At 33.2% G+C, this 72089-nt stretch overlaps 2 protein-coding genes across 2 annotated transcripts; both read left to right on the plus strand.

The window, feature by feature from the left end:
• Positions 1-6932: 6932 nt before the first annotated feature.
• Positions 6933-21673, plus strand: LOC132750837 (uncharacterized). The gene is made up of 4 exons (XM_060740887.1): positions 6933-7028; positions 8425-8608; positions 18005-18102; positions 21596-21673. Exons 2-4 carry the CDS (start codon positions 8479-8481, stop codon positions 21671-21673), a joined length of 306 nt encoding a protein of 101 aa, XP_060596870.1. The 5' UTR covers positions 6933-7028; positions 8425-8478.
• Positions 21674-61997: 40324 nt separating this feature from the next.
• Positions 61998-66556, plus strand: LOC132750838 (uncharacterized). Its single transcript, XM_060740888.1, has 4 exons — positions 61998-62434; positions 62851-62922; positions 65345-65684; positions 66421-66556. The coding sequence occupies exons 1-4, from the start codon at positions 62024-62026 to the stop codon at positions 66483-66485; spliced, it is 888 nt and encodes a 295-aa protein (XP_060596871.1). The 5' UTR covers positions 61998-62023; the 3' UTR covers positions 66486-66556.
• The last annotated feature ends 5533 nt before the right edge of the window (positions 66557-72089 follow it).

The following is a 72089-nucleotide window of genomic DNA, read 5'->3' on the forward strand; positions in this document are numbered from 1 at the left end:
TTTCCATTTTTATTAAAAATAAACTTTATAAAATTGACTTTTGAATATAAATATTTGAAACTTATCAAGAGAAATGTGTAAACATGACTCGGTTTATATTCCAGTACGTTAAAAAAAATTTTCAAGAAGGTTTTCAACCTTATTCCTTATATGTTTCGGGAAAAGTCCGAGTGGGAGCATTCAGAGAAAAACACTTATCCCGTTTTCAGGCCTAAACCAGGCAATGAATCTGTAAACTATTTTTACATTTATCTCAAGTACTATAGCCTTTCTTTGGTGCGCTACACGCTACACGTGAGAGTATCAAAAAATCGTGCGCTACACGATTTTTTGATACTCTTACGTTTTCTTATAATAAAATTGTATTTTACCTTCGAGTCGACGAAAAAATGGTCCTAGTAGGAGCATTCAGCATGTGCGCGATGACGTAGTATCCTACCATTGAGACATATGGTGAACTTTTATTTTGTCAATACATGTATTTTGTGCGGTTGCACAAAGTTGACATGTGTGCATTTTTATTTATCTCGTGACCACAAGATACTATAACGTGGCCACGAGTTATAGCTAAGTTGTGGACACGAGATAGCTTAGTCGTGGCAACGAGTAACTAAGTCGTGACCGCGAGATGGCTAAGTCGTGGCCACGAGATACTATGTCGTGGCCACGAGTTTCTATGTCGTGGCCACGAGATACTATGAGGTGGCCACGATTAATAAGTCGTGGCAACGAGATAGCTTAGTCGTGGCCACGAGATTCTATGTCGTAGCCACGAGTTACTAAGTCGTGGGAACGAGAAAGTTAAGTCGTGGCCAAGAGATAACGAATCAGAATTCACTTTATTTATTACATTTTTTTCAAACTTAACAACTTACTTTTACATGCAACATTATTATTTGAAAATAATTTTTGCAATATCGATATATATATATAAATCATCACGTTTACCTCCTTAACATTTCCCTCCAAGTGTAACCTTTGTAGGATTTAGACAATGTCATTACTGAAATATATGTAATAGTTATAGTTCAGATTTTAAAAAATATGGAATTTATTGCGAGCGTAGCGTAGCGGAGCGCAGCAATAAGTTCTATATTTTTTAAAATATGAACTATAACTGGCTTACCGTTTGACCCACTTTCGTGGAATAAGTCACGTACGAAGTGTCGGTACAGCGTTTGATGTAATACGAGTCCCGCCCTAACTAGTATAGATTGACAGGGCCAACACATGGTCCGAGTGTTTTGACCTGTAAATTAATGTATTTTTACATCATTAGTCATCATGTAACAATCCTGCGATCTGGTTGTGTTTGACATAATGAATATAGCAAGAATCATATTTTTGAACTTTTTCATGTGGTCACGGTTGCTTGATATTGATACGCAGGTTTTATATGCAGACACAAGCAACAAGAGACAATAGCTCACAGGTAAATATTTTATTAAAAAAAGAATATTCTCGAATTCTCGCAATATCTAACTTCATCATTATCTGAATGAAAATGCAAATTGTAACATGACCAGGCGCGCAGCTTTTACTACAGAACGTCAAAGTAGATGACGGTAAATTATCCAAACATAACATGATCAATCTGCCTTAAATGCCGTTGCAATTATTAAAAAAACTTTGAAAGTCATATCTAAGTGATATCTTTGATATTTGCATTTTGCAGGCCGACTGAAAAAGCTTTTGTCATCTGATGACATTAAGAAGAAATAGAAATACAGTGCCCTATAATACAACGAAAACCATAACTGGGCAGTGCACGTCTAGAGGGAGTGGGCTGAAAACGGCAACCTACATACTGAGACTTTAAACAAGAGCCTTATTGTCCTATTCCCGTTCAAAAAGAGCAGTTCCGTTCATGTGCAGAAATGGATTTTTGGTCGCAACAATTCATCTCTGAAATTGAAAGGAAAAATAGAGAATTCTATCCTCCAACAACTTTACTAAACATTGCTGCAAGGCTACAATGGTATCTTCGAAATGAAAAATCCATGCACCTGAACTTTGTTACAACTGAAGATCCTTTTTTCTGAACTTCGCAGAATATCGATCCATGCATGCGCGAGTTGACTATACGAGGGTATAGGGATTGGAGTCAACGGTTAAAAAAATGGAGTTTATAACAAAATGTGGAAAAACTAGTTTGTCATGGAATTATGAAAAATTGATATTCTGTATGTTTTTTTAAAGATATGTGTTGGTTTCGACTTTGAGATTTCTCTAACTCCATGTCTATTCATAGGCACTTGGTTTCGGGATAAAAAACCTTTTGAAGGGTTTGTATAACTCAAATTTGATTTAATGTAATGATATTACTTTAAGTAATATCGGAAAAATGTCGAATTTAGAATCGAGACATCTACGTTAAAAAATCGTTACATTCAATCAAATTTGAGTTATACAAACCCTTCAAAAGGCTTTTTATCCCGAAACAAAGTGCCTATGTGTCTATTATTTTCAATGATCAGCCATGTTTGAATTACAACCATGACGGTATAGGGAATGTACTGTTTCAATTATTATTATACATGTAAAAGCTTGGATTTATAAATGACCGTATGAAATCGCTTTCTTATTTGTTTACTTTATTTGCATGCTAAATTCATTGTCTAATGTAAAACTCCGCCCATATCCATAACGTCATATTTGCCAGATACCACGTTAATACCTGTTAAAATAAGTCTACTTATTTTTCACATACACCAGTCCCGGTATAGTGTATGCAATATATTTCAAATAAATTGGAGCATTTGATTGGATAAGAAAGTGGGACAAACGGAAAATGTAATTCTTGTAATCGATGATTTTTACCAACATAGGATTTGTTTGTTTGTTTATTTGTTTGTTTAATTGGGTTTTACGTCACACCGACACAATATAGGTCATATGGTGACGACAATAGGAGATTATCTAAGAAGTAAGCAAAAGGTTCGGCCGTGGAAAGCAAAGCAGGATGCACAATGCACTCGTGTAGTAAATGTAATGACTGATCCCTCTAAGGCTGCTTCGTGTTCTATATACAATAACCGCTTACTTTCATCATATATTGGTTACATATATTTTTTTATCCTTTTTTGACAACTGTTTATGCTGATGCGGTGGAAATATTGCATATGTTCATGCATATTCATTTGAAGATCATTTATGTTGTAATAAAGGTTGTTACCACACTTTAGTGAAATTTTATACTTGTATATAAATATGCTTATTAAAATATATGCTTTCATTTTTTATTGGACAATTGACCTAGACTTTATAGAAAATAAATAATTACCTCCTCTTCTTTACATTTAAATGTAAATTCGGTAATATCTTTATAAATAATGCTTTTTGGAACTTACAATATTGATAAATCTTCATTTGAGCAGATAAAAAATTTTCATATATATAATACACATGAAAAATGCATGTTCGTAAACTGTAAAATTTGCGCCAAGAAGTATAGTATTCAAAAAGATATAAAGAAGTGTGGATTAATACGCATGAATTACAGAGGTGAGTCGATGTTACTATAAACAGGTGATGAGTCATGCATACATGTACTTATTGTGACATGACAAAATGATAGTAATTTTTATGTTTAAGATCATTATACAGATTACAAGTATACAGGACACTATAAGTAATGCCCGGGGCCGTCGATGATATCTGACCCGTGTATATTGTAGTCCTCTCTGCCCCTGGCCATACTATCCTCTATACCTGACTACCATTATAATGTCCTGTTTTCAAATAAAATCTACATCTGTGTTTACACATCACAAGGCCTAGAATTGTTCAGGTGTTGAACACACGTCTGGAAATTTTTTTAGGGCCTCGTAAATGTGATAAGAACTTAAACCCGAAATGAAACAAGTTTTATAAATAAATTTCAAATTGCGTACAAAAGTAGTCAGTTGTAGATGTATATTTAATAACATATATTTTAGTGCTCAGTGCGTTATCTAGAGTGCAGAGTGCGTTAACTAGAGTGCTTAGTGCGTTAACTAGAGTACACAGTGCGTTAACTAGAGTGCTCAGTGCGTTAACCAGAATGCACAGTGCGTTAGCTAGAGTGCTCAGTGCGTTAACTAGAGTGCACAGTGCGTTAACTAGAGTGCACAGTGCGTTAACTAGAGTGCTCAGTGCGTTAACTAGAGTGCACAGTGCGTTAACTAGAGTGCATAGTGCGTTAACTACAGTGCACAGTGCGGTTTACTAGAGTGCATAGTGCGTTAACCAGAGTACACAGTGCGATAACTTGAGTGCTCAGTGCGTTAACCATAGTGCACAGTGCGTTAACTAGAGTGCTCAGTGCGTTATCTAGAGTACACAGTGCGTTAACTAGAGTGCATAGTGCGTTATCTAGAGTGCACAGTGCGTTAACTAGAGTGCTCAGTGCGTTAACTAGAGTGCACAGAGCGTTAACTAGAGTGCATAGTGCGTTAACTAGAGTGCACAATGCGTTAACGAGAGTGCTCAGTGCGTTAACTAGAGTGCACAGTGCGTTAACTAGATTGCACAGTGCGTTAACGAGAGTGCTCAGTGCGTTAACTAGAGTGCATAGTGCGTTAACTAGAGTACACAATGTGTTAACTAGAGTTATTGACCACGCTGTCTGGCGGAGATAAAAAAGAGCATGATTTTCTGGAAAAGGAAAGAAATGTGCCGCGTTACGACAAAACCAACATAGTGTGTTTGCGACCAGCATGGATTCAGTGATAGAGTACACAGTGCGTTAACTAGAGTGCATAGTGAGTTAACTACAGTACACAGTGCGTTAACGAGAGTGCTCAGTGCGTTAACTAGAGTGTACAGTGCGTTAACTAGAGTGCATAGTGCGTTAACTAGAGTGCACAATGCGTGAGCGAGAGTGCTCAGTGCGTTAACTAGAGTGCACAGTGCGTTAACTAGATTGCACAGTGCGTTAACGAGAGTGCTCAGTGCGTTAACTAGAGTGCACAGTGCGTTAACTAGAGTGCATAGTGCGTTAACTAGAGTGCACAATGTGTTTACTAGAGTTATTGACCACGCTGTCTGGCGGAGATAAAAAAGAGCATGATTTTCTGGAAAAGGAAAGAAATGAGCCGCGTTACGACAAAACCAACATAGTGTGTTTGCGACCAGCATGGATTCAGACCAGCCTGCGCATCCGCGCAGTCTGATCAGGATCCATGCTTTTCGCTTACAGATCCTTTAACAAGTAAAGAGACTGATAGCGAACAGCATGGATCAAAACACTTGGCAATTTGATTTATACTCAGAGGTTATGCCCCCACGTACAAATCAGATATACTCTTTCTATTACTTATTTCCGCAATTAAGTGATTTACATTGTTATAATACACAATGTACGTTATACAATGAAAATATTACAATCTGATTAAAATCAACTCCTAATAACGGTTAAATGCAAATAAGTAGGTCTGAATTTTAATCAGATTATGAAAATAACAAATTAATATGTATACAAACTTGCCTAAATAAGAAACATAAATCAACCTTACATTTGCAACATGGGTGATGATATTATGCATTATCTCATTGGATAAGTGTAAGTTAAAGTGCGAGAATCAAATAGATCATGACTATAAAGTGAAAATAGCTTAAACATAGACATCAGAAGTATTTTCAGATACTATATGTACCATAAAGTATATGTCGAACAGAGAGGTTGCTGGTTCTACTATCCAGCGAGATTACGAGAGGTCGCTGGTTTTACTATCCAGCGAGCTTACGAGAAGTCGCTGGTTCTACTTTCCGGCGAGATTACGACAGGTCGCTGGTTCTACTTTCAGCGGGATTACGAGAGGTCGCTTGTTCTACTAACCAGTGAGATAACGAGAGGTTGCTTGTTATACTATACAGCGAGATTACGACGGGTCGCTGGTACTTCTATCCAGCGAGATTACGACAGGTCGGTGGTTCTACTATCCAGCGAGATTACGAGAGGTGGCTGGTACTTCTATCCAGCGAGATTACGACAGGTCGCTGGTTCTACTATCCAGCGAGATTACGAAAGGTCGCTGGTTCTACTATCAAGCGAGATAACGAGAGGTTGCTGGTTCTACTATCCAGTGAGATTACGAGAGGTCGCTGGTTCTACTATCCAGCGAAATTACGAGAGTTCGCTGTTTCTACTATCCAGCGAGATTACGAGAGGCCGCTGGATCTACTATGGGTCTCACTTTTGCTAGAAATAATGCAATAAACGCCTCTAAAAGAATGTGCATGTTTATCTCGTAAAAATTCAATTTCTCTTTTTCTATTTCCCACAATATCACATATTTTCTAATACAGGTGGTTATGAATTTTGGCGTGAGTTTTAATGCATATGTACTTTTTTATGTTACATGTGAATTTCGGTGTCTATTTAGCTCGATTGTTTTTTCGAAGAAAAAAAATAGAGGTATCGTTACGGTCATAAGTGGATTATTTGCATAACTTTTTGGACAAGACCTTTTAAAAAGTTGAGCTGCCTTGACCTTTAAATGACCTTGACCGTCAATGTCAAATGATTGAATTTTGTTTGTATTTCTTTCTCTATATGTATGGAAATGATTCATACTTTGACAAAACTAGACAGACCTCCTAATATAAACCTATTTTGTTCCCCTATTAATTTTCTTTTTTATATTCTCATATTTGTTTAAACCGTTTATTTGTTTGCCTATAGAAAAAGTAAAAAAAAGTCGAGCGTTACCCCCGCCTGGCGATGGCTCTTGTTGAAATTACGGGTGAATTTCAATGTTGATGTGCTTATTTTACATTATAACTGGATTTCAATGTTTCAGTGTTTATTTTACATTGCAGGTGAATTTCGGTGTAAATGCGCTTATTTTACATTACAGTTTATGTGCTTATTTTTCATTCCACGTTAACATGTCGTTGTTTATGTGCTTATTTTTCATAAAGATGAGTTTTTGTGTAAATCTGATTATTTGATATTACAGGTGAATTTTGGTGTTTATCAGGATGAGACCCTAGGAGCTTCTGTGACCATCAAATGTCCTTATTAAAGTTCAGATCATGTCGATATAGTAAGCAAAGATATTTACATTATCTAGATTCTACTAGGTCACTTGTCTAACCCATTAGTCACGGCTTTTCATGCGTATAAAACAAAAAATAGTTTTTTTATATAATTTTTTTATGTGAAGAGCATTTTTACACACGTTATTTATAATGTTGTTAAAAGCGGAGAAATTGATGGCGGAATAATCAGTAACAAACTGTGTTACTTCACAACTAAACATACTTTAAAGCATGGTTAAACAAATAAAGTGAACGGTAAATCCTGGTCTGACCAGGTTTAATGTACTGATCCGGTACCCAGGTCGTATATCAATGTTCGTTAATGACTAAATTATTCAATTTTCAAAGAGTCAATATTAATTCTTAGGGCTATTTACTTAGTCTAAAACAGTCTCATTGGCTGTCTCTTATTAAATTTAGACGCATCAATCATTACTCTTATGTGAAACAGGTAGGTGACAAACTATAGATCATAATGAAAGAATATGTCAACTGTGTTTACCCCAGAAATAGGAGATGAGTTTCACTATTTATTGACTTGTCACTCTTTCAATCAGACAAGAAAATTGTTAATTAAACCTTATTATTTATGAAAATGTAACACTCTTTGACTTAAAGAGCTCCTTTTTACGCAGTCAAAAAGCTATGAACAATTATTAAAATTATTTTAGAAATTGTTAAACCATAAGGAATCACATAAATATTTTCTCTGTAAAATGTTAATACTGTCATAGGATCTGTACACCAATGCTGTAATGTTCTATTTATTCCATTTGTTCATCCCTTTTATACAAATACTATTGTCTTTTTTTCTTCTTTTTGGGGGATGATCATATAAGGTAATTAAAGCAAACTGTCAATTCATTGATATTGTGTGTATATAAACTCTTGTCATATGGTCATTTTCTACTCTATATTTCTTTCAATGTTAAATATATGTAGGTCAAGCCCTTTTCCTGTTCTCTAGTTTTTTCATGTTAAATATAGGTCATGCCTTTTTCATTAACTTCTCTATTTTTCCATTATGCCTTTGTCCTGAACATTTTACATTTGTTTGTCAATATGCCTACAGTATAGATGTAGTTCATTAGTTGTATACAAGTATTATAAATCCCTTTTCCTGCAATTATCATTTTATGCAATGTATTTCTATACATACATAAAACAATAATATATAATAAATAATGCATATTCAATGCATGCCTCCCTTATAATTACTAAAAGTGCATCCTTTGACAACTGTGCCAGGGGGTTATTTCATCAAGAGCTTTGTAAATTTGTTCAGCATCTTGAGGTGGAAAATTCGAATATGAGACATGGAGTAAAGAGATTTGCTCATTACGACACACAAGTATTTATAACTAACAAGAATAGTGTATTTTTTCATCTTATTTGTTCCAGTTTGGCTTTTTTGTTCATGACAATCAGCATTATCAGATTGAGCCTGTAAGGTCAATGTACCGGAAACGTCGTTTCGACGAGGAAGTACCTTCACAAGAATTGCATTTTGGGTATATCCGGCATCGAATCAGACGACAAACATATCCCTATGGAGATTTTGCAGGGGACGAATTACTTCCGCCACGTAAGTTAACTATAATTTGTACGCCTGGCGAGGAATATACAAGCACCTCATAAAATGTGTTAAAGAAATAGACAAGTAGAGATTTTGATGCTAAAGCATCAAGTCACCGGATAGAAAAATGATTGTATTATCATAAATATAAGAAAATATTAGTTTAATGGTTCAAGTATAAAAATAAGAGGAACAATGAGTTGAGTAATGTTTGCCACTGAGGCTTGTATTATACATATACTGTTGTACCATACATTGAAATCCGTATAGGTTACTAGTTCAGATTCAGATAATTACCGACAAATAATTACCGATCATCGAATATTTGCAAAGTGACTATGAAAATATATATGTTTAATTATTCCATGAAACAATACAATTTTACTGTAAAAGTGATGTACATCATTATTATGTGCTTTAGAAAAATATATAATTTAGTTGAAATCAATACATGTATTCCAATCATTACATACGATATATAAATTTGACGTTTAATTGCCTTTCAGTGCGATAAACTATCAACACAAAGATAGTTTACTATTTTTTGCTATGTATCTAATACGATTCCGGACCCCGAACGTCATACCGTTTTGGAAACCTGCGTGACGGAAACCGACGGAATATACCGAAATCAACGATTTCAATAATGTGCCTCTTAAGCATAAAATTATTTTGGGATGTTCAACCTAAACTAAACTATTGAACTTACTTCTCAAAAGTTTGACAGAAAGGGCCAAGTTTAACCCTTTACCAAGAAGTAAGGAAAAGGTTTTGAAAATTTAATTTTAATGTGTAAAATATGAGTAAACAGGTTTTTCTACTGATATAAAGTACGAAACTGATTAATGAAAAATAACTTATGTAATTATCTGTACAAAATTATAATGATTTGCATCTTATCAGCTACCACACATTAACAAGTTACCTGCATGTCTTATCAGCAATCTGTTACTATTGTAATGATTATACAAAGTTACACCCCTTTGTTGAATAATTGCCATTGATACTGCAATTTATTTATCAAACGACAGTTTGCTTTATATTTTATCAGGTAAAAGTGTTTGATACTTACAGATCTAGTTTTATTTAATATCAGATTGTGAATAATTTAAACATGTTGTCATCCGTCGATAGGTATAAACGTTTATTATAGATTTTTTAAAAGAATTTATTAGACGCTCATTATTTGAATAATAACGTAATGAAAACGTTTTTATATGATCAAGACGCTTTTAAGGGAATGAGTATAAATAATGGTATAACCTGTTGACCCTTTGTAAATGGATTTGTCTATGCGTATATATACCAGAGTTTTATTGCAGAATGGGAGAGTTGAATTTGAGGTTGATTAGAGAACTTGTTTAAAGTAAATTAATATTTTATTTTTGTAACTTTGTTGTTATAACTTGCTACGAGCTTCCTTCCCATAGGGAATAGTTAAGCAGTTAGTTAAGTAACAAACCGGGTTGCATAAATATAAATATTGTTTACTGTTTTCGTGATATTTATTGATATGATATAGACAAAAGGAACTGATAGATTAAATACAGCTGAAGAATATTTTATAGTTTTAAGACGCCTGACGGATAAGTTTTTGTATTTTAGATAAAAAAAATACCTGTTTATAAAAATACTCTTGATTTCAAATATACTTAATATTTTTGTGAAATCATTTACGGATCATTTCTTACAAATCATAGTGACAAGGTAGTCCTGAGGAAAATTATACATGTATATATATTAATTACACTTTTATAGATAATAAGATATTTGAAATATAGGCAATTTCTCGGTGCACGCTACAGATATTTTTGGTAGCAGCGGTGTGATATAGTAGATCTTCTAGTTGTAAAGATACGTAAGGTTCATAGTATCTTAATAAGGTCTGATAGATAGTTAACACTAACACTTACTCACGTTTATCTATTTATTTGTATTGTCATACGGATTTTTTTAGTCTGACGAATCAGTAAAGGTAGCATTTTTTTTAAGAACATAACATTTGTCACAAGATTAATCATTGTTATTTTACACTGTAAAAATGGCTAATCCTTGGGACGATGATGGAGAAACGAGTTTGAAAAGGAAACTAAGATTTTTAGAAATAGAGAACGAAAGTTTAAAACTTCAAATGGAAATTCGAGTATTAGATCAATATATATGTGAAACAAATATTTCTCCGTCCACATTAAATTCTACAGAATTTTTTAAGACATTGAATGACATGGCAACTTCTACACCTAAAGAAAATTTGAGAAACGTGTCTGACAGGGTTTTAAGTCAAGAAAGTTTTACTGATGCATATGACTGATTGAAAATCTGACAGGTAATACAAAACCAAAATCACATGATTATTCACAGGTGATAGCCTCAGTAAATGGAAAAGGCACACACATTTATGAATATCGCAAGAGTATGCATCAGAGTACGCAGACACCGACTATGGGACTTAAAGAAAACAGACATAGAAATGATACTTGTAGAAAGACATCATTTTTACAAAGTCCAGAAAGAGATATGACTAAGAAAATGCAATTTCAAGATCAAGATTCGATATGTTTAACTGACTTACAACAGGACTTACAACAGTCAGATCAGACTAATATGAATGTTGACGAGTCTCTACCATATACTCAAACTGACAAACATGGTGTATCAGATTCACATTGGTCAAACCAAAATACAAAATCATCAAAACAGTATGTTATGATGAAACCTGCGACATATGGGTCAATTTCCTGGATTGATTATAAAGCACATTTTGATGCATGTGCTGAAATAAATAATTGGACAGATAAACAGAAAGGACTTTACCTGTCAGTTTCTCTTCGTGGCGATGCCCAGGGTGTTTTGGGGAATTTAAATAACAAAACACCAAGTTACAGTGAATTAGTTTCAGCGTTAGAAGAACATTTTTCACCCAGAAATTAAACAGAATTATATAGGGCACAACTTAGAGATAGGAGACAGAGAGCCTCAGAAACTTTATCACAGATGGGTCAAAACATTAGAAGGTTAACAAATTTAGCTTACCCATCAGCCCCGACAGAAGTCAAAGAAGCCTTAGCTAAAGAGCAGTTTATAGATTCTTTGATAAATTCTGACATGAGACTTCGAGTTAAGATGACTAGACCTACATATTTAAATGATGCTATCAGGCATGCTGTTGAGCTTGAAGCTTTTAACACAACTGAAAGAAAGCGATTAGATAGACAATGTTTTAACGTACAAATGATAGAAATAGGTCGAATTTAAAACACTCCAGTAAAACCAATTTTTAATCAACATTCCCAACAAAGACATTTTTCTGGTCAAAGTTTCTTTTCTCCTGAGTTAGAACAACTTAAAAAGTCTATGGAAGAAATGAGAGCTATGTTTCAGACCCAAAATTCACAATATTCTGAAAGTAAACCTGAACAAAGTAGAAATATGCAACAAAGTAGAAATATGCAATCTTCCAATATTTCAAAAACCATGCAAAATATACATTCATCTCATAACATTTAAGAAAATAGAAATAGGATCCCATTTACTTGTTATAAATGTGAAGATATCGGACATGTACAAATAAATTGTCCTAAACTACCAGAAATAAATAATACACAAACTCTAAAATCCCAGCAAGAGACACATCAGTCCGTACAAAGTTCAACGAGGCATGGATCAGGTTTTTACATAGATGCAAAAGTTAAAAATGTAAGTGTTTCTTGTCTAATTGACACAGGTGCAAATCTTACGATAATATCTGAAAAATTGTATGACATGATATGCTAGTCTACGATACCACTTGAATTGAAATCATGTAGCTTTAATATTGCTACAGCATCTGGCGAACCATTACAAATAAAAGGAAAAGCTAATGTATCTATAGAAATCGAGGGTCAAAAGAGTCTCTTTGATGTCGTTGTTTCTTCAATAGAGACTGATATCATTTTAGGTATTGACTTTATGCAATCACAAAACATGATCATAAATATAGCATCCAGCACTATATCTGTCAGGGGTAAGTCATGTAAATTGAAATGTCAAGGGCCAGTCGGATGTTATAGAATAATATGTACAGATAGATTTTTTTGTCCCAGCTAAAAGTGAAGTTTTAATACGGGGTAAAGTTAAAAAAAAAGAGTTTTCCAATAAAGGTTTATTCGTGATAGAGCAAATTAAACGTCCCTTATTAGACAATAATGGAATGATAGCACGAGCAGTAGTTCAAGGAAATGAGAATGTTCCCGTCAGATTGATGAATATATCCGATGATAATCAAGTACTGTATCCGGGAACAAACATTGCATTGATGAGCCCTGTTGATAGTATAAGTACAACAGTGATCAAAAATAGATCTGAAACACAGCGTCCAGGTCATTTGACGGATCTTTATGAGAGAGCTATAGTTGATTTAGATAAAAATCAAAGTAAACAAGTCAAAAAGCTTCTAATGAAATATTCTTCAATATTTTCTGTAAATGATTCTGATCTTGGTCGTACCGGTATTATCAAGCATCAGATACCTACGGGTGATGCAAGACCCATAAAACAGCCGATAAGACGTGTGCGAGAACACATGAATAAGGAGGTAAATACACAAGTTCAAGAAATGTTGGATAAAAATGTTATACAAGCATCAACAAGCCCTTGGTCTAGCGGAGTAGTTCTTGTTCGAAAGAAAGACGGAACTCGGCGATTTTGCATTGATTATCGCAAACTTAATAATGTAACAATCAAAGACGCTTATCCAATTCCATGTGTTGACGTGTCACTAGATCAATTATCAGGCAGCAAATGGTTTACGTGTACAGATTTGTCATCAGGTTATTGGCAGGTTGAAGACCCATCAGACAAAATTAAGACCGCTTTTCAGACAAGACAATGTTTATTTGAATTTCAAGTAATGCCGTTCGGATTGTGCAATGCGAAATGCGCCATTTGAACGCCTTATGGAAACAGTTTTATCAAGGCTTCATTGGCAAATTTGTTTAATTTATCTTGATGATATAATCGTTATGGGCAAAGATTTTGATGATATGCTGAATAATTTAGATACAGTTTTTCAACGTTTGTCAACAGCTGAATTAAAACTTAAAGCAAAGAAATATGTTTTATTTGCTAAGAAAGTAGATTTTTTAGGACATGTATTGTGTCTAAAAAGGGGATTGAGACCGATCCTAAGAAAACAGAATGTATTCGGAAATGGACGTCACCTACTAGTAAAAAAGAAGTGCGATCTTTCTTAGGGCTTTGTAGCTATTATCGGCAGTCTATTGAGAATTTTTCTGCTATAGCAAAGCCGCTTCATCGTTTAAGTGAGAAAAATAGAAAATTTATATGGACACAAAATTGTGAAGAAGCATTTAAAATATTAAAACAAAAATAAGTTGAATCCAGTTCTTTCTCATCCAGATTTTTCGAAACCGTTTATTCTTGATAGTGACGCTTGTCATGAATCTATAGGAGCTATTTTGTCTCAAAATATTGATGACAAGGAACATGTTATTTACTATGCTAGTCGCACATTAACCAAGTCTGAACGGAAATATTGTGTTACTCGTAAGGAATTATTAGCTTTGATACATTTTGTGAAATATTTCAGGCATTATTTGTATGGAAAGACATTTTTAGTCAGAACGGATAACGGATCTTTAAGATGGCTCATGAATTTTTAAAGCCCAGAAGGTCAAGTTGCTAGATGGATTGAAATTCTATCAGCTTACGATATTAAAATTGAGCATAGACCCGGAAGATTACATACAAACGCAGATGCAGTTTCAAGAATACCATGTAAACAATGTGGAATTACAGGTCATTTATTACAGGACAGAGAAAATCATTTCGTGGCACAACTTCAAAACAATGCATCAACATTAGAAGAAATCATTTCTGACGATATCACCCTACATGATGCTCAACAAATGGACGAAAATATCCAAACTGTAATGAAGTGGATAAACGGTTGTGAAAGACCAAATTACAAACATATTGGATAAGCAGGTTACTTTTTAAAATCATTATGGACACAATGGAAAAATAAAGAAGCCATTATATTTAAAAGATTATGTATGTTCTATTTGCAGGATGGCTAATGCAAAGGTAATAAGTCCAAAAGTAATTTGTGCAGTATGTAAGCTAAGACTCGCTCTGTCAAAGTATGAAGAACATATCTTGAAGTGTATAACAGAAAGACCAAGATGTAATACTTGTGGGAAAACATTTAAGAAGGTATATTATGCAAAGCTACATAGAGCAAGACCGTATGAGAAGAAAGAAATTGCTACAAATCACAAAGATATTGATACGGACATTGACAATGGAAATAAATCAGAAGAAGACAATCTGATAGATCAGCATGTTGATATTGATGATATGGGTGAAGAGGTAAGCGAGAAACAAATATCTGATAAGGACGAGGAATTAGACTATCTTGATGATATAGGCAGTAGTCCAGATGTGTCAATTTTGGAAGAGATCAGTGATAGAGAGAAAAATATTGACAAGAATAATAATGATAAAAGTATAGTAATGTATAAGTCAGAGAGCTGTGTTGATACAAATATTGATGAGAAGTTATGTGGTAAGAAAGTGTTTTGGAAGGAAGAGTCTTAAGGAAATTAACAAGGCCCCAACCTATTGTTGGGACAGAGCAAAGGAAAATGGTTGGACCCTTGTTCAGAAAGGCAGCGGTTACGGCCGCAATGTTGAAGAGAACACATGAGTTGGGATCAGTGAGTGGTGGGAAAACTGTGGGGAAGAGTGGGGAGCCTGAGAGAGTTGATGGTGAGTCGGTTCAGGTAGAGTATGATTGGAAAGTAAATACAAGTGTGAATGATCAAGAGGAAAGTAATGAGATAAATAAGATGAAATTAGAGTATGAATTGGAGAAGGTTAAATTAGAGAGAAGGCGAACAGAATTAGAATTTGCTAGATTAGAGTCTACAGAAAGGATGAAGAAGGAGGAACTACAGTTCAAGAAAGAAATGATTCATAATATGTTAAACATTATTAAAGAATAAATGTAAAGATTTGATTTGATATGAAAGTACATGTAGTAATCGACGTTATTTTTATGTTTAGACGGATAAAGCTTAAGAAGAAGTTAAGAAGTTGTTCGATTTATGTATAAAAAAATGAATGATGTTAGTTTGAAATATACGAGTATAAAAAGAGATTAAAAGTTTTGTTGTTTTGTATATATAGATGAATATGCGGGACGCATATAAACGGAGGCGTGGGTAATGTAATGATTATACATAGTTACTCCCCTTTGTTGAATAATCGCCATTGATACTGCAATTTATTTATCAAACGACAGTTTGCTTTATATTTTATCAGGTAAAAGTGTTTGATACTTACAGATCTAGTTTTATTTAATATCAGATTGTGAATAATTTAAACATGTTGTCATCCGTCGATAGGTATAAACATTTATTATAGATTTTATAAAAGAATTTATTAGACGCTCATTATTTGAATAATAACGTAAGGAAAACGTTTTTATATGATCAAGACGCTTTTAAGGGAATGAGTATAAATAATGGGATAACCTGTTGATCCTTTGTAAATGGATTTGTCTATGCGTATATATACAAGAGTTTTATTGCAGAATGGGAGAGTTGAATTTGAGGTTGATTAGAGAACTTTTTTAAAGTAAATTAATATTTTATTTTTGTAACTTTGTTGTTATAACTTGCTACGAGCTTCCTTCCCATAGGGAATAATTAAGCAGTTAGTTAAGTGAAAAACCGGGTTGCATAAATATAAATATTGTTTACTGTTTTTGTGATATTTATTGATATAATATAGACAAAAGGAACTGATAGATAAAATACAGCTGAAGAATATTTTATAGCTTTAAGACGCCTGACGGATAAGTTTTTGTATTTTAGATATAAAAATACCTGTTTATAAAATATTTTTGTGAAATCATTTACGGATCATTTCTTACAAATCATAGTGACAAGGTAGTCCTGAGGAAAATTATATTTATATTAATTACACTTTTATAGATAATAAGATATTTGAAATATAGGCAATTTCTCGGTGCACGTCATACTATTTATAGATTTTATAACGATAAACATGTAGTCACGTGATTCTTACGGACCAGGGAGAAATTGTTTATAATTAGATAAAATAATGTAATATAATAGGTCTCATAAAAAATAAACAACCAAATAATTCTAAAATATCATTCATGATTTATAAATTATAAAATAGCAATGCTTGACACATAGAAAAAAGTAAAAGTAACCCTAATATTCAATGACTGATCCTTGGGGATACGTTATTTATTCATTTGATGAAAATTGTAATGTTGCTTTTTAAGATGTCAATATGTGCATATTTCATTTCACTGAGCAAAGTTATCATATGTTTGATTTTTTGAGATTACTGAAAAATAATTGTTGTCTTTAATTGTTCAATGATTGATATGCTTTTATTTTCAGATTTAAATGTTCGTAACATAGAATGGGGTACTTTAAATTTTGGAATAAAGATTACCACTTTAAACTACTATATGGTGCCAGAAGTCTTTACCCGAAAGCCTTGTTTGTGCATACTCGCCATCGGTTGCCCATATGGTGAGTCCTCCAGAAGAGTATAAGTCGTTTAGATTTTGGACGATAGTCCAAGTTACAGATACAGAAAGATGCCCCAATGCCCGCTTCTTAAGCGTGCCAAGTGTTTAGGCACTCATTCTCAGGACCCCGATTTAAAGTTTCTTCCGAAAGACTGATCAGTAATTTTAGTTGGCCAACCCAAGAATCGAACCCACGTCGAGCAACAACTGGGCGATCGCTGTATTCACCTATCAACAATTTGTTACTGAGTTTATGGTCAGGTTCAAAAAAAAAAAAAAAAGAAAAATAATAATAATAAAGCCACGTTTCATCTCCTGTGAAAATTTCTCTCATGCGTCTAGGTATCTTTGAACCTAGTCAAGAAAAGGCCGAGGCTTTTTCAACCCGCTCACTTTTCTGGTCAGAAGTCAGTGTATTTAAATGACTTGCTAAAGTTTTATTGCACGTGCAAATTGTTCGAAAATAGACTTTTGTGCTCCTATTATATTAAGCATGATTATTGTTACCCGTTATATAATGATACACAATGTTATATTTTATATTGAAATAATATTTTGTTTGTAAAGTCAGTTAAAATATGATAAAATCCCAAGAAATCCCCAAAATACCAAAATTTAATACAGAAGTTTAATCAAAGTTCCCATCTATTGTTTGTTTCAAATACTTGCAAATGAAAGAGGTATACACGTTCTTATTGAGGCATGGTAAGGTATTAAACAATCTTGATTGTACTTCATAAATGTAAAAGATGTTGGAGTTTTAAGATTACTTTAAGAATATTCACAACAAATTCCGTAAATTATACTTATATAACTTATGAATATATTTGCAGCCGACAGTTCAGGGCTTAACGGAGTTGTAGAAATTCCTCCATTTCCGGGAAAACATTTATCAGCAAACGACGGATCTGCTCCAATAATGGAACTGCAAGTAAGCATGTATTTGTTACAAGTATTAGCTGTTCAAAAATGCTAGGAATCGCTGTTTAGCCAATAATTCAAAAACTTTTTTTATTAGATATTATATGTCACCGTTCACTTTTTATTAGATATTATATGTCACCGTTCACTTTTTATTAGATATTATATGTCACCGTTCACTTTTTATTAGATATTATATGTCACCATCCACTTTTTTATTAGATATTATATGTCACTGTTCACTTTTTAGCTCACCTTCCACTTTTTGACAAGGTGAGCTTTTGTGATCGATTTTCGTCCGGCGTCCGTCCGTCCGTCGTCTATCCGTCGTCCGTCCGTCGTCAGTAAACTTTGACTTTAAAATGACATATCCTCATAAACCACTAAGCCAATTTCATCCAAACTTCACAGGAATGTTCCTTTGTTGGTCACCTTTAAAAATTGTTCAAAGAAATTAATTCCGTGCAGAACTCTGGTTGCCATGGCAACCAAAAGAAAAAACTTTAAATATCTTCTTCTAAAAAACCCAAAGAGCTAGAGCTTAGATATTTGACATGAAACATTTTCTAGTGAGTGTCTACCAAATTTGTTCAAATAAAAGCCCTGGGGTCAAAATTGGCCCTGCCCCAGGGGGTCATTGATTTTCCCTATATGTATATATAGTAAAAACTTAAAGAATTTTCTTTTAAAGAACCCAAAGAGCTAGAGCTAAGATATTTAGCATGAAACATCTTCTAATGGGTGTCTACCAAGTTTGTTCAAATAAAAGCCCTGGGGTCAAAATTGGCCCCGCCACAGGGGGTCATTGATTTTCCCTATATGAATATAGTAAAAACTTAAAAAATCTTCTTTTTAAGAACCCAAAGAGCTAGAGCTAAGATATTTAGCATGAAACATGTTCTAATGGATGTCTACCAAGTTTGTTCAAATAAGAGCCCTGGGGTCAAAATTGGCCCCGCCCTTGGGACATTGATTTTCCTTATATGTGTATAGCAAAAACTTAAAAATCTTCTTCGAAAAAAACCCGAATAGCTAGAGTTTAGATAATAAACATGAAACATCATCTAGTAAGTGTCTACAAAGATTGTTCAATTTAAAGCCCTGGGGTCAAAACTGGCCCTGCCCCAGGGGTGTCATTGTTTTTAAATATATTTGTAAGTAAAAACTGAAAAATATCTTCTTTTAGAAAAATTAACCCAACGAGCTAGAACTTTGATGTTTAGAATGAAACATTTTCTAATGGGTGTCTACCAAGTTTGTTCAAATAAAAACCCTGGGGTTTAAACTGGCCCCGCTCCCGGGGACCTATATACAAGTGAGCGACTTCAGGGCCATCATGGCCCTCTTGTTTATTAGATGTTATATGTCACCGTTCACTTTTTTATAAGATATTATATGTCACCGTCCACTGTTGTATTATGAATTATATGTCACCGTTCACTTTTTTATTAGATATTATATGTCACTGTTCACGTTTTTATCAGATATTATGTGTCACCATCTACTTTTTTATTAGATATAATATGTCACCGTCCACTTTTTTATTAGATATTATATGTCACCATCCACTTTTTATAAGATATTATATGTCACCATCAACTTTTATTAGATATTATATGTCACCGTTCACTTTTTTATTAGATATCATATGTCACCGTTCATTTTTTTATTAGATATCATATGTCACCGTTCACTTTTTTATTAGATATCATATGTCACCGTTCATTTTTTATTAGATGTTATATATCACCGTCCACTTTTTATTAGATATTATATGTCACCGTCCACTTTTTTATTAGATATTATATGTCACCATCAACTTTTATTAGATATTGTATGTCACCGTTCACTTTTTTATTAGATATCATATGTCACCGTTCATTTTTTTATTAGATGTTATATATCACCGTCCACTTTTTATTACATATTATATGTCACCGTTCACTTTTTTATTAGATATAATATCACCGTCCACTTTTTTATTAGATATTATATGTCACTGTTTACTTTTTTATGAGATATTATATGTCACCGTCCACTTTTTAATTAGATATTATATGTCACCGTCCACTTTTTGATTAATTATTATATGTCACCGTTCACCTTTTTATTAGATATAATATCACCGTCCACTTTTTTATTAGATATTTTATGTCACTGTTCATTTTTTTATTAAATATTATATGTCACTGTTCACTTTTTTATTAGATATTATATGTCACCGTCCACTTTTTTATCAGATATTATATGTCGGCGTTCACTTTTTTATTAGATATTATATGTCACCGTTCACTTTTTTATTAAATATTATATGTCACCGTTCACTTTTTTATTAGATATAATATCACCGTCCACTTTTTTATTAAATATTCACCGTCAACTTTTTTTATTAGATATTATCTGTCACCGTTCACTTTTTATTAGATATTATATCACCGCCCACTTTTTTATTAGATATTATATGTCACCGTTCATTTTTTATTAGATATTATGTGTCACTGTTCACTTTTTTATTAGATATAATATCACCGTCCACTTTTTTATTAGATATTATATGTCACCTTCCACTTTTTTAATAGATATTATATGTCACCGTTCATTTTTTTATTAGATATTATGTGTCACTGTTCACTTTTTTATTAGATATAATATCACCGTCCGCATTTTTATTAGATATTATATGTCACCTTCCACTTTTTTATTAGATATTATCTGTCACCGTTCACTTTTTTATTAGATATAATATCAACGTTCACTTTTTCATTAGATATTATATCACCGCCCACTTTTTTATTAGATATTATGTGTCACCGTCCACTTTTTTATTAGATATTATATGTCACCGTTCATTTTTTATAAGATATTATATGTCAAAGTCCACTTTTTTTTAAGATATTATATGTCACCGTTCACTTTTTTATTAGATATAATATCACCGTCCACTTTTTTATTAGATACTATATGTCACCGTCCACTTTTCTATTAGATATGATAAGTCACCGTCCATTTTTTTTATTAGATATTATATGTCACCGTTCACTTTTTTATTAGATATTACATGTCACCGTTCACTTTTTTATTAGAAATTATATGTCACCGTTCACTTTTTTATTAGATATAATATCACCGTCCACTTTTTTATTAGATATTATATGTCACTGTTCACTTTTTATTAGATATCATGTGTCACCGTCCACTTTCTTATTAGATATTATATGTCACCGTTCACTTTTTTATTAGATATTATATCACCGTCCACTTTTTAATTAGATATTATATGTCACCGTCCACTTTTTTATTAGATATTATATGTCACCGTCCAGAAACGACAAGAGAGCGAGTGGACTTTTTTAATATCTGAAACATGCTGAATGAATGACAAAAACAATTATTACATTGACATTTTGTCTGAATATAAATCATTTTTTTTGCCATTTTTTCCAAAGTCGGCATTGTATTAATGGTTTATAACATTTTGACCAAAACCTTGATGCTCTTTTCAGATGTTAAAACCTCAGGACCGCATATTTGGGACAACCACCGAAAAGTTCGAGAGTGACGTGTTACTACCGAGTAAGTAGACTAATTACTTTGAATATCATTGTAAAAGGAAGAGAGCAATGAGATTCTTTTTTAACATAACCAGATAAAACATTGTTTCTGTATTCTAAGAAGATAAGTAATCACCATATCTTTTTACCCATACAGTTTATTTCCTTTGTTTTAGCTGCCAACAATTATGGCCGCCGCCGACGACAAACCGACGAAACTTTGTAAATGGAATACCTAGTCGTCATTGATTATAAAAATTTAGAAAGGTTATTAAATAACGTTTTAAATATTGAAAAGTCATTAAGACACATTATTCCTCAGAATTGAATATATTTTTCATTTTTTGCGACGGACGCGCCCTCAGGCGCGTTCAGAGCTTTGTCATCTTCACATGGGATTTCGTCGGCTACAATCGCGCAATGTGTCCTCAACCGAATAACAGCCCACGAAATAGTACAAGAATTTGATCCTTTGAAACTCCCATACTTCGTCGGGATATCTTAAAAACTTCCATATTTAGCCTTTTCAATTTCAAATTAAGTTGTCCAAGTTCAAATATAAACGTATTTGATTGATAAAAACGCTGTAGCCATTATTGCGCAATTATGCAAATAACTGCTGAAACGATTTACCGCTGTAGAAAAAGTAGGACAGCAAATTATGCTATAATTAAGGAGTAAGCTCAATAATTAATAGAAATTATAAGCAGGAAATAAATATTTCCCCATTAAACAAAACATTTTTATTAACAGATCAAAAGTTTTTCTTGACTTTAGAATAACCCGCGAATTAATAGAAGAAAAACTCTTTTCGTGACTGATACCGCGGGTTTAGCTGAATATCCAGCATTTATTAATAAATAAGACTTCAGTACAATGGTTAGTATTATAAATATGTATTTTTGAAAATGCCTGTAACAAGGGAGTTTTTCAACACTTTACCACCATGTAGTCTTTCATGGTAATCTTTATTGAAGGAAGTTATTTTATCAGTTCTGCTTCCGATTCTTGTGTTTTGTTTGCATAGTTTTCTAGGTCACGATATGAGTTAATCTGCTATGAGATTATAATAGCCTTCGACCAGAAGATAACACTATTCTAAAAATAGATTAGAGCATCATCTGTGCTGACTTTCGGACGAGTGTAATAAACCAGCCGATACCTACTTTGGTTACATGCAATACTTTAAGATATTCTATACAATTGTAAGAAGCAAACAAGTTGAAAATGGAATTTTGTGTGAAATTGAAAGGGACAACTAAACACTGTAGTGCTTAAGTGACGTAAATAAGAAAAAATCTAAAAAAATACACCAATAATTGCTGATGATTTTAACCAAAAATATTTTTAATGAGACATATCCAAGAGAAATAAAAATAAAAATGACTTATATTTTATTGTCTATATGCCCACTATGATATAACACGAAGCAATTCTAATTAACATTCTCACATGTATTATGTATTATAATTGAAGATTATTTGCATGGTTTTATTTAAGAAATATTTCGTTGACAGTTTTTTTTTCTATTTACATATCATTTCTTGGAATAAATCGATAAGAACACTGATTTACAAGTTTGAGTTTTTAGGCATAAATTTCATTCTGTATTTAAAAATTTGGACTTGTTCTGCTTGAAAGAAGAAAATCACATAAAATATATTGCTCTACAAATCTCGAACTTGTATGGAACAAATTTTCTCTGTTATATCTTTTGCGTTGTTTTTTTTTTTTTGAAAAAAAGCCTTAATGTCTCTCCGGTTGCATGTCCGTCGCATTCAGTGCTGCAGCACTTTGATTTTAGAAAGGACAAACATGAGTTTAATAACCTTTAAAAATGGTTTAAGAAGAGCATGTTAGATGCTTATCACCTGAAGAAAGTAGTACTAAATGTGAAACTATTTGTCATAAAGTAGAAAAATGAAAACAAAATAGTAATTTGACTTCCATACAAAATAATAAATCACAATAACTGTACTTAATGTCAAAAAGCTACAGTAGCAAAATATGGCTCTGATAATTGGCCGAAAAGTAACTGTTTGAAAAATATAACATGACGACAGAAATTTAAAGCTTTTGTGAAACAAAAGTAAGAGCATTTCAAGGGCATATTGGGCCATTAATGTAAACGGTCACTGACTGCACGCACTGAGTGCTTTTGTTCCCGAGTACGGACCCCGGACATGTCACCAGTCATGCCTTTAAATGGTTAATTTTATAGCAAAGAGTAATTTCATAAAAGTAGGCCAGCCCATGAATCTTACGTCATTAATTTATCTCGATTAAATCATTGGTAAACACTATATAAGTACAGCAATTTTCCCCATAAAACCCCCTATTGAAACATCGCAGTGTTTCTTTTTTTATCTTCAATCATCATGCTTGTCCTTTTCTGAGCCTCGGGTTTAGAGAAGGTTAGTCTCACCAAGTCCTAACAGAACCAAAATCTTTAAATGGAGGAATTGAATGAGTCTAAACCCATGTTAGCAAGGACAGTATTTAATATACCACTTCATCTTCCACTTTATTTCCATGGACATTACCCATATGAGTTTAAATCCTACAAAGTGTTCCTAAGGTATTTCAAAATTGCTGCAAAGACTTTAAACAGTCCTCCCTTTTAATATAACAAAATATAGCAAATTATTAGTAAAAACCAAACAAAACCCTTCTTAATTTTATGCATGCCCCATTGTCTACCATCAGTATACAAAATGTAATGTTCGCCCAGTCTTGCCACTCAGAATATCACAATGATGACGCTATTGTGTGCCACTCAGAATATCAATGTAATGACCTAGTATTGGGCCAGCCAGTAAATCAATGTTCTCCGCTAAATTGTTGCCCCAATCACTTTTATTCAAATGCATGGGCGTTATTTTGTGGGAGTCCCGTAAAAATAATGAAAGACCCCTATTGTCTACCCGTCAAACTAAACAATGTATCTCGCTTTTGTTTTTCCCGTCAAATTTTCAAAAGCAAAACTTATTATGTGGGTAGTCAGTATATCAATGTTTCGGGCGCTTTGTTACCAAATCATCATCAATGTATATCGCTTTTGTTTTACCCCCGTCCCTATAAAAAAAAGTGTGACCCCTATTTCTGCCTGTCATGTTTGCCAAGTAAATTATCCCAAACATTTCACTAGGGTCTGCCCAATCAGTTATCAGTAGACTTTTTGGGCCCGCCGTTTAGTATATTTAATGGGATTTACGCTTTTTCCCGCAACTCAGATATCAAATTTAATGCGCCCCCTTTTCTGCCAGTCAGGGATTTCAATGAATAACCCGGGTTTTGTCTGCCCACTCAAGCGTATATCAATGTATGACGCTAGTGTGTGCAAGTCCAGTATATTCAATGTATGACCGTTATTGTCTGCCAGTCCAGTATATCCGTGGTATGAGATAAAGTGGTCCTGCCCAAGTCTCAGTATATCAATTGTATGACGCTATTTGGTCTGCCAGTCAGCGTATATCAATGTACTGTTCGCTATTGTTTGCCAGTCAGTACCATCAATGCATATGACACTAGTGTCTTACCAGTACAGTGTAATCAAAATGTATGACCGCTAGTGTCTGCCTGTTCAGTATATCGATGTACGACGGTATTGTCTGGGCCAGTCAGTTTTATCACATTTCTGGCTCCACCACGGTGCTATTTGTCCCTAGCCTGACCAGACATGTTCAATTGCTATGACGCTTAGGTGTTTACCGGTCAGTGATATCCGATGCATCTGACTACTAGTGTCTGCAAGTCAGGTATTTACAAATGTATGACGCTAGTGTCTGCAAGTCAGATGTATCAATGCATTTACTAGGTGTCTGCAATCAGTATATCAATGTATGACGCTAGTGTCTTGCAATCAGTGTTAAAATGCATTGTACTAGTGTCTGCATGTCAGTATATCGATGTACGACGCTTGTGTCTGCCAGTGGGTATATCATTGTGTGACGGTTTTGTTTGCCAGACAGTATATCAATGTGTGACGCTGTGTCTGCCAGTCAGTATATCAATGTATGACGCTAGTGTCTGCCCAGTCAGTGTATCAATGTATGACGCTATGTGTCTGCCAGTCAGTATATCAATATAATGACGTATTGTCTGCCAGTCAGTTTTATCAATGTTTTGGCAGGTATTGTCTGCCATACAGTATATCAATGTGTGACGCTAGTGTCTGCCAGTCAGTATATCAATTTATGACGGTTTAGTGTCTGCCAGTCAGTGTATCAATGTATGACGCTAGTGTCTGCCTGTCAGTATATCGATGTACGACGGTATTGTCTGCCAGTCAGTTTATCAATGTTTGGCGGTATTGTCTGCCAGTCAGTGTATCAATGTATGACGCTAGTGTCTGCCGGTCAGTATATCAATGTATGACGATTTTGTTTGCCAGTCAGTATCTCAATGTATGACGCTAGTGTCGGCAAGTCAGTATATAAATGTATGACGGTATTGTCTGCCAGTCAGTATATTCAATGTATGACGCTAGTGTTTGCAAGTCAGTGTATCAATGCATTGCACTAGTGTCTGCAAGTCAGTATATCAATGTATGACGCTAGTGTCTGCCAGTCAGTATATCAATGTATGACGGTATTGTCTGCCAGTGAGTATATCAATGCATGAAGGTATTGTCTGCCAGTCAGTATATCAATGTATGACGGTATTGTTTGCCAGTCAATGACAATGACAATGACAAAAGATTTATTTGACTTTGGCCTCCGGCCCATATCAACAAAACATATACATTACAAGCATGACATGATGTAGTGCCAGTGTACTATATAGATCAATTACAATTTATAACTACTAATATAAATGTATATAAAGTGACAGAAATAACTTTTTTAACATATATGTATAGTATTTACCAACCAGAATGTGTAGATACATAAATAATTACATATTTAAACAATATCATTTAGCAACATTTTACGTTCTTGAAAAGCACAATATGCAAACACAGCCAATCTCATTATAATATCTACATTTTTCGATGACATCAAAATATTGAACTTATTAATATTGGGGGACTGATAGAATTTAGATGGGATATATTTCTCTCTAAAAGAGGTTAATCTGGGACATTTTAAAACAAAATCAAATTCAGTTTCAATTTCAGTATTACAAAGTTTGCATATTCTTTGTTTTCTTTCAGTGTTAGAATACCTCCCTCTTTCTATTTCTAAGTCATGTGAAGAGTCCTTAATTTAACCAATGCATTTCTAAATTTTTTTAATTGTACAACAATCCAGATATATTTCATGTTCAAAAGTTAACTTATAATTTGCATACAATGACAGTTTAGAACTATTTCCCACATCAGAATGCCAAAGTTGAAGATACTGATCCTTAAGTCTAAGAGTAAATTGATGAAGGAATAACTTTTCATTAGGTTCACTCTGATCAAACCAAATATGCCCAAATCCATTTCTCATAAGTAAATTTTTAACATATGTAACCCAATTATTTTGTCCATAGTTATCAAAACATTTCATCATATTGTATGCTTTTTTTACATATCTTTGTTCATCCATTTTTAAGATTCTACACCAATATTTAATAACTCTTTTAGCAGTTGTAATAAACATTGGATATCTGCCACAATCCCCCAAAATAGCTATATTAATTGTTTTTTGACTAAGGCACATATATCTTTTACATGCATAATTTTGAATGGAATCAGTGAATTTTTGCTCACTAGCACCCCAAATCTCGCTCCCATATAACAAAATTGGACTGATTTTTGTATCAAATATTTCGAAAAATACATGTTTAGGAAGTTGACCATACTCATACAATTTATTTAGAATAGATATAGCCAGTCAGTTTATCAATGTGTGTCACTATTGTGTGCCAGTCAGTATATCAATGTATGACGCTAGTGTCTGCAAGTCAGTATATCAATGTATGATGCTTGTGTGTGCAAGTCAGTGTATCAATGTGTGACGCTATTGTCTGCCACTCAGTATATCAATGAATGGCGCTATTGTCTGCCCAAGTCAGTATATCAATGTATGATGCTAGTGTCTGCAGCTACGTCAGTGTATCAATGTGTGACGCTATTGTCTGCCACTCAGTATATCAATGTATCTCGCTATTGTCTGCCAATCAGTTTATCAATGCATGACGTTATTATGTGCTAGTCAGTATATCAATGTATGACGCTATTGTCTACCAGTCAGTCTATCAATTTCTTGCATATCAGACAGGATTATCTACCGTTTACAACGGTGCTAGAAAACTCTGTCTTACACCCCCCCCCATGTAAGACAAGTCGCGAGCTTCAAATGACGTCATTGTTGCGCGCCTTTTATGAATGAATTGCGTTTTTAGGATGACGTCACTTAACCGTTATGAATGAAGCTGTAAGTTCATGCGCTACTATTAGAAAAAGTGCGTATGAGAATATCAGTTTTCGTAATTTCTGTTCTGAAAATAATTGATATGTAATATGCAAGAAAAAGAATCTTACACCGGCTGTCGGTGCAGACGGGAATATCTAGCTCACGGGTGACTGTTTACGGCGGAAACTCGGCAGAGCCTCGTTACCGCCGTAAACAGTCACCCTCAAGCTAGATATTCCGGTCTGTATCGGCAGCCGGTGTAAGATTCTTATAGTATGACGCTAGTGTCTGCAAGTCAGTATATCAATGTATGACGCTGTTGTTTGCTAGTCAGTATATCAATGTATGACGCTATTGTGTGCTAGTCAGTATATCAATGTATGACGTTATTGTGTGCCAGTCAGTATATCAATGTGTGACGCTATTGTTTGCCAGTCAGTATATCCGTGTATGACGCTAGTGTCTGCCAGTCAGTATATTAATGTATGACGCTAGTGTCGACAAGTCAGTGTATCAATGTATGACGCTAGTGTCTGCAAGTCAGTGTATCAATGTATGACGCTTGTGTCTGCAAGTCAGTGTATCAATGTATGAAGCTTTTGTCTGCAAGTCAGTATATCAATGTATGACGGTATTGTCTGCCAGTCAGTATATCAATGTGGGACGCTATTTTCTATAAGTCAGTATATATATGTAGGACATCATTTTCTTCTGTCAGTCAGTATATTAATGTGTGACGCTTTATTTAAGCAACTCAGTATATCAATGTATGACATTATCGTCTGCAAGTCGGTATATCAATGTATTATGTCATTTTCTGCCAGTCTGTATATCAAGCTATTGGCAGTCAAATATTTAAGCGTGACGCTAGGTGTGTATAGAGAAGTTTATTTTATATTGGCCACATAAATTTATCATTTGGGCCAGTGTTTTGCGCACTTGCTGGTCCGGCCGTAGATTCCAAATCAGTGACGACTTTTCAAGTAGAAACTATCAACCAGTCTATAAGCTGCACGTGAAAGTGTCAAAATCAATGCAGGTTTGAAATCATGGATATTTTGTTAAAAGCAAGCACTTGTTGAAATGCATTTGAACTTTTAAAACGAAAAGCTATCATCGATATCTGAAGGAGATCTTTGACCGTTTGAAAAATGCTCTATTATGGTCATTTCAGAAATCCTGGTCGGGAAACTATACAATTTAATGAATACTATAATAACTTATACAATGTTTTCGTTTTTCAACAGCATACTATATACATGGAAAGCCTCGTTGAAAGGTAAATTAGATTTGTTTCGGCTTGGTTTCGACATATTTTCCGCTCCAACATTGTTTAGTTGTGGTTATCCGTAGTACATGGTACGTATGCGACTAGAAAATGGGCTGGCGGCGAAAGCAGTATTTTCCATCGACAACACTCCCCCCGTATTTTTGATATTTTATAGAATATTTTGTTACAATTTCGATACAAGAGAAAAATGTTAATTTCCATATGTTTATTAAATATAATAGTTTAGCTATTAAATAGGGAAAGCATTTAACATATTGTAAACAATTATATTTTTTATCCTTACATTCTATATTTTTTATTTATTTATAAGCACATACAAGCTACGATCGCGAACTCATATCCGTTATGAAAGTATGCGACTTACAATGTCAATATGAAGTTTAATCACTCATTGTTTAAATTCATTGAAACAGTTTTAAATATAAATTTGTTGGAAATTAAATCTGTTTATCTAATTAAAAAGAGGCTTGTTTCGCCTTCAGATTTGACGAAAGCTGTGAAGCCGTTACTTTGCAAAATAAGCTACGAAGTTGGGGCACAATGTTTAATAATTAACATTATTTCTTTCTTAAATGAAAACAACTATTTCTCATGTTGCTATTTTGTTTGAAATATAATTGTTTTGACAATCTGTGAAATACTGATGTACGCTTTTTGGAATAGTTGCAATACAATCGAATGGATCCATAATATGAAATTTTCTGTTCAGGTATGTTACACATTTTTGGTTAATTGAACGGACTTTATTGTCAGACATTACCAATATCTATCAAATACATGTAAGTTATTTGTGTCGGTAGAGGGATGTAGATGCACATTAGATGGATGGGTGGATGGCAAGGTGCATGAATGATTTGATGGCTTGATGATGGACATGTTGGTTATTGGGTAGACGGATGAATGGGTGATTGGATAGACGGATGAATTGGTGATTGGGTAAACGGATGGATGGGCGATTGGGTAGACGGATGGATTGGTGATTAGGTTTACGGATGGATGATTGATTGGGTAAACAAATAGATGGGTGATTGGGTAGACAGACGGGTTAATGATTGTGTAAACGAATGCTGACGAATTGATTTAAGCAATGGCTAATGTATTAAGTAATATGTATATATTATATAACAGACTGGCTTACACATATACTGTAAGCACTGTACACTAATTCCATGCATGACACAAAGTAGAAAACAAACTTAGCCTCAATTTATAAGTTTTGTTTATTTCTCTCCCAGAAGGGTAAGTTTTTGGTAAACCTTTACATATAATACAGTCTTTTCGAACAATGTAACATTGACCAGAAATAAAAGTAAAGTGTATCAAAATTTTATTATATTACACAAATTTTTATTCACAAATCATACATATATACACATGTACAACAAATACTTCACAATCATAATACCTCATTTACCCCTTATGTTGTGTGAAAGTTTCCCAAATGGTTTAATTAGTCATACAACATTTTTTATCACACCCCCGTCCCCGCTTTTGTGACTCCGTAAAAGGGGTTTACGGCCCCGTACTATATTTATAAAACTTCAAAATTTTTTAAAACCAGGGAATTAGCGGGTGCAAAAGGCCACTGCTTGTAACGTCCCTTTGTGATTTTTTTACCCCCTTGTAGGTGGCGCTAAAATTTTTGCACCACAGGGGCCTAAAACTCACCCGGTGAGCTGAATCCAAACTTGCCTTCATTCCACATTTGTTTCATTTGGATTCTTTTTTCCAGTTAATGCTTTTAAATCGCTTTTTTTTAAAGGGTTGTCCCAGAAACCTGTTTTGGGGGGACAAAATTATGTCCAGGAAATAAATTTTTTTCCCTGCTCTTTAAAACCGGGGTGTCAAACATTATCTCAACTTGTACCGCTGACCAGTCTATGTAAAATTACAAAAACTATCCCCGGGTTTCTCGTTCAATTTACAGCTCCCAGGCCTTTTCCCAAAACAGGCTGGTGGGAAGATGGTAAATAAAAATCTTTTTGAAGTTTATTGATCACAGATTATCCTTTTTTTTTTTCCTAAGACAGCGGGACAAACATTGACCAAGAAGATTTAGGGGTCTTTAGTTGTACCCCCCGATCACGTAATACGGGCCTATCTAGAAAGCCTTTCCGTTGTAGCCCAAGATCACTTACTACGGGCCTATCTAGAAGATCATTACGTTGTAGCCCCAGATCACGTACTACGGGCCTATCTAGAAGGTCATTAAGATGTAGCCCCAGATCACGTGCTACGGGCCTATCTAGAAGGGCATTACGTTGTAGCCCCAGATCACGTACTACGGGCTTTATAACCTCAGATCCCCTTTCAAAATTCCATTTTATTTAGTTCCGCCCATTGTTTTCTCGTTTAGGGCACACGCATTTTTTTACTTGGGGACCATATGCCGCTTTTCATGGAATGGCACTACCGTGTCACATTGAAGGTTCCATGATAGCCGCCATATGAACACATCTGCAGATGTTTAAAAATTCTAAATTTACCAGTTCATGTTAAATGTTGAATTCTGCTTAAGCCGGTGCTAGGGGGCGTGGGCGGTAACTTGCACTTTCCAGTACCGTCCATGAACAGGCTCAATCAAACCGAGCCTGCAACATTTTCAATTTTGCCGTGTTGGGCTTTCTTTAGGGATTCTGTACTTATCTATTTTATCTAGAAGGTCATTAAGATGTAGCCCACGATCACGTACTACGGGCCTATCTAGAAGGTCATCAAGATGTAGCCCACGTTTAAAATCAGGATAAACGGAATATCGTGCGAGGACAGCAGACATGAAATCATTAAAAATTGTGATAGAGACATATCAAGCCTCTGAAATCAGTACGATTATTGCCTTGTAAAAAATGGCAACCCTTTGGTTCAGAGCAAATTAGTTTTTTAATTCGTATCACATGTGACAACCCTGCTGAAAGTTAAATTAAAATTTTTCAAAAAGTGAAAAACTTTTTTTTAAAGCGTTCGCGTTTGTTTATGTTCCACTCAATATGCACCTAATATTTTTAATGGCTAAGAAAACATAAAAGCAAAAATACGTTTAACTAACGTCAAAAAGTATTGGTTTTATTTTTTTTTGAATCGAGATCTTAAAAAATCAAAATTAATACCTCTAACAGACTTCCCGCAATCCTAAACAAAAGTGTTCTCAAAAAAACTTAAAGATGAATAATTTTTTTTTATAGAAGAGTGCTGGTTTTTCCGTAAAACTTCGGATTATTGTTTCGGAAATTTACCTGCTTAAAAGAATTTGTTATTTTGCTTTTTGAAATAAAAAAATTTTTTGGGACAATTAAGGGCATCGAACGAAACAATTTAATCAAAAGTAACTGTCACACTTCAGCGCGTATTACACAAATAAAGCTGACAGCGACTACTGAAATGTTATATTTATACATGTCGGACAGTTTGGACGAGAAGAATTTTGCTAAATTATTTACATCAGTGTTAAACAACAGGTTTACCGTGAACAAAATATCTCGAAATTAATAAGGATTACAAACCCTGATGAAAATTCTAAATTTAGTATTATTTGATTTGCTTCAGACTTTTTTCTAATACAAGTAACTTCTCCGTGGTCCAGGGGTATAAAACTTGTTTAGGATGTGAGAGCCTGGGGTTTAAATCCCAGTCTAGGCAACTTGATATTTCAAGTGTCTTTTAAGCAATTTAAACATTCCTTTTTAAGAAATTAGCTACGATATGCAAGGATAAAGTGTGGCTGTTACAAAAAACGTACATAAATGATTTCCAAATGTAAGTTCCGTATGTATCAAACTGTTATATAGCCCAAAAAATTTAACGCAGTACATCCAAAAAACACTTTTACAGAAATCATAAGATAAACAGCAAAAAGAAAAAAAACCGCAAAAGAAATTTTTATTTTGTTTTGTTTTTAAAGAAAGAATCAAAAAAAGTTTTCGGGTGCAGGAAGACCCCAGGTTTCCATCTGCATTTTTTGCGGCTTTTTTATATAACCAACTACGTTCGTTGTAGCGGATTTTAAACTTTGCATTTCAGAATCCCAGTCACTGGGAAAGGGTTTTAAACCCAAGGGTTAAGGCAAAATTTAAGACTTTAACCCCTGGTCTCGGGCGTCCTGTAAAAATCTTGTCCAAATGCCCTGCATTCAAACCAAAAGAAATTGGTAAAAAATTCAAGTATTTAAAAAAATGTCAATGAACAGTTTTAAACACAAAAACACGTTTTAATTCATGAATGCCGAAATAACTGGACTTCCCAGATTTGCAGGTCAAAAACGGGTAAAAATTTTATGGAGTTTCCTATACATTATGGAAAAGCGCGGTTGTTTTGTTGTTTCCTTTGGGCGTCTCCCCACACCACAAAATAAACAAAGCTACATATATAATAAACAATGATAAAATTTAAAAATTAAATTTTAAAATAAATTTAAATTAAAAATTAAACAATTAAAAAAAGAGTGCAATGCTTTCCGGACCCCGTGTAATACCGTCAAAAATCTTCGGTTTAGGGGCATCTAAAATATGCTCAATCAAAAAAGAAATAAATTTTTTTATTCTTTTTTTTAAAAGTTTTTGGATTGTTTGAGTAAATTACTTTCATTGTTTAATTCACAATATTTCCGTTTTTTTTTTACATTTTCAAAAATTTAGTGAAAAAAGCACGAATCTGCTGTTTTGGAATAATTTCGGGATTGCAATTTTTAAAAGTTTTATTTTTATTTATGTGTCACATTGAAGGTTCCATGATATCCGCCGTATGAACACATCTGCGGATGTTTCTAAATTCAAAATTCACTATTTTTGTGTTTAAATGTTGAATTCTGCTTAAGCCGGTGCTAGGGGGCGTGGACGGTAATTTGCACTTGACAGTACCGTCCATGAACAGGCTCAATCAAACCGAGCCTGCAACATTTTACAATTTTGCCGTGTTGGGCTTTCTTTAGGGATTCTGTTTTTCACTATTTCATTGTCACATCCGTGTTATTTGTGCCGTGTGGCGGCTGTAAAAAGTCTCCCCGTACATTTAATCAATGATGTTATATTTTCGATCCTTGAAGATCGTTCAGCACGACATTATTGTTGTGTATACATTTTAGATGGTATTTTTAGTTTCTTGTATTTGGCCTTTTTCAATTTGGGTGGTTCCAGTATTCCTACTTGAATACTGTATAATCACCCTTAGGATATGTTGCCTGCTTTTTAAATTTGTCTTTTGACGTCTTGTCTGTGATATGCAGGCTTCATAACCTCAGATCCCCTTTCAAAATTCCATTTTATTTAGTTCCGCCCATTGTTTTCTCGTTTAGGGCACACGCATTCTTTTACTTGGGGACCATACGCCGCTTTTCATGGAACGACACTACTGTGTCACATTGAAGGTTCCATGATATCCGCCGTATGAACACATCTGCGGATGTTTCTAAATTCAAAATTCACTATTTTTGTGTTTAAATGTTGAATTCTGCTTAAGCCGGTGCTAGGGGGCGTGGGCGGTAATTTGCACTTGACAGTACCGTCCATGAACAGGCTCAATCAAACCGAGCCTGCAACATTTTACAATTTTGCCGTGTTGGGCTTTCTTTAGGGATTCTGTTTTTCACTATTTCAAAGATAAGTGATCGTAAAGTAAGATTATTATATAAATATTTTGATGTTTATTGAAGGAAATAATATATGTAGCGTTAGATAACGTAGTACATTTATGATATTATCCCTTGAATGGTTGCCTGTTCATGGACGGTACTGTCAAGTGCAAACTACCGTCCACGCCCCCTAGCACCGGCTTAAGCAGAATTTAACATTTAACATGAACTGCTAAAATTTAGAATTTTGAAACATCCGCAGATGAGTTCATATGGCGGTTATCATGGAACCTTCAATGTGACACGTTAGTGCAATTCCATGAAAAGCGGCATATTGTCCCCATGTAAAAAAATGCTTGTGCCCTAAACGAGAAAACAATGGGCGGAACTAAATAAAATGGAATTTTGAAAGGGGATCTGAGGTTATGAAGCCTGCATATCACAGAAATAACGTCAAAAGACAAATTTAAAAAGCAGGCCTCATATCCTTAAGGTGATTCAACAATATTCAAGTGAGGAATACTGGAACCACCCAACAAGAAAGATGCCGAATAGATAGAACTAAAATACCACAAAATCCGGCGACATACACTGGCTCGGAAGTACCGATAGAGCACTGTATCGTACAGACATCTCTGTTTTTGTCAGTTACAGGCGTACTATTCCAATTTGATAAAAATCAAGATCCCTTTATCGTGTACATTAAAATGATTCATAAAAAATATAATGGTTTTATTCTATATTAAACTAAAATTTCACTAAATTTTAATCAAAATAAGTCGCTACTTTTAAAAAAATAACATAGTAAGATTGATGTATTTTATTAAATAGCGACTGTCATCTTAAACTCCACCTGATATATTTCAATGTCGCAGACCAAACATAAGTCAGTACCCAGTATTTAAGCATAACTCAGTTGACCCATGAGATTTCGGGAACCCTTTGTGCGTTGATATGTAGCATATTTACGCACTTTGGAGTCAATTTCTCAAGTGCGTTGTGAAGTTTACCGCACTCTGGGGTCGGACACCAAAATGCATTTGACCCCAAGGGTAGAACTGGAACTTCCATGGCCAGATAAATAAGGTCGCCGTTAGTTTTGATTCCGGCCAGGAAATTGAATAAATTTCATTAACGAAAGTCATCTTCTTGATATACGGATCTTACCGAAGTGTTATGCGAAATAGATCTACACAATTTTTTCAAATGTACGTATTTTAAATGATTTGTATTTACTGTTACAATTAATGACGACTGTTGATAAGAAAGTTGACTAATTTTCTATAAATGTTAGTCTAGTACGGAACTATAATTCATAAGGCCAAAATTATGCCCCGACCCCAGAGTGAAGCCGTGTAGGGCCATATTTGTAATGGAGCACATTTGTCTTACGTAAGACTGCGGAAGCATTTGTCCTACATGAGGCAAATGGTGTAACTATTAATTCTATTTTCTCTAATTCAAGAAATGTTTTTGTCTGAACCTGAAGGCGTACATTGAAACATACGAAATCCCATTCACGATGGTACAGCAGTGAAAGCGGTATGGCACGATGGTACGATGATGAAAACGCGATGATACGATGGTGAAAACACGATAGTAGGACGTAAAACAACGATTGCAGGATGGCAAAACAACGATGATACGATGGTGAATCAACGAAGGCACGATGATGAAAACGTGATGGCACAATAATGTAAACAGATGGTGTAAACACGATGTTAAGATTGTATAATAACACGATGGTACGATGATGAAACTGCGATGGCATCAATATGTATTTTAACTTTCGTGTCATCGCATCATCGTGATTTTACCATTGTGCCATAGTTGTATTATCGTCGTAAAAAAACGTTACAGTTATGTCCAAACGGAATACCATACCGGGTAATTCGGCGATATTTGAACGATACAATATCGTGACTCGTTTCGCGTATCGCCGAAATCTCGTTTTTCGCTTCACATCTCGTACGTTGACGCGAGACAAGAAAATCATTTAAGGCCACTTACCGCTAAATAGTATTCCCTTTATATTCTATATCAAACTGATATTTTACAAAGAGCTACAAAATATAGCTAGACCCATAGCTAGAGAACAAATCCTTATCTCATTTCAAGAGTAAACATAAAACTGATATAACATAACCAGAAAAGTAGGTGTAATGTATCTTCTAAGAAACATTTCGAGCGTCAAATTTACTACTGGAAAATCACTGCTGTGACGTGGAAGAACAACAAATATAAAATCAAACACAAACATTGCTCGCCTTCTTTTCTACCAAAATGTCAATTACAACATGTAGATGTAAAATTTAAACAGAAAACAGCTTAAATGTAGACGGCTATGGCTATACAGAGTGAAAAAATAGTGCCTTATAGCCTGTCCGCCATTACGCGACAAGGCCAAATGGCTCCCGGGCTGGTTCCTTTACCATAGTCAGGCCTTTGAGAAGCACAGACATGAAGCGATGCGCAATATTTTACCGAAAAACACAAAAAGCGAAATTCCGACAAGACATGAAGCGAGGCACGATGTTCTCTGTGACTTTTTCGGGGGTTGGGATATTTCAAATTGCAAAATTTCTAAATGTTTTGTCCTTGGGCTTCGTGTCTCCTGGGAATTTTTTGGCGTCTCCCCCGATTTGGGGGGCCAAAATTTCAAAAAATTGACATTTGCCGGTTTTTGGGGCCCTTCACGTTGAAAGTGTTTTTTTTAAATTGCGTATCTTAAAGCACCCACATTTGAAAAAGGGTTTTTTTAAAATATTTTAAAAAAAACAAGAACAAAATACGTGGGGGATGATCTCTTTTTCCCTTTTTTTGGGGTCATTTGGGGGCCCCTTCAGGGCCCGAGTGTTTTAAAAACCCCCTTGTTCCAAAACCCCCTGTAAAAAATCGCCCCTCAATGGGGGGGGTTCAAAATTATATATGCAAAAGGGAAGCACGTCCGGGGCCCCAAAATTTGCAAATTAAATTATCCACGTGCGCACGTGATAGTTATCGTGTGCGCACGCAATGACTATTCCTTTGGAATGTAATAACTAGCAAGTGATAGTATTGATTGGCCACGTAAAAGCTATCTCGTACGCACGTGATAAATAAGAAATTCCTAAGCCCCTTTACGCCACTGTAGATATAACCTTGTTGTTTCCTCGAATAATTCTTCAATCATTTATAAAACTTTAAAACAGCATGTCTCAAATGAGCGAAAATATTCCGATAAATTCTCGCATGCACACGCAATAACTATCCCTTTGGAACGTAATAACTATTGGGTGCGCACCTGATAGTATTAAATGGCCATGTTATAGCTATCGCCTGCGCGCGAAATAAATAAAAAAAATCCTTTGCCCCTTTTATGCCACCTTAGAACGACCTTGTTGGTGCTAAGAATATTTCTTTAAACACAAATAAAACTTTAAAGCAGCATGCCTTCAGATGAGCAAAACTATTTTGATAAATTCAAACTTGAGAAAAACGTACTAAGAGTTTAGGAAAAGTAGAAAGATTCAAGATTCGAGTAATAATTTACATGTTTTTGGCAATTAATCGTTATTTTTTCCTGATGTATAACTATATTTCAAATGAAGGGCGATTTTTGCATATTTTGATAAACGTGGGTTGTAAGCGTCATTGATTATGCGTAAATATTTTCAAAATTTTCATGAAAGTAAGCAGTAATCTGGAGGTCTGCATCGGGGAAAAAGGGGGGCACAATTAATAACGATCAGAATGAACTGGCTGCATATATGTTTTGGTTCTGAATACTACATTGACATAGATTTCAGTGTAACATGCATGAACAGAGATATTCATTAATTAAGTTAATATATGACTCCTTTACAGAGGCAGAGAGTTTTTGATTGACCGGAAATGTCTTAAACAGTATTATAAATGCAAACAAAAACACACACAGAAAAATGAATGGAAGCTAGTAAACTGACGGGTATAATTATTTCCTTTATTTTGTTAAAAACCGTCAATTACTTTTGTTTTTTTTTAAACAATACCTAGAATGTTTCTTTTGCGTAAATTTTTGTATAAACACATCACGTGTCATAAGAATATATGCTAAGAAGCTAATATTTATATCCGACTTTTCGGACAATTACAATGTATTAAGCAGAAACAGTTTCCTAGAATTGTAAGGAAAAATGTGAGACAAATGTTCTTCGAGTGTCCTTTCTGTAGTGTGTCGAACATATCTGTCTCATTTCCAATTTGTGACAAATATGTATTTTAACGAACACATCGGTTACACCTCGTGCGACAAATGACCTCTGAGACAAACGTACTCTTAGAGAAATGTGCTCCAACAGAGCCCATCCCCCTACCCAAAAGCCCCGCCCCGGCCAGTATTCATTTGTTTGATCAATTATTAGTTCTGTCCGGGATCTTTTGCGTATTAATTTGCTCACATTTTCATAAAATTCAGTGTATGACCGAACCACATTGAAATTAAAGATTAAATTAAGCAATCATTAAGATAATAATCAAGTGTAGTGCATTGACTTTATTTATTAAACCGACACTTGGTTGTTTCAGTATGATATACCAATAACACATGCAAATACTGTCCTGTATAAGGAGTCTTTGGATACACTTCCCTTGTTGCTTTTCTAATCAAGCTTGTGACAGGAGGCTCGAACACACAAAATCCACGTGCTAAATACTCTTACTAATGATCAACTTATCTCGAAGCTGTTTGGCATAAATAATGGTTGACAAGATAACACAAATTCAAAAGAATATAAAATTAACAGTTTAAGGAAACTTGTCAAAAGCAGATTGACATGGAGTTGCTTTCATTGAGATGTCACAAACACCTTGCGATTTTTAACCGTGTCATGTACATCGATCATGTATTGCGAGTGATATGACTAATGAATATATAAAAAAACTTTATAAAAGAATCGTGCACTTATTTCAGTATGCAATTTTAGAATCAAGTTCAATTTCAAATCTTAAACATCGTCATCGTCAAGAACATTATCAGCATCATCATCAAGATACCTAATAAAACCAAATTTGTTACAATACGCCATTGAAAGGAGACCATGATTTAAACACTGATTATACTATAAAACTTTCATAACTTGTTCCTTCTGACATCATCATCATCATCATCATCATCATAATCATCATCATCATCATCATCATCATCATCATCATCATCAAGAACATCATCATCATTAGGAAAAGCAACATAATCACCACTATAATTATCATCATCATCAGGAAAATCATCTTCATCATCGCCATCATCATCAACAACAACATCAAAAGCATCATCAACAGCAGCATCATCATCATTATCATCATCATGATGATGATCATCATTATCATCATCAAGAAAATCATGATCATTTTCATCATCACCATCACCATCGACATCAACATGATCATCATCATCACCATCATCATCATCATCATCATCATCAAGAACATCATCATCTTCATTATCATCATCATCATCATCAGGAAAATCATCATCATCATCACTATCATCATCATCATCATCATCAAGAACATCATCGCCATCATCATTTTCATCATCATCAGGAAAAATCATCATCTTCACCAACATCATCATCACCACCATCATCATCACCATCAACAACATCATCATCATCATCATCATCAAGAAAATCATCATCATCACCGTTATGATCATCATCATCAGGAAAATCGTCTTCATCATCACCATCATCATCATCAACAATAACAACAACATCAACAGCAACAGTAGCATAGTCAACAACACATCATCATCACCATCATCATGATCATCATGATCTTTATCATCATCATCAAGAACATCTTTATCATCACCATCATCACCATCATCATTATCATCATAAACAAAATAATCATCATCATCATCATCAGCAGCAGCAGAAACAGAAGCAGTGTAATCAACAATACATCAGCATCATCAATATATCATGTTTTGCACTATTTGGACAATCATTCTCCCGAAATTAAAATCGTACAATCGTCATCATATCTTAAAATATCAGGGGAGGAAGTCTTGTCCGATAATCCTCTTAGTTATTCAAGTGTTTCCTAAACAGCTTTATATCGGAAGTAAAATTAAAATTTAAAAATTCATTGTTTTCATTGTTTAGTCAGGCCACCAACCCACACACATATATATCATAATACATATAATATAACAATCATGTGGGACAATAAATGAGGAAGTAAAATCAGAGATGTATATCTTAATATTTTGCGGAACTAATATACTTATTGTTGTCTGTATATACTTAGATAAAAATATTGAAAGTGTAGCAAGATCATGAATTAAAAGGAAATATCTGATCTTATGCACGTAAAGAAAGTACATGTGTATTGTTTTTAAGATTGAAGAATCTTGAAATTAATGGTTTGGTTTTGTATTTATTTTCAATATAAAATTGTTGCTGTTTTTAAAAAAAAAAAGATTGAAAGACAAATTGAATTACGACATTCTGATGTGGAAAATTATTTATTTGTTTTACCCTGCCTCATACCCAATTCAATGTACTTAACGTTTGTCACATTTTAAAATGTTTGGAAAAAACCATCAAATAGGGCATTTATGTTTTAATTGATTTTTTAAGAAACTTATTTTTAATATTTAATTTCCTTATAATCTATATACATGGATTCCCTTGAGCATGATTGGTATTTGACATGTAGCGTTTACTTTTGTTATTTATTACATTTAATTATATTAATCCATGTCCCCATTGGCCCCCCAAAATGGTTTTCCTTTTGGGTCCAAAGTTTAATAGGAGCCCTATGCCATTTATAATTCATCTTGAAGTAATGTCCCGTTACCCTAGGCTCAGTTGGCTTCGTTCTGAGACCATCTTTTTCAATTTGACTCTTCTCGGGAAAAAAAATAAATTCTGAAAGGGTTTTAATTTTTTGGGATCTTTATAAACATAAAGCTTCTCTCCACTATGTTTTGTGCTCAATTCAAAGGGGTTTAACCCCCAAATGTTTATAATGGCCCCCCCAGGGATAGGCAAATTTTAAAAGATAAAACCCTTTTTATGCCCTTAGGGAAAGGGATTGGGCCCCGGGCAAGGTTTTTGGGAAAAAAACGCTCGCACGACCAAAAAAACGGATGGGGCAGGGCAAACTCTACAAGGGCCCCTTTTTCCATTTTCCCAAAGGGGGGGTTTAAAAAAAAACCCAAAAACATATTTTAGATTTGTTTTTCTGGTTTTCAGAACAAAATTTCCCAAATTTTAAAAGGGTGGTTTTTTAAACCCAAAAAAAAAATAAAATAGGTTAAGAATTTTTTTCTCCCAACCCAAAATTTAAAAACGAGTTTCCCGACCCCAGATTGGTTAAAGGGGTAAACCTTTTAAAATTCTGTTTTAAATTTAAACAAGAGCCATGTCCCAAAATGCCATCCCCCCCCCGAAAAGGGGTTTTTTGTCGGGATAACGGAGGGAAAAACTCACGGGGTGTTAATACTTTTAAAAATACAAAAAACAAAAAACACAAAGTGAAACCCAGGGAAAAAACCAAAAATCGAAAATCCCATCTGACATTGAAGGGAAAGATAAAATTTAAAATCAACCTGTCCTAAAGGGCATTTTTTAAAAGTATCAATACCCTTTTTAGATTTAATATTTAATACCCTGAAAAAGGGTAGCCCATTTTGCTTCCCTAAAACAAATAATCTAAATTTCATTTTATTTCCTGTGCACATTAAAAAAAAACCTTAAATTATATGTTTAAAACATGTTGATTGTTTTCCTTTAAATAAAGGTGTATGACCTTTAAAGTGTAAACCAGCAAAATACAAATTTCTCCATTATTAAAAAAAAAAATTTTTTAAAAAAAAAAGAAATTGAAAAAGTTTTATTAATAAAAAACATTTAAAACCCTTTTCTAAAAAATTAAAAAAAATCAAAAAAAAATTAAAAAAAATCCTTGCCCAATCTTTTTTAAACCCCTTGGGGGAATACCGGGTCAGAGATGCCCCTCAGAGTGTTTTTAAAACAAATTTTTTTTACTTTATTTTGAAAAAAAAAAACCCCTTAGGAAAAAATTTGGGAAATATTGCTAATATATTTCTTGTCATTTTTTAAAAATTTTTTTGGACTGAGTCGGGAAGTTTTTTTTTTAAACCTTAACTTTTTTAATTTGTTTTTAATAATTTAAAAAAAAATTTAAATAAGTAAAAAAAAATAATTATTGTTAAATGTAAAGATAATCTTTCGAAATTTTTAATCAGTAATATAACTGTTATTCTAACAAATAATATTAAAAAGTGACATAAGTTAAATATTATAGCTTTATAAGTTTTTTCAATTAAATATTAAATTTAACTTTATTTCATCATAAAAAAAAAGAAAAAAAAAAGTTAATTTCTAGAGATCAAGAAAAAACATAAAAAAAAACAAATAAGTAACAATTTTCAAAAAGAACACATTATTTTAAAGAATATTAACTAGAAAAACTTTAAAGTAATAAAATTTAAAAGAATTATATGTATGATAAGAGTAAAAAAAAATTTTATATACGAAAAAAGTTAAAAAAAATATTATAAACAATTGATAATTGATATAATGTCCAGGTGTTTCATTTCCCTGTAAAACGTGTATTGTGCATTGCGCATTGAACACTTCCTGTGACACGTATATATTTTTGTAACAGGTACTTGCTGACATTTTAAATGGTTTGGGTCTCTGAGGTGTCGGAATTTCAACTCTTGGTATGTGTTTCAAAAAGAAAAATTTTTAAAATTTGACACTCAAAAATTGTTAAAAAATTTTGATGTTTTTTAAAGATTCTTTTTAAAATTAATATATGTATTTTGTTTGTGTAAAGTAGACTTTATCCACAATTGATAAATTTAAATATTGAATTTTTTTGGAAAATTTAAACCCCCTGTTTTGTTTCCGTAGTTTAAAAAAAAGTGTTTTGTTTAAAATAAAAAAAGTATGATAGATTTTAAATTTTCTTATTTATGTAAACCTTTTTTTAAAGTAAAAGAAAATTTTAAATTAACAGTTTGCTTTTTGACGTTTTGGGAAAATTGTTTATGTGATATTATTTTTGGTTTTTCTTTTGGGCCACAAATAATTTTTTTTAAATAAAAAATTTGTAAATCAGTATTTCCCCGGGTTTTTGGGTTTTTAAGTTTATTAAAAAAATAAAAAAACACATTTATTGAAAAACGGAATTTTCGGTTCCTCGGGGTTGAAGACGAAAAAAAGTTTATTTGTTTAAAAACCAAAATTTTTTTTGTTTTTTGTTGTTTGTTTTTTGTTAAACGGTTGTCCCCCCCCCCATTTAAAAGAAATTTTTTTAAACCATCGTAGAGTTTTTAAAAATAAATTTTTACAAAAGAAGGTTTTTATGGTTTATTGCATGGTTTTACATTTGGGGGGGAAGAAGTGTTTAGGTTTTATATCTGCTGGTTTTACAGAGAAGGTTTTTAAAGGGGTTATATTGAGGGTTTTACATCGAAGAAGGTTTTTTGGGTTTTATATTTTTGGGTTTTTTCATGAAAAGGGTTTTTGGTTTTATTGCATGCCGTTTTTTTGTACAATAGTTTGGGACATCGTAAGAGGCTGACTGTAATATTTCTAGTCAGGCGGTGTTTGAACTTGTAACCGGCGAATTCCTCCGCACCTCTCTGTCTGGTCTGGCGGACGACACATCACGTTAGACCAATTATTTGCATTTTTTCGTCCGTTGTCAGATCGGTTAATAGATATTATATACAATAAACATAATTTTGTTTCAGATATTATGAACATACAAAGACAACTGCCCATAAAAATGCATAGGATAAGAAATTCCAATGAAAAAATGTTCCCCTCTAGGTAAAAGTATCTTATTTTTTAAAATGAAAAACCTTGATAATATTTAAAAAAATTTTTTACCCTTTTCTAGACATATTTTTTTAGTTTTTAACTAAGCTATAACTTTAGTCTATTTCGACAAAAATAAGACTTATCCAAATTTAAACTTAAGACAATAAGACTTAATCCAAATTTAAACTTTATTTAATGTTTGGGGTTTGACTTTGGAAAATGTATGTTTTACACGGTTATTCAAATATGAAATAAAGAAAAAAATTTAATTTAAAACTATGTTTAAAAGTGCTGTCATTTACTTTAAAATGCTTTTTAAATTTAAAACCCATCTTTTGAAAAAACATAAAAAGCAAATAACCAATTTTAAGCAAGAATAAAAAAATTAAATATATATTTAAAAAAAGCAAGTAAACCCTTGATAAAAATGAATAAAACCACCAAAAAGATTTTATGATTAAATAATTAATTTCTGTTTTGTTTTTTTAAATGTTTTTTTTAAATATATATTTTTTTTTTTCTATAAAAAACTTTTTCCCAATCCCCTGAGGCCCAATTTACCGAAAATTAGTATAGCCAAAACCCCGGAAATAAACTTTAATAGCATACTGGCTAATTTGTAAAAATTTTAACATTGGGTTTTAAAACTTTTATTATTTATGTATTTGTTTTTCCTTCCCAAAAACTTTTATGGGGTTTTTTCCCAATATTTTTTCTTTTTAGTAAAAAACGGGATTTTTATAAACTTTTCATTATCTAAATCGTTATCAAAAACCCCATTGAATCTGACTAATGGGCTTTATTTTCTCCCTTGTAAAGGGGGATTGCTATTTATTTGTATGGAATTTGATTTTGATAATTCTAATCGTCTCGATTCCCATTTCTTTTTGAATGTGCATTATTTGAAAATTTTTCATTATTTAAAAATTGTTGTTTTTGTCGAAGTTTGTTTCGTAATTCGGCAAATGGAATTAAATTTCACAAAATAGAATTTGACCTTTCCCCTTTTTTACATTTTTCCCCCAAATTTGGGGGTTTTAAAAAAACTAAAATTCCCGGGTTATTTTCTGAAGCATAAATTCAGTATCGTTTTTTTAGGTGTTCCCTAAAAAATTGTGGTTTTTTTTTGGGTCTCCCATATCTTTGGTTTTTGGTATTGACCATCTTTAAATTTTTGAAACCCTAATTTTTTTTTGAAAGGGTTTTAAACCTTTTTAAAATTGGGTAAATTGATTTTTTTTTTTTATCAAAGTTTAATGGGGGACCTTTTCTCTATAATTCTATAAAATTGGCCTTCCAATTCAATCTAGTTTTTGCTTCTTCTACGAAAAAATTTTTATAAAATAAAGGGATCGCCTTATTCAAATTTGGATAGTCTTTTAGGGTCTTATTGCAAAGCTAAGCTTTGTTCTCGTTTTGCTTTTTTAAGGTTCTTATAAACAGATTAGAATAAGTAATTATGTGGTTCTTGTAATCAATTTTGTGATACCTCTTCCCGCCATGATAGCCCGCTCCCCCTTGGTTGTACCCAACAATTCTCCATCGGGTTTTAAATATGGCCTACGGTAATATAACAAATAAAATGGCTATCCTTTTATGACATTGAATTGAAGTGCGGCTAATTTTTCATGTTAAGATAATACCCCATTTTTTGAAGTTTTCCCCCCTGGATTCTTTTAGCTAAGAATGTTTTGAAGGCTGAGAATTTCATTTTGCTTTTCCGGCAGCTTTGATGGGTATTTTGTAGGCAGTGAAAATTTTTAACTCTTTAAGTGTTTTTTTAAAAGCTTTATTTGTAAATTTGACCCATTGTAAAGTGACAATTTGAAATGGACTGCTTCTGGGGGAAAATTTTCTTCAAAATGGGGGTAAATTAAAATTTGTTCAGTCCCTTTTGAAAAGCAGTGGGAAACACTGGGGAAAACCCCAAGTAAAGGTAAATAAAAAAAATGTAGCGGTTCCCAACTCTTTGGGTTTTTTCCCAAAAAACCCCCCAAAAAATCGTATTAATTGGTCGGAATGAAAAATTTGGTACTCTTGTTTCCCCCATAGGTGTTTTAAATTTTGAAGGGTTTTAGTAACTAAACAATCAAACTTTTTTAAAACATTTTCCATAAATTTTTTGAACAATTTGGCCCCAAAAAAATATTTTGTTTTATTTTTTGTAAAAAACCCTCTGTTTCCTGGGTGCCCATTTTTTAAAATGATATTGAGTAATGAAAGGGTGTTTTAAGTGTTGGGAAAAAAACAATCTAAAAATTAAGGAATTTCATCAAATTAACAGATAATAAAGAATTGGTCAATTTCTAAAAAATTTGCTGCACTGATTTGTTGACGTCCGTTGATTGTAAACTTTTTTAGTTCAAGAATATTTTTGATCTTTATCTTCTCTGGGGCCCATTTTTAAATTTTTTCAAATTTTTTAAAATATCTTCTAAAAAAATTGGTTTCTTAAAAATTGGGTTTATTCTTTTTTTGCAAAATTTCTTTCCCCTTAAAAGTCGTAAAAAAAAAGATTTACTTCAAAAAGTTTTAAAATCATTTTCCCCAGAAAAGTCATTATTTTAAATTTTAAAATTTTAAATTTAAAATTTGGGAAGACTTTTTTTAAAAGGCATTGTCTTTTTAAAATCAGGCTCTTTTAAAGTTAAATATCGGACTTTTTAGCTTTTTTACATAAAGTAAAGGGTTTTGAAAAAAATGGGAAAAAAAATTTTAATTTTTCGGGAAAATATTAAATTTTACGTTTTGGGGCAGAAATTTTTAAACCCCAAAGCTGAATTCTTTTTTTTTTGAATCCCTTTCAAAAAATAATTTTTTAAAGGTTTAAAGGGCCCCCTTTTTAAAAAATAGAAAACTCTGCATTATGTAAATAAACACAAAAATTTTTTGTAAGGCCATAATGAATATGAAATGCTTCTTTTCTTGGACTATACTTTTTTAAAATTTATTTTAATTTATGAGAAAAGAAGTTTTATTTTTTTAAATCCAGATTTTTTCACTTTTCTAAATTTAAAAGCTTTCCCAAAAACCAAAAAATCTGAGGAGCCCCGTGTTTTAGAATAAAAGGGCCCCTTTTTTTGGGTTTGGGAATCCCAAAAAGGGGAATACGTGTTAACATTTTTTTAAATTTGGGTTAAAAACTTTTTTTGACATTTTTTTGGCCCCTTTTAAAACCCAAAACACGTTTTTTTTTTTTTTTTTTTTTTTTTTTTTGGTTTAAAAAGGTTCAACAATTTTTAAATATTTAGGGCAAAAAATTTCTAAAAAAACCGGGCACCCCAAAAAAAGATCGAAACTTTTAAAACTTTTTGGGTACCGGAAGTAAAAAATTCCCTTTTTACTGTTTCTGGTCTGTCACTTATACCTTCATGATCCAATTATAAAACCAAAGGACTTTGTTTTTTTGCTTTAAATAAAACTGCACTTTTTCAGTTAAGTTTTTAATTTTATGCTCTTTAAGCTTCGAAAATACTGTCTGTATATGGTGATAAATCGTTATTTAAATGACTTCGAAAAATATTAGAATGTCGTCAATATAACTGACAGCAAATGCCTTCTATAAGTCTCTTCGTAAGACATAATGTCAAATGAGTTGGCGTGGGTATAAACTCTCGAGAGTAGCAGAAATCTAGGCTCAAAAGGTGTGTGGTTCGCTGTTTTGAACTAAACAAGCCTCCCGGATAAATGTCGTAAAAGCCCCCCGTTTTGTTCTTGTCTGATTCAGATCACCGCGTATTTCCAAAAAACCTGAGCCGCATGTCTAGTGTTGTTAAAATTTTTGAACACCCCTATTAGTACTTTAAAATTATCGTCAAATAATTGAGGAGGATATGATGTTGGTTTTTGGTAATTTTATTCAATTTTTTAAAAAAATCAACAAAAAAAGTTTCCCTGCCTCATTTTCCCCAAAATAAAACGGGAAAAAATGAAAAAAGGGGCTATGACTTCTTCTTATAATATTAAGCATCTAACATTAATCGTTTTGCGTCACTCAAAAAATTTTCTATTTTTTTAAAGGGGGTGCGATAGGGGCGTAACTTGATTGGGGGAAATTGTACCCCGTTGGTATTTTCATGGTTCCAAAACTGTCTGTGGGGTAAATTTAGAACTTTATTTGCGAAAATATTTTATTTTTCCCTTTAAAAAGTTTTTAAAAATATTAAAATCTCTGAAGGTTATGAAAATACGTTTGAAATCGTTTTTAAGGGGAAGTTGTTTTTAAAAAGCCCCCTGTGAAAGAAATTAAAGCTTTTCAAACCCTTTTGAAACTTAAAAATAATGAATGCCCTTTTAAAAAATTTTTAGTTTTTTTGGTTTTTTGAAAATAAATAAAGGGAAAATTTTTATCAGCCCCAAATTTATAAAAGAATTTTTTTATAATGACCCGGTTCAAAACCCAATTTATTCAGTTTTTAACTTTTTTAAATTTATATAATTTTTTCATTTTCCAAACCTTGGTATTTGTTTTAAAAATTAGCATGCCCCAAACCTTTTAAAAATGGGTTTTAGGGTTTTTAGAATAAAATCCTTTTTAATCTAAAAAATTGATTTTAATTTTGAAAAATCTTCTTTAGGGGTAAAATATGTATTATTTAAATCTTAAACCCGCCTAAAAACAAATATTAAACTAACGCCCCTTTTGTGGGTTTAAACCCAAACAGGCCCCCAAAAAAATATTTTATTTTTATTTTAGAAACCCAAAATTTGAATTTTTGGTGTGTTTTTTTGTTTTTTCCTTTTGAAAAACAAAAATTTTTAAAAAACCATCTTTTTATGTAAATAATTTGTCAACCCGAAATAAAAATTTAAATTTTTGTTTTTTTTTAGGTTTTTGGGGGGAAATTTTTCAAAATTTTTTTTATATTCTTTCGTGCAGAAAACAAACTTCAGCCCCCGAATCTACTAAATCTTATTTATAGTTTTTTATTTTTAATCAAACACGAATTAGGGCTTCCAGCTAATTGGTTTTTACTTTAAATTTTTGGGGGTTTTTTGTTCCCGCAATCCCCCTTTTGACAGGGAACTTGGTTTGTTTTCCTGAAAATTTTTTTGTTTCTGTCCCCAAAAATTTTGTTTACGAAAATTCACGCATTTAATTTTGAAAAAAAATTAAAAAAAATTTTCCCAGCACTTAAACTTTTATTTCAAACATTATTTGCTATTTTTTTCCATAATCGGGGGAAAAAATTTTTTCGGGAAAAAAAGAAAATTTTATTTTTTTCCTTAAACTACAAATCGCACATGGTTTACCTTTGGGCTTTTTAATACAACGACAATTTTATTTTATAAAAAATGATTAGGAAAATTAAATTTTTCCCCTGAAATTTAAATTTTTATTTGGTTTTAAAATTTTGAGGAAAATTAAAAAAAAATTTTAAATCTGGGAAAAAAATTAAACTATTGAAATTTCTGTTCAAAATTTATTTCGAAAATAATTGCTTTTTGTTTAAAATTTTTGGCTTTTTCTCTTTTAAATTTTTAATTTTTTAAATAATTATGCGCCCCAAATTATCCTAAACAATTCTAAATAACGAAGTTAATTAAACTTTTTTCCCAGTTTATAATTTTATTAAACCCGGGTTTTAGCACAAATTTAAAAAATTTTTTTCCCCCAAAAATTTTTTTTAAAAAAAACCTTTTTTCCCAAAAATTTTTTGGGTTTTAAATTTTTTCAAAAGAAAAATTCAATTTATGTTAAAATTTTTTAAATTTCCCCCAAAACAAATCTTTTTTCTTTTTTTTAAATTTTTAGAATTTCCCAAGGGTTTTTTTCCCCAAAAAATCTACATATAAAATGCTTTTCAGTCCCCTTTTTTGAAATTGGGAAATGCGAAAATAATTTTTAAATTTTTTTTATCATCCCCCCCCTTTAAAAAAGCAAATTTTTTTAAAAAAGATTTTAAACCCATCAAATTTAAAATAAAATTTGAATTTCCCTCAAAATTTTGTATATTTCTTTAAAAAACCCCCGGGGGGTTTTCCTATGATAGTTGAAATATTTTTTAATTTATTGACCCCAAAATTTTTAAAAATTGTAGCTTTTATTTGACTGAACCCTTTCAAAATTGCAAACTACAGGTATATAAAAGATTAAATCATTTAATTTTTTATTTCAGGTATTCGTTGTGTCCCCCTGTGCAAAATCGTCGCTTCGAATCGCTGGTCCCTTGGGGCCCAAATTTAACCCTTGTCGTATAAGGAGGAAAACTCACGGATTTCATATTTTAATATAAAATACAAAAAACCCCCATGTGAAGAGTGGGAAAACCAAAGTCCAATCCCCCTCTGACATTTTAGAAAAAGTTTTTTTAAAAATCAACCCTTTTAAAAAGGAAAAAAATTTTATAAAAATTTTTAACAAAACACAGTTTTTAGAGTTACCCTATAAATTTCATCCGGGCATAAAAGGGCAGTCCATATGCATTTTTTGAAAATATAATACTTTTAAAAACATTGTCAAAGTTCCATAGTGACATTAGAAATAAAAAACCCTTTTTTATATGTATAATACATTTGACTTGTCATTCCCTTTTTGAATATAGCGTGTATTGACTCATTAGCCTGTGCAACCAGCTATACGACATTTGCAATCATTGGAAGAATGTATATGCAAGCCATAACAGCAGATAAATTCCCAATTTTAAGGTCCTTTTGGTAATAAAAACTGATCTAACTGAAGTGATAACAGATTTGAAACCTATTTTGAATACTGATGGCTGAAATTAACAAAGGGCAATAACTGAAAAATATGCAGAGTAGGTTATCATTCGTTGTGTGCTTCACCCTCCTCAGTAAAATCTATCCACCTATGAAGTGTTCAAGTTGATACCTCAAATACTTTTTGAGATAATTCCAGTCATTCTAGCTCAAAATAGATGCCAAAACCCCAAAACAAATTGAAACAGAAAATAGTTTGAGTGTTTTGAAAACCCCAGACCTATATTGCTTATAACATATCAAAAGTCTAGAAAAAAATCTAAACTGGAGAAATTTTCAAAAATTGGAGATCAAATATTTGGGTATCATATGTATTTTTTTTTAATTTGAACTCAATGTAAATACACACATACAATTTTCCAATCACTTTATATATAATAATGCATAAAAATGATAGCTTAATCTATCCCCTAAATGTAACATAAAGTAATCAAAAAGTGTGTTTTTGTTTAAAGAAAGCTACTTTTACCTTTCTAAAATTTATTAATTAACTGAAGTGGGGGGGTAATATTATATTTTACATTGCTGTAGCTCAACATTTATTGAAAGCTCTCTGTTATATGATATTAAAAGAAAATACATTTTTAATGGTTACGTACATGTGAAAACTGTCAAGTTTCAACGTTTTTATTAATTTAATTTACATTCCATCAATATTTAATGCATATATTGAAACATTTAATTAGCATTGTACAGACTAGTGGGTGGGGTAATTTTATACAAAATAAAGAAACATTAAGAAATCTATATTATCTATGATAATAATATTGAGTTTATATTAACTTGAATACTTTCAAGCAATCCTGTTGTATTTTTTCTGAGTCATTATATAACATCATGACATTGGGTCCAAAAGAGGTGACATTGACCTTTTCAAGGAGTCAATTTTTCAAATATTGATACATTTGAGCATAAAAATGTAAAAAATAAAACTATTTGCAAATTTTAATTTGTAAAATATCTTCGCTAAGCCATAAAGCACAAGAAGTCATGACTTTTACAAAACGTCACTCAGCTTCTGTTTTTTCTTGGTCGCGACCAATCTTTTCACTTTTTATCACTAGATGGTCTCATGCACCTGAAAATATCAAGTACATCTTTTTCCAGTTCTGAAATTAGCAGGAAGCATAAACATGTTTGATGGTAAAGAGCATCGGCTACACAGCAAAGTCGTGAACCTGTTTTATACCTTGCTCTCACTGTAATCAGACAAACAGTCATTTTCCTCTGTATACATATATTCAAAATAGATACGGTTTCTAGTGTCCTTACTCTGGCGAAACATCACACTCCTTGTTTTACCCTTACTTATTTAAAGCATTGACCACAATATAAACAATCTTTTTTGTATGAAAACTTATCAGTCATTGATCTCAATGGTGGCATCAGTGTTTTCTTTTTCTGTCATGGTGTGTCTCTTTTAGTGTAATTGTGGGTTACAATACATCTTTCTACACTCAATGTGAATAAATAATTCCGATTCAACTTTTAAACTGTCATTTTATTTCTCACTGCAGCATTTTTTCCCTATGCATCCTTTTCGTTGCCTTTAACTGTCTTTGTATGATCACCAAACAGCGCTTAACAAATCTGACAGGAGTTTCATCTTGAAAAAAAAAAAATAAACTGATATTGTAAGATTTATAAAAATCTGTTTTTTACATTATATGGAGGGTTGATCCAGAATTACCCAAAAATTTGTTTATAATTCTGATAAACTTTTTTGTTTTTTCATAAAATTTATAAAATGCGCAAAGAACGATGTTTTTTCTATTTAATTGCCAAATATTTTAATTGATTATAAAATCCAGTACCGTCTCAGGGCCGCCTAATTAACCCTGGATACCCCACAGCAGCGCAACTCAAAAGAACACGACGTTCGTTGAAAGTTATTAAATACACCAAAAGTGTCCGACACAATAAGGGATTCATTGCCCAATATTTTCCGAAGGTTAATGTAAAGCCTGCTTAAATTTCACGTCGTTTGAACATTGTATTATTGTGTAATCATTTGTAATAGCAACGTTTATTTATTGCAAAAACGTCTTCATAAGGCGTCGGAAAAAACGGCACTTTCATAAACATTTGTCAAACTGTTTAGACAGCCTACCATATAAACATCTAATATGATAAAAGAAATTCTACACAAGTATTTTGTTAGTCATGCATACAAAAACTTTTTGGGGGTAAAGAATTTTTTTTTACCAGACTGTTTGGAGTAATTTTAAAGATAAAAAATACATATCGTTTGCGGCCATAGAAGACATACGCGTGAAGATTAACGTTCTCCGTCGATGTTGGCGATTGAAAAATACAAATATGCTGGTCATATGCAGCCTTGCACAATTTCAATGCGATTTAAAAAAATGACTTCTAATTGACGATTATGTGCTGTTTTTCATACTTTATTGTTTTCTTTTACATGCACTTTTTATCTAATTAAATTAAATGAATCATATATTTTATGCTTCAACTTTAAGTGATCATGTGTATGAATCACAGCAATCAAAAGCAATTAGCAGTCCCAATAGTCATAGATTTAGGTTGTTAGTTACACTTACAGTGAATGGCATCGGGAGGATTCCTATGTATAAGAACAATAGAACATCAACCTTTTTTGCATAAATGTGACAAATCCTATGTTTGCTTTAAGGTAGGCATACTGTGTTTAATTATCATATTCTTGTTTCCTTTAAAGAGGATAAATTACGCAGTAATAAAGTGTTTGTTAAATGAACTTTGGATTAATATTATGGAGATTTATTGTTTAAATTACGGTATTTCTGGATCATCCCTTGCATTCTTGTATTCTGGTTATTGGTAGCTGATTACGTATGTTTCAGTTATCCCAGAACAGTACGTGTTATTTTATAAGAGTATTTTTTCCTAAAATGCTTTCCTTAAAATGTTTAGGTGTATTTTTTTGATCAAAGTTGCTGATATGACACATTTTTCTTGCATATCAGACTGGCGTTTTTCGTTAGTATTACCCATTGCCGGAAATTTCATCTGGCATAGGTGTGCCAGATGAGTCACATGCTGTACCAATGTCACGCTTTAGGATGCCGTAATTTTACCGTTATGAATGAAGTTGTAATTTTCATACGCTGTTGTACGAAATAGTTTCGGTTGTAATGGCATAAATTCCCATTGAAAATTTTAAGATAAAGAATTCAAAATATAATGTTATATCGTAAAATATGCAAGAAAAAGTATCTGACTAAATTATTGTTTGCGGTTTCGGATCGGAATATCCGTCCCTCGGTAATCCGCCATGGCGGGTCCACCTCGGGACGGATATTCCGATCCGAACCGCAACATATGACAGATATTATTATTATTTTCTAAGGTTTTAATCTAAAAATTATAAAATATAAAATACCTACTGGTTAAAGTGTTTGGAAGAAACGTAAAGATAAAGTCACATATTGAGTTAAAAAGGTCACCTTTCAATTTTAAGCATTTCTAATGCCCATCCATGCATGCATTAAAAATATTTGTACTGATATGTTACTAATGGGAACTTATGACACACTTTAAAAGTTTGCTTATATGAAAAATATCATGAAACAAATGTCTCAACTATGCATCTTTACCTTTAACTCGTATACATCACAGTGTCCTCAGAACACATGATCGGGTATACCCATTGGCTCTGGTGTGTTGATGAAAACTGTAACATAGCAATTACTTCAATTTTGAAAGGATTAGAATCTTATTTTCATATTTATGTGAAATAAGGTTCTATAGAATGCACAGATGTTTTTATTGTTACATGTATTTGCTTAAATTTTGATTTTAAAAGTGATAAAATTATACTATAGTCAACTTAGGTGTGCATTCCGAAAGAAATACTAATATATCGCTGTGAATTAATCTTATACACGTAATGCACCTTTTTCAAATTCGCGCAGGTGCTATTGTATGCATAAAAGATTTCTTTTAAATTATGGATCAACTGTGTGCATGTTACCTTGAACTCATACACATCGCCAATCATGAACCATAACTATAAATCACGTTTGTTTATTGATAAATTTTTCAATAGTCACCTTTTCATGTATAAATTTCTTTCTATGTCTATTAAAAACTGAAAATAATTTCAGATATATTGAATTATGCCTACGACGCCCTATTTCCTCCATGTTTAATATTCACTTAAACTAGTAAAAGATAATGTTTGATATTTATGTTATATATGTAAAAATATTACAAATGTAAGCACAGGAAAGCAAACTTACTCATTTAATGTACATATAGTTTACTGGATTTTTTTTTATTTTCAAAATCAAGCATACATCAATGAAGACTACCTCAAAGCGGTACCCCTGAAACAATAATAACATTACATACATTATATATGTAAAACAATTTTTTAAAAAAACTATTAAAAAATACAAAAAACCCTTGAATATACACATAAATAACAATAATGTAACGTAATTCGTCATAATTAAAGTGATAATGGCGTTCCATAGTTTAAAAATACTGTCGAAATTAACTTATTATAAATACACATTTTTAGGCCGTTTTTGAATGTTTACTAAGACAGGAGTTAATCAGAGTTGTAATTTTATATAAATTAAACTGTTTTCCATGAAAAGTATAATACAGATCGCTTGAAAACACCTGTTGACCTTCCAACGGATAAAAAACTGGTAAAACAAAGTAATACTTTTCAACAAATACTCATAATAAACTTACGACCCCACATTAATAATTCCTATTATGATCTGTAATGTTTTAAGGAAAATATACCAACCCACTTTACAGTGTACTTTACTGACATTTATTTTGTTTACACTTATTTTGTTGTTGTTGTCGCCATTATGCAGTCGCTATTCTGAGTATCGGAGACGCTTTGTTCGCCTATGGAAGACCGTTGTCTTCAGAAAAAATCACAAAAAATAACGCAAATAAAACCCCGTTTTTTTCTATGTTGGACAACTTAGATTTTGCTAGACTTTTGATATGATTCATGTTATTCCATATACTTTCTATACCAGGTAAAATATTTTCTGTTGCAATTTGTTTGAGGTCGATTTACAGACTGACTGGACTAATAAGCTCCCAACAAAATAGTATGAAAAAGAACAAAGGGCAATAACTCAAAAATTATATAGGGAAGAGCTATCATTCTTGCGCACAGCATTCCTCCTTAATAAGATCTATCCACCTATGACATTTCATATTGACATCTCATACACTTTTGAGTTATGCTCCACTCAGGTTTAAAATTAAGTATGAATAATAACAACGGGCAATAACTAAAAAATTATGAAAGGCAGAGTTATCATTCTTGTTCACTGCACACCTCCTGAGTGAGACTTATGGACCTATGAAGTTTCATGTTGATATCTCAAAGGCTTTTGAGTTATGCTCAGGACAAAAAATTAATTTTGAAAAATTACAAAGGGCAATAACTCAAAAATTAAACAGGATAGAGTTATCATTCCTGTGCACTGCAGTCCTCCTCAATGAGATTCATCCACCTATGAAGTTTCAAGTTGATTCCTCAAATACTTTTTGAGATAAGCTATGGACAAAATAGTATGAAAAAGAACAAAGGGTAATAACTCAAAAATTATATTGGAAAGAGTTATCATTCTTGCGCACAGCATTCCTCCTTAATAAGATCTATCCACCTATGACATTTCATGTTGACATCTCAAACACTTTTTGAGTTACGCCCCACTCAGGTGAAAAAGTAAGTATGAAAATTAACAAAGCGCAATAACTCAAAAATTATGAAAGGTAGAGCTATCATTCTTGTGCACTGCACACCTCCTGAGTGAGATCTATGCACCTATGAAGTTCCATGTTGATATCTCAAAGGCTTTTTGAGTTACGCTCTGGACAAAAATTAATTTTGAAAAATAACAAAGGGCAATAAATAAAAAAAAATATGCAGGGTAGAGTTATCATTCTTAAGCACTGCACTCCTCCTCAATGAGGTCTATCCACCTTTGAAGTTTCAAGTTGATACCTCAAATACTTTTTAGATGCTCCGGACAAAAATGTCAGACGGAATGACGGACGGAAGGACGGACGGACGGAGACTATTTTTATATCCCCCGCCGCCTTTCGGCGGGGGATAATAACCATTAAAATGTTCATTTTCTTCTTCCAGTAAAAATGAAATATCTGGAACACTTTGAAATAAAAGAAACTTTCTTTCGAAATATGCATTTGACTAGCACCTTAGAGAATCGTTCTTCGATACTTTGCTAACTTGATATTTTTATCCTTTTATTCTTCTTTTTGATCCGTTTCGTTGGAAAAGAAAACAATTGTTTATTTAATATGTTCCTCATTTATTGAGTAATGATATAAAGTTCTCATAGTTATAAAAAACTAAACAGCAGATAGAGTCCTTTTTTACTCCATTCTTGATTCACAGCCATTTTTGCACACAGTCATAAAGCAGAATGAAACTTTACAACAGAATTGATCTAAACTTCGCCTGATCTAAGAATATTTGACTTCATGGATTTATGTTTGTATTGGAACCATATGGCTGAGAAATTAAATATATTTTGCACGTATCATGCCTAGATCATCTAAACAAATGTTCATTACTCTTGTCTTTGAAATAAAAATAAAACCAGCAATGGAATTTAGGAAATATTTATCTTTTTGCAAATGTTTTACTTTGAAAATCACAATTTATGCTTTGTACTGTATTTTTCTATTAAGGGAAGTATAAGGAAGATATTGTTATAATTTTTTCCCTATAAGCCTAATGTTTCAGAATTATTTTGTTTGTATTAATCATCAAGTTTCTCTTATGCTCTAGATTGTTTTATGATATTTGGCGATGCGCTCTTTTTTGTTTAATATTTGCAAAACATTTAATAGATTTTTTTAAAGTAAACAAATGCAACCTTATGAACGCACATTAAATAAATCTTGCATTTTCTCAGTGTATTAGATCGGAATAAATCATGGTTTATATCAGAATATACCCTACACATCTCTGAGTATATCTCGCACTGTCTGAAAATGTAACTTGTACTAACTCGAAATGTAACCAAAGACTATCTCAAAATATAATCCGCAGAATCTCAAAATATATCTCTCACTTTTTGAAATGCCTCCATCGCATTTTCAGAATATATCCCTTACTATCTCAACATATCAAACACTGTCCCGCAAAGTAAGCAAAACAAATTTCGTAACGTCGAAAAGTAACCTACACTATTTCAAAATGTAACCTAAATTATCACGAAAAGAAACCTACATTATTTCAAAATGTAACCTACATTATCTCAAATTTGTAGCCTACATTAACTCAAAATGTAACATATATTATCTCGAAATGTTACGTACACTATCTGGAAATGTTGCCTACATTATCTCAAACTATAGCCTACAATATCTCAAAATGTAACCTACACTTTCTCGAAGTGTTACTTACATGTACACTATCTCGAAATGTAACCTACACTATCTCGAAATGTAACCTACATTATCTCGAAATGTTACCTACACTGTCTCAAAATGTAACCTACACTTTCTCGAAATGTAACATACACTATCCCCAAATGTTAACTACCCTATCTCGGAATATAACCTACATTATCTCGAAAGGTTACCTACACTTCCTCAAAATGTAACCTACATTATCTCAAAATCTAACCTACATTTTTCTCGAAATGTAACCTACACTATCTCGAAATGTAACCTATATTATCTCGAAATTCAAACTACACTATCTTGAAATGTAACTCACACTTTCTCGAAATGTAACCAACATTATCTAAAAATGTAACCTACATTATCTCAAAATATAACCTAAACTTTCTTGAAATCAAACCTACACTATCTCGAAAGGTAACCTACATTATCTCAAAATGTAACATACATTATCTCAAAATGTCACCTACACTATCTCAAAATGTAGCCTACATTATCTCAAAATGTAACCTACACTATCTAGAAATATAACCTTCACTTTCTCGAAATATAACGTACACTATCTCAAAATCTTACCTACATTATCTCGAAATGTAACCTACACTTTCTCAAATGTAACCTACACTTTCTCAAAATGTAACCTACACTATCTCGAAATGTAACCTACATTATCTCGAAATGTAACCTACATTATCTCGAAAGAAAACTACACTATCTCAAAATGTAATTAACATTATCTCTAAATGTAACCTACATTAACTCAAAAAGTTACCCACACTATCTCAAAATATATTCCGTACATTGTTGAAATGTCTCCATCACATTTGCAGAATATATGCATTACTATCTCGGTATCAGTCCATCAATATCTCGAAATGGTAATAGTTTATGTTAAATCAACAACTGTAAATATAAATGACATAAAATTATAATAATCAAATAACGTAACACAACGTAATCCAACGTTGTGTTAAATAAACGTTTTTTTTAAATACGAAAGGATAATTTGATATTAATACACGGCAAAGAAGGGATAGAAGGTGATAAACGGTCCTCAAAATGAATAATTGCCCCGAGGGCTCAAGCCGATTATCACTTTCTGGCTCGACAATGTCTTTTATACACTTGATAGATCTAAAAGTAGCATTTAAAACAAACTTTGATATTCTTTTGTTGAAATTTGTGTCTGTAGATTTCTACTGTACAATACTTCTACAGAGTTTCTTCCCTTGTGTGTATACAAAGAACACTTATATCAAGAAGCAAGTATTATGTTTATTTTTTTCGAGGTAATTGGTAAAACACTAATTTAAATAAAACTGTGATTGTACAAAATAGGCTTTTCATCAAGTGATTCGTGCTTAACACCTACGTTCACTTTTTAACAGCTAGTTGTTTTCATGACGTTAACTGTGACGTCAGTTTTTTCGTTTGTGCACAGCAAGTTGATTATGATTAGGGGCTGCAAAGTATGGTGGCTGATTTGAAACGCTTTTGAGCGTCGTGTTGGCGCCAGCCAAACGGCGCGTTGTCGGACTTTCGTTTTGTCGTCCTGTCGCTAACGATGCACGCCAAACGGCGCGTTATCGTGCGGCGTGTTGTCGCGATGCTTAATTGTCGCTCGGTTCAAATCGAAGGATTTTCCTATAAGACAAGCAACAGGGGGCGACATCGCGACAACGCGCCGCATGACAACGCGCCTTTTGGCGTGTTTCGCTAGAGACAGAACGACAGTATGACAAAGCGCTGTTTGGTACTTTGACGTGTTGTCGCTAGCGACAAGACAAAAAGGCGATAACAATATAGGTTATGTTGTCGCTAACCACACCGCAATGCGCAGTTTTACCAAATCCGGTAATTCCGTTACTACATTTAGTTACAAGTGAATTAACGAAAGTTTCTACACCAAATAACGTCACACATAGAAATAACATAACATAATTTAATGAGTAACGTAATCTAACGTAAGTCAACGCAACGCAACATAACACAAAAGAACACTCAACTAGACACATACAACATATATCACAATACAACACACAACATAGCATTATACATTGCAGCACAACAAACACAATAGAACTTACAACAAACAATACAACACAACAAACAATACAAGTCAACACACAACAAAACACAAAACATTACACAACTAAACGCACCTTAATATACAATACAATCAAACACACAACACACCACACAATACACAACACAACATTTAATACATAAAACAACGCTTACGATAAAATACAACACAACATACAACACAATTCAATTCAAGAACAACATAACACAAAATACAACATATAAATAAACACACTTCACAACATATAATACAAGGCAACATACAATGTAACACCCAGCATAATACAATGCGAGGCACAATAGAACACAACACATAACACACCATATAACATAACAGTTTACCGAAACGTGCCGATTTTAATTGATGTATTAGTACATGTTTAAGAAATATACATTTCACATTTGTCGTTGATACTTTCACTGATCCTGTATTTATTTCCTAAATTTGAATCTTTCGTTGATTCTTCTTTCATTCCCTAAACTAAATACGTTCACAGGGCTCCCATTAGGATCCAAAATAAGGAAGTAAGAGAAAGCAAAATACCTAACAATGGAAGTCACATTGTATAGGTAAAGAAGGAAAAGCATTTCATTTTGAAAGAAACAAGCCAAAAACAAGGAACCCATGACTCCCAAACTTCCACTAATGGAAGCCCTGCTTTCACTGTTTCATCATTCATTGGCGAAATTTGATACTCTCACTGATTCTTCATTCATTTCTCAAACTTAAAACTCTCACTTATTCTTCATTTTTTTCGTTAATTTGATACCGTCACTTATTCTCATTCATTTCCTGAACTAAACTGAATATTCTTGCTGATTTTATTTATTTATTTCCTTCATTCTATACTCACACTCATTCTTCATTTATTTCTTCAACTTAATATTTTTACTGATTCTTCATTTATTTCCCAAATTTGATGCTTTTACTGACAATTCATTCATTTCTTAAACTTATCTAAAAGATTTTTCATCATATTCTAACTCGTATTTCATCTCAATAATTTTTTTAACAACTGCAAAGCATGACTAGTATATGGTTATTATTAATGCTATCCTGACATCAATTCTTGATTTTTAGATCAGTATGTTTATGTTTTTACAGATACTATTGATGATCTGATATCAGAGAAAATGGCGACCGCCAGTCCAGGTCAAGCTTCGCCGGCAAAGGCGCAGCAGAATCGTTGCCGTCTTTTTCGTCTGCAAATGCTGATTATTGACGGCGGACTACAAATACTAAGAAACATGTTTGATAAGAAACTTCAAAATGTTTCTCTAAGCGCATTTTTGCAACAAGAGAGGTCAACAATAATCAAACTAAGATCACGCGGAATAATTACTCAGGTGCAATATGATCTACTGTTTCCATCAGGTGGCAGCGGTCCAACTACAACAGACCTAGACATCACGTTAATCATATGTCTCCTTAGGAACATCAAGTCATTCGGACTGAACAAGAAGTTCCAATGGAACTCAATTCCTACACAAGGTGATACTTCAGTTGAGGCTGATATTTCTCGTCTGAAAATATACAGGAACGAGGTAAAGTAGTTTTATTTTTGCCAATGATACATAAGCGAAACAACATCACCACACACGGCAATCTGATTAATACTTGGGATCTACAACCCCTCGTACACATCAGATTATATTCAATGCTTTTTCTATAATGTATACGTTCTTGTGATACACAAATATTAGGTATTTTAAGGGTTTTGTTGAGCTAACTTTTGAATTATTGAAGTTAATCTATAACCTATATTTACATTTTATTTTTATACTGATTATAACTGAAACAAAAAGATATGTATGAGTTATATTATATGTGATATTGCAACGAATGTGTTTTTACATTAGATGTATAATTGTATGATGCATTAGTCTACTATAATACTTTCATTTTGTTACAGCTATGAATTTGTTATAAATGCACATGTATATTTTCACTCATTCTTTAGCTCAGTCACATATCTTCAACAAGTGGAATAACGCTGATTGTCTTCACAACAAAGTGGACCGAGATCGAACAGGTAAAACTGACCATACATATTACAAATAAGTTACTGTAAAAATCTGGAAATAAATTGATCCCTCGTAGGCATTAATCACAACATAATTACATGAATATAACAGACTCGGTTTGATTGAGTCTGTACATGAGGGATGTACTGATGTAAACCCATGTTTATAGCACTTCACGCATAAACAAATATTCTTTTTCTATTTTCTTATATCTTATTAATCTTTAATCGTGAACCAAGATAAATTATTTTTACATTTTTACAACGATTGCATCTTACCATAGTGTTTCCTCTGAAAATTCATTAAGGGAGAGTCGTTAAACTGGGAGATCCCCCAAATGGTTGGGAAAAAGCCACTGAAAGACATGTGTGTGTATTTGTGTGTGTGTGCGTGTGTGCGTGTGTGTGTGTGTTTGTTTGTGGGGGTGTCTAGCGGTCACCTCAAGGCGTAGCTCTAGTTTCCTTTGATCATTGGGCAAAAAAAGGCCCGTCCAAAGATGTAAAAATTGACGGTTGAGAAAGAGTCGGAAAAACTCACAACCTTCGGTTATGTATACAATGTCGGTCGTAGATGGACGAACGCCGGAGATAAGTCACCGAGGTTGACAAGGAATTGTGGCCGGCCCTTCACTGATAAAAAACGCTATTTAAGAGGCCGATGCGCCGATCACCAGATAAATCTCCGAATCTCAGATAAAAACCGGTCATTACCCCATCGTCGGAGCATCGGAGCGGTTATGTGACATTAGCTTTATCATTGAGTTGGAACCAATAATTATCGCTCCCTGGAATTTTTCCTGATAAGAAAGACCTGTATTTAATCAGGTTACGTAATTATCTCTGCTATTTCATATCAAGCATCAAACATTTCCCCATCTTGTGCCATTTTTGGGACAGTGTGACACCTGCATAAGCATCAACATAATTCTCATATTGAACTTCTCTAACTTTATATCTGAAGCACTAAAAGAGGTGAAAATGATTTAAGTACATATCATTAGCTATTTATTTTCAATATATACGAGAGCTGTTCGAAAAGAATTGCTTATTGTCCTCTATTTCGTGATCCACGTTGGACAGGATAAAAACCAATGCATACCTGTATAGGGTAATTCAATACCTACACAACGGTGTATAAATGTTCATGTTAGACTTAGTGTAAGACATAAAATTTGCTATTTTAATACACGCAGTCATTGATTGACCACTGTAGTGAAAATGGTTGGTAGAAGCGACGACAAAAAAGATGAAATACGGGCTTACATCAAGGCTCGCTTGAAACTGGGTTGCTCTATGAAGCAGTTGATGACTGAACTCTGTACTGCTTATTGGCCTTCCTTTGTGTCTTAAGACACAGTTAGGCGATGGGAAATGAAATTTGAGTCTGGTGTAGAGTGCATCAAACATGCACCAACATCAGGTAGGCATCTCGTAACGAAATCGTTTCCAAAATAAAGGGTATCATTAAAGGATATTCCAGATTTATGGCTCGTGATATTGCACGAAAGGTAGGCATATCACTTTAAACGGTTCACTTTATTTTGAAGAAGCATTTGAAAGTCAGAAAGATTTCTGCTTGATGGGTGCCGCATCTGTTGACCGATGAGAAAAACGGGGCAACGGGGTTAAGGTTGCCAAAAAGCTGCTTCAAATGTTTCAAATATATGACAAAAAACAGTGTGCCAATGTCATCAGAGATGTTGAAACTTGTGTCCATTATTTTGAGCCCGTCAGAAAAGTAAGCAACAAAAACTGGGCCACTAAACACAACAATCGCCCAATAATTGCCAAACGGTCTTTCAGTGCAAAGAAAGTGTTGAATGCAATTTTCTTCTCTGGTGAAGGAGTCGCAATAAAAGTGCCAGTGAAAAGGGGCAAAAGTATCACTGGAAAGTACTACAAAGACATAGTACTTAAGAAACTGAAAAAAGTATTATAATAAACGAAGCCCTGTCACTGGTTTTAAGCATATCCGTCTTCTACATGACAATGCCCCCGCTCACACCCCCGCAATAGTTTCGGCGATTTTGAAAAAAAACTGTTATGCCTCACCACACATATTCTCCAGACCTTGCCCCATGTGATTTCCTTTTGTTTCCGAAATTGAAATCCTTCTTTTTGCTGGGCGGAAATACAAGTTCCGACAGGCACTTGGATCTGCCATTCATCAGTACCTTTTTACTGTACCCAAATCAGCGTACCGTGACGCCTTCAAGAAGTGGATACATCGGCTGAAACGTTGCATTTCTAGCCAAGGGGAGTGCTTCGAGGGCATGAAATGAATACTTTTGAGCTAACTTGAAATTTGAAGTCTCCAGATAGCAATAAGCAATACATTTCGATCATCCCTCGTTATGTTAATATTTTGGAATGTGATTTTACATGAAATTGATTGGATGAATTTGATGGCATTTACCATGTCTTTTTCCAGGTTCTTTTGAGGTTGAACACGGCGGTGTCACCCATACCAGATCTACAAAAGATGATTGATGACTTTAAAGTGAATCCACTCGATCCACAGGCGGAGATAAGGGTTCAGAAGGCCATAGACAGTTGGCAAACGTTGGAAAAGGGGGTAGAAGCTGATTTAAAACTGTTGAAAATGGAGGACGAGAAGATAAAACGTACTCTGAAAGTGCAAGATCAAACCACGAGAAAGCATGCACAGAGTATTGATGAATTAAAGAAGAAGACGTGTGAACATGATAAACAAATACATGACCATGCTAAACAAATACAAGAATTGAAGCTAAAGGAAGAAACTAGAAAAGGTAAATCTCAAATTGCAGTTTATTTCAAGATGTTTGATATTTCTTATATTCGTTATAAAACTGAACAAAAACATATCATGAAAATCTTAAAATAGAGCGAAGAATAATAGATATTTTTTCAAATATTTATAAGACCAATGATTGCCTATCGGAAAGTTATGGAGCTTTCTACCAAATACTTAAAATGATCATTACATTCATTATATTTATCATCAATTTAATAAAACAGTATTTACTTCTTTTTATGATTATAATTTAGTGCTCATATAATATGTCACCTTATTTATCATTTTATATTTCAATCTGACGAAATCGGATTTAAAGGGATTCCATTGAGGAATTTTTGACTTGAAGGGACAGAAAATATTCTTCCAAGAGTTTTATATAACTAGATGTATGTCTAGACCAACAACTCGTGTAAAAAGTTTCAGATCATTCGCTCACTCTGTTTCCCAGAAATAATCAATTTCATTATACAAATTGACCCAAAATTCGCATAAAAATCGATTATCAATTTCATAGCGTGTATATCTATATATCATCTTTTGATTGATTACAAATTTAAATGTATCAGTTGATTTAAGAAAGAATTTCAAAATATATTATTTAAGGCTATTGTACCTCAGTGGAGTTCTTTAAATAAATGCAGACACTATTTTGTAAAACTATTTTTACACTTATCTGCAATACAAGTTTGCACAATATTAGTTTATTGTATTTTAATGTCTTAATGTAGATGACAAAGCAGAAACAGAGTCAACATATGAAGAAAGTAAAAAAAGTAAGTCTTTTTACACTTAACATTTAAGTAAGAATCAAACATACCAGAGGATACCGTATACAACAAACGACGTATATAGATTACAGTGAGTTGTACTCATAAGTTGAGAACGTATACAGCTTAAGTTTTACATTCAGAAGGTCAAAGGTAAATTTATTTCAGAAAAACCTATTACAATAATTCTGGTCGTCGTAATGAAGGTGTTGTTGTAATAGTCTTGGTTGTATTAGTCATCGTCAGTAGAAGTTGTCATATCTGTTATTTTTGTCGTGGTAGTTAAAGCGTTATCCACAGTCGTAGCCGACGTCGTTGTATGTATCTCCATGTTTTCAAATGCATTCGTAAAAATCCTAGTCGTAGTTGTAATTGCACAGTTGTGAAGCTATGATTATAGGTGCAGCCGTCGGTATTGTCGTGGTCGTATTTGTAAATGAAACAGCCATAGTAGTTGTAATTATCGTCGAAGCTGTAATCGTTGTCGTCATAATTATAACCGTACTTCCAAACTCTCAGTCACAATCATTTATCGAAGAATTCGTCGACGTAGTCATATTGTCAATGTATTCGTAGTCATGGTTGTCACTGTACCCGAAGTCTTTTAGTCGTAGTACTTGTAATCGCCCTGTTAGTTGTAGCTGTTTTGGTGATCGTAGATGTCTAGCATAATTTTGCTTAGGATGTCGTTTGTTTTGATGTCGCCTTGAAGTCGTACATGTCAATTGCTTGAAGTGCTTATAGTCATGGAAGTCGTAGGTCAGTGGTCATGGCTGCAATTGCTAGTTGTGGTCGTAGATGAAGTCGTATACTTGGTCGAAGTCGTCATTATCTTTCGGGTCATGGTCACTTAAGGCGTCTGTAAACTCGTAAAACTCGTAGTCGTAGACATACTCTAAGTTATAATAGTGGTAGACGTAACCGTAGCCATAGCTTAATTGGTAGGAGGAGGAGGAGGTCATGATTTTACTAATGATTAAGATAATTAGACAATTGGCGAAAATATGTAGATGCTTATCATAAATATTATGGCCAGACATATTTAAGAAAAAAATGTTATAGATGAAAAAGTTTGACACCGACATTTCTCCACTTTGACAGTCCGCCATTATATCAAAAGGGTCTACATCTGTGATCAAGTAGGGGTATTCTTAATTGCTATACTGTAGTCCGACCACACACATTTTGATAAGCATGTTTAAATAAGTCAAAGTCCAGAAACAAAGATTATGTTGCCTTTTTAAGCAAAGCAGTTCGTAAAGAGCCCGAGTAACGTCTTTAAAATTGTTTCATAAAGCCGCTCAGAGTTTCTGATTCTTTTAGATGCTTCTCCCTTTAAAAAGTTCAATTGCACATAACCAGTCATTTGAAAGTAACACCTTTTTATAAATTTTAACAACTGATAAGAATTCAACGACTTTTAGATAATCAATTCCATTATTCACGGGGGAGGAAGTGTTTCATGAAGGATAGAGTTCTGATGATAACTTGTGAAGGAGTTCTTGTAATAACTGTCACGGAGTTCGTCGGAAAATTATTGTATATACTGCACTCGTAAAAAACGGTGATATTCATCTTTTAAAAATGAGTTTGGGTGCTAAATTAAACGTCAATGATTAAGCTTGGTCAACATATTGTATTATGTGCCAAACACTAATTCATAGTCTATTTTTCATTGCCTTTTGCTTAAAATCTGGTAGTTTTGTGTAAGATTTTAAGCAAGAGGCGCTGAAAATGGACTATGAATTAGTTTTTGACACATAAAACAATATGTAAGGCAATCTTAATTTAGCACCTAAAACTCACCTTTTAAAGATGAAAGTAACCATTTTTGACGAGTGTTTTTGCAGTATATACAATAGGTTTCCGACGAACTCAGTGACAGTTATCAGAAGAACTCCTTGACAAGTTATCATAAGAACTCAATCCCTCGTGTAGCACTTCCTCCCCGGTGATTTTGTTTGGTAGGCAGAGCTTTAAAAATATACCTCAAATTCTATTGGACAATAAATTCTATTGGACAATAGTTAATGACAGCCCTAATGAGTACTCTACACATCCGTTAACCTGTTGCGAGTAGAATAGCTGGTTGTTGGTATTCCAGCTAATTGCGAATATAACAGCTGGTAACCGTAGTACAACTGGTTGTAGATAAATAGATCGTTGCGGTAAACAACTGGTTGCGAATAAAACAACTTGGTGCAGTTGACAAGCTAGCTGCGTAAAGAACCGCTGAGTACCGTAGAACAGCTGGTTACGAACAGACAAGCTGGTTCCAGTATTACAGCTTGTTGTGGATATAACATGAGGGTAAGATAGAACAGCTGGTTGCGGATATAACAGTTGGAAAAGTTAGAACAGCTAGTTGCGGATATTACAGCCAGTTACGGTAGAACAGCTGGTTGCGGATATACAAGCTTGTTCAGGTATTACAGGTGGTTGCCGATATAACAGCAAAATGAGGTAGAACAGCTGGTTGCAAACGTAATAGCTGGTTTCGGTAGGACAGCTGACTGCGGCTATAACAGCTGATTACAGTAGAACAGCTGTTTCCGAATATAATAGCTGGTTATGGTAGGACAGCTGGTGGCAAATATAATAGCTGGTTACGGTAGGACAGCTGGCTGTGGATATTACACGTGGTTACGTTAGGACTGCTGGTTGCGGATATGACAGCTGGTTACGGTAGAACAGCTGGTTGCAGATATAACGGCTAATTACGGTTAATCAGATGGTTGCGGATAAAACAGCTGGTTACGATAGGATAGCGGGTTGCGGATATAATAGCTGGTTACAGTATGACAGCTGATTGCGGATATAATGGCTGGTAACAGTAGAACAGCTGGTTGTGGATGTGACAGCTGGTTACGGTAGAACATCTGGTTGCAGATATAACAGCTTATTAAGGTTGATCAGATGGTTGCGGATAAAACAGCTGGTTACGGTAGGACAGCTGATTGCGGATATAACAGCTGATTACGGTGGAACAGCTAGTTGCGGATATAACAGCTAATAACGGTAGAACAGCTGGTTGCAGATTTAACAGCTAATAACGGTAGAACAGTATGTTGCGGTAAAACATCGGGTTGCCGATAGAACAGTTGGCGGCGGATAAAATAGCTTGGTACGGTAGAGCAGATGGTTGCGTGCACAACGGTGGAGCGGTATTTCTACATAATATGCACTCCGGTAAGTCGTTTCTTTTTTGCAATATATTGCTGCAAAATATATCTTAACATAGTGTCAAAAGAAAACTACCTGTCTTTTTGACAGATTAAATCTGAAATCCGTCTTGTAAGATATGTTCATTTTGGAGGGAGAAAACACAAAAAAACGATCATGCACGTTCTATGCGATATTTAAATTAAAGTTACATAATGCTGTCAATTTGAGTTTATATTTCGACTTTGTGCTTGTGCAACAGTTGGGGGTAAATTGAATACTTCTGTGTCATTTTGTGTGTTTGTGTTTTGTTTTGTTTTAACAGAAGATATCTCTTTTCTTCTTGTTCAGGAAATATCCATATACGTAAATATATAAGAATAATAGAAGCAAATGAAGGACTATACATGCATTTTTAGTTTAAAATGTTGCAAAATATGTCCATCTTTGAATTAATTTTAATACAAACTTGGTCTTAGGAATAACCTTCCAGTTTCATTAAATCCTTATAACACGAATAAACCATCAATTATTTGTCTGAGCGAAAAAAAAAAAACATACACACACACGCACGCACGCACGCACGCACGCACGTAACACGCACGCACGCAGGCACACACACACACACACACCACACGCACACGCACGCACACGCACACACACACACACACACACACACACACACACACAAAACACACAAAACACACAAAAAACAACACAAAAAACAAGTGCTCTCCATCTGGCCAAAAACTACGAAAACTTACGCGTTTACTGTTGCGTTTGTTCTTATTTCATGATCATTACTTAACAAAATAAAAGTAAATACTTCTACTGCTACTACTACTACTAATAAGGATAATGGTGATAATGAAGATGTTGATGATGATTATAATAATAATAATAATGATAATAATAATAATAATAATAATAATAATGATAATAATAATAAAAATAATAATAATAATAATAATAATAAAAATAATAATAAAAATAATAATAATAAAAATGATACTACATCCTTTTGTGCAGCCTTCAATTTGGCCACGTGTCTCTTGGATGAAGTTTTACATGCAACATTTCATATCTTTAAACATATAAAATAAATATGTATAAGTTATAGTTCAGATATTAAAAAATATGGAATTTATTGCAAGCGTAGCGTAGCGGAGCGCAGCAATAAGTTCTATATTTTTTAAAATATGAACTATAACTGGCTTACCGTTTGACCCACTTTCGTGGAATAAGTCAGGTACGAAGTGTCGGTACAGCTGTAATGTACTAACTAGTATAGATTGACAGGGCCAACACGATGGTCTCTGAGTGTTATTGACCTTGTCAATCAAAGCTTTTTTTATGTATTTTCATCACATAACAATATCTGCGATCAGGTTGTGTTTGACATAATATATATAGCAAGAATCAATATTTTTGAACCAGTTGATGTAGGTCACGGTGCTTGATATTGCTAACGCAGGTTTTATATGCAGACACAAGCAACAAGAGGCAAAAGCTCAGGTAAATATTTTATAAAAAAGTATTCTCGAATTCTTTGCAATATCTAACTTCATCATTATCTGAAGGAAAATACAAATTGTAAACATGACTAGGCGCGCAGCTTTTGTACGCCAATAGATGACCGGTAAATTATTCAAACATAACATGATTAATTTGCCTTAAATGCTGTTGCAATTATTAAAAAAAAACTTTGAAAAAATCATATTTTACAGCTGATTTCTTGATAGTTTGCATTTTGCAGGGCCGATTTGTGAAAAAAGCTTTTGTCATCATTCTGATGACATTAAAGAAAGAAACAGAAATACAGATGCCCTATAATACAAACGGAAAACAACAACAAACTGGAAAACCGCAACCTTCAACCGGAGACTCAGCAAAGAGCCTGGTTATCCTTGTTCCCGTTCAAATAGAGCAGTTCCGTTCATGTGCAGCATGGATTTTTGGTCGCAACAATCATCTGTGAAATTGAAAGGAAAAAGGAGAATTCTACCTCCAACAACTTTACTAAACATTGCTGCAATGCTTACAACGGTACCTTCGAAATGAAAAATCCATGCACGTGAAACTTTGTTAAAACTGAACATCCTTTTTTTTCTGAACTTTGCAAGAATAATGATCGACGCATGCGCGAGATGACTATACAGGTATAGGGGTCGAAGTCAAACTGTAAAAAAGTGGAGTTTTTTTTTAACAAAATGTTGGAAAAAATTTCTCATGGAATTATGAAACATGGATATTCTGTATGATTATTTAAGATAATATATGTGTTTAGTTTCGAACTTTGAGATTTTCTCTCACTCCATGTCTATTATACTGTTTTCTAATGTTTGATTTATAACCATGACGGTACTGTTTCAATAATTTTTATACATGTAAAAGCTTGATTTATAAATAACCGTATGAAATCGCTTTCTTATTTGTTTACTTTATTCGCATGCCACATTATAATTTTA

The sequence above is a fragment of the Ruditapes philippinarum genome, unplaced genomic scaffold, assembly GCF_026571515.1.
Source record: "Ruditapes philippinarum isolate M1 unplaced genomic scaffold, ASM2657151v2 ctg3802_1_1_1_1, whole genome shotgun sequence".
NCBI lineage: Eukaryota > Metazoa > Mollusca > Bivalvia > Venerida > Veneridae > Ruditapes > Ruditapes philippinarum.

Coding starts and splice junctions, on each gene's coding strand:
- LOC132750837 (XM_060740887.1), top strand. CDS start 8,479: ATGTACCGGAAACGTCGTTTCGACGAGGAAGTACCTTCACAAGAATTG. Junction 8,609..18,004: donor GGACGAATTACTTCCGCCAC/GTAAGTTAACTA, acceptor ATATATTTGCAG/CCGACAGTTCAGGGCTTAAC. Junction 18,103..21,595: donor CTCCAATAATGGAACTGCAA/GTAAGCATGTAT, acceptor TGCTCTTTTCAG/ATGTTAAAACCTCAGGACCG.
- LOC132750838 (XM_060740888.1), top strand. CDS start 62,024: ATGGCGACCGCCAGTCCAGGTCAAGCTTCGCCGGCAAAGGCGCAGCAG. Junction 62,435..62,850: donor TGAAAATATACAGGAACGAG/GTAAAGTAGTTT, acceptor CTCATTCTTTAG/CTCAGTCACATATCTTCAAC. Junction 62,923..65,344: donor AGTGGACCGAGATCGAACAG/GTAAAACTGACC, acceptor GTCTTTTTCCAG/GTTCTTTTGAGGTTGAACAC.